The sequence below is a fragment of the Castor canadensis genome, chromosome 8 (genome assembly GCF_047511655.1).
Source record: "Castor canadensis chromosome 8, mCasCan1.hap1v2, whole genome shotgun sequence".
Classification (NCBI taxonomy): Eukaryota; Metazoa; Chordata; class Mammalia; order Rodentia; family Castoridae; genus Castor; species Castor canadensis.
The window spans coordinates 18,564,997-18,635,690 of record NC_133393.1 but is presented as its reverse complement, the minus strand read 5'-3'; the positions used below and the strand labels follow the sequence as shown (position 1 = coordinate 18,635,690).

Below are 70,694 nucleotides of genomic sequence, written 5' to 3'. Positions count from 1 at the left end.
TCGTAACCGCGACTCCAATACCTTTCCCTTAGGTCTACCAGCCAAAGTGAGGTACTGTCTTCTGCCAACCTTGCTCGCTTATAATGCTGTTACCAGGAAGTTTTCACGCCCAGAGGTATAGGTCCTGATCTTTCCCTACTAATAATGCCCTTTGTGATTTAAATCCTTTGTAATAAAATGGGTTGCTCGCACCATTGCCGAATCTTTTCACTTTAAACTGCCCTGAGATTTTCTTTGTCCCCCTTGGAGAGACAGCAGGAGGGAAAGGCGAAAGGTGCGAGCCCAGGGTCTTGCTGTGTGGTCTTGACATGTTTGTTCCCCTCTCTGTGTGGAGAATCATTCGTCAGGATTAGCCTAAATGGCTAGTCTGTGGGCCTTAGAGCAGTGCCTGGCTCATGCTAGGTGTTAAGTATTGCTACCGTCACAGCAATGCCTTGGACACGGCTCAGGACAAGACTGTTTTTCTGGAGTTAGGGCCTGAATCTTCACTACAGTGATTGATTAAAGACATATGATTCCTGAAATCCCAAGGAGTCTGTGAAAGGATGCCCTTGAAAGTTCGCTTCCAGCTAGAGGGTAGGGGGTAGGGGGGGTGTGTGTGTGTTTCTGGCTAACAGAACATTCTGGTTAGCTGAGGGTAGCCGTTCCCTTTAGTTTCTCTCTCCTTGTAGTTGGAAATGTATTTGAAGTGCACAGATTGGCTAGCAGGCCATTCGTACTCCTTCCTGAGGGTCCTGCTGAGACAAGAAGCTGTGTGGAGAGTGAGGCCTTGGTGGACAGATCAGGAGCAGGCTGTTGGGAGCTGGCAAGTTTCCAGCCTCTTCTCCTGGTTTCACATCTGAGAAATGGGAGAATAATAGCTGGAGGGGCAGGGCTTTCCTTCATTGCAAAGAGACATTGGGAAGGATGATGCCTCTGAGGGAACTTTGTAAACTGTGGGGTGCTGGGTGCCCAAAAGGACATGTTGTCCTCACTAAGGAGACTGCTCCCTAGGGTCTCGTATTGTGGCCCAGGCTGGTCTCCAACTCTTGACCCTCCTGCGTCTATTCCCTGAGTGCTGAAATCACAGGTGTGTGCCACCATACCCATCTGGGGAAGGGGTCCGTCTTCCAAACAGACCCCCAGTTCATCCCAGGTACCTAGGGAGAGGCCTGAGGGGGTTGAGCCTGGGGCTTTATTTCTCTGATTTTGTTTTACTCTTAAAGTTAAAACAAAAATCCAGCTAGTGAATTAATGGACACATCCGTGAACTGAGTCTTCAGAGGTCAGGCATGCACAGATAGATAAAACACACATGTGATCTTCACGTAGGCTGACCTTGACCGTGGGATGGTCATCTCAGTTCTCAGAGTTCAGCTTCCTGTCGGGCCCATGCCCCACGCTCTGTGGATATAGATGTTCATTCATTTGACAAGTGTTTGTGGAGATCCAGGCAAGTGCTATTCCAGGTGCTGGGGACACAACCATGGATAAGACTGTCAGGGTCCCCACTACTCTTATGGAACCCCCAGGGAGGTGAAGGGAGACTGATGGCAGACAGTAAATAGAAGGTCGTGTTAGATTATATTTGAAGAAAATAAAGCAGGGGAAGTGACTTGGGGGTGAGGTACTTCCTCAGGAGTCTTTGGGACAGGCTGGATTTTGTAACAGAGATCGCCACAGTGCTCTCTGTAATAGAACCGCCACACATAACAGCAGCCACCAAAAAACACTTGGTACTTCATATTCTTCTGAACAATTATAAAGAATCCGTGTCCATGACTGCTCCTGAACAAGGGTTATATTACCTCACTTTACAGATGAAGAAACTGAGGCACAGAGAGGCCAAGTCACATCTCACAGCTAATGAGGAAAGACTGAGCTCTAGGGATCCTGGCAGATTTGTGAGCTGCAGTGTTACTTTGGGGGACATGGGAGAAGTATTTGAACTATCACTGAGTGGTTATACTCCATTAAGTGTTTCTCATTCAATTTGACCCATTTTCAAAATGCATGTGGTAATTTGTGGGTTTTATTTCATTTTAGTGAAGAGAGCTGCCTTTGAGACTTGGGAAGCTGGGGGCTTGGGGAGGTTTGGAGAAGACAGAGAAACCGTGAAGTCACGGAATTGGAAAACTGCAAAGGCTATGGAGTCCATGAGCCGGGGTCACCTACCGTGTGGACTGAGGAGTCACGGAGGGGCACCCAAAGCCACATGCCACACTCACTCTTGTTCCCTCTTGTGCATCTTGAAAAGCATGTCAGATTCTATTAAGAGTAACCAGTTGCAGCGCTCAGACGCAGCCCAGGCCTGTATTTATCCAGGGACTCCACAGCTTCAGAGGCAACAAACAGGCCCATTTGTTACTATTTGTGAAGATGGTGTACACCAAACCAGGGCTTTCTGTAAACAAATTAAAAAGTAATAAAATGTCCCCATCTGCATACTAGAGCAATGTGCTTCCATTTTAATGAAGCTTGATATAGCAGAGCCATTTTGATGGCTTTTCAAACATGCAAACCCCTTGGCTGAACATGGTAACGTGTTGTCGTGCAAAGACGCAGTGTTTTTTCTTTCCTCCAGCGTGCATGGGCACCTACTACCAGCAGACAGGGCAGCTGAGGACCTGGTCCTGGCCTGAGGCCATCTGCTATGCTAGGGACACCCCACGCACGCAAACAATACTTACATATCAAGATCACACAAGCTGATCTGCACCAGCCAAATGAACAGTAACCGTAATAATGAAATTGAATCAGTGTTGACCGTGTGTTCCTCCAAATCCTCTCTCCACCCTCCTCTGCCCTGTGCTGTGCCCTGGGAGGCCGGTCTCTATGGACTGTACCCCTAGGCTCTGAGTGGCTTTGCCCAAAGCCAGGCACCATAGGGGGGGTGGGGAGGTTGGTAGGGCAACCCTCTATGTTCACATCACCTGTCAGGGCCCTCTATGCTTGCCTCTGTCTCTGGGCTCCTGTGACTGCTCCTTCACTTCCCTTGTAGGCCCAGGGTGGCCAGCTCCCCAGCGTGGCCAGCCTGGGGTTCGAAACCCCTCTTTCTACAAACCATCCTTTGGTGAACTCTCCGGGGTGTGTGAATGAACCCTTTGCTTCCTGCCAGGACCTGAGTCAGCACAGACTCAGTGCTAAGTAAGCCCTTATAGACAGGCTGTCCTGCAACAACTGTGAGGGAGGGGCTGTTAGGACACCCCTCTACATAAAAGGAAAGAGAGGCTCAATGTGCCCAAGGCCCAGAAAGGGGCAAAATTTGAACCCAGCCTGTCAGCCAACGGAGATGAACTTAGTCATGGCCTCATCTGTTGGAGAGGAAGAACGACAAGGCCCACTCACTGTCAGGCACATCTATCTCCAGGAGGGGGGCACCCCAGTTGTCAAGGTTTCATCCACCTAGGGAGCAGCCACTAGCAGCCAGTCCCCATGCTGGGCGGTGGGATTTAGAGGGAAAAGGTAGCTGCCCCTTCCTCTGGATCCTTGGTTATGGGTTAGCGTCATGGAGTGGGGGCTGGGGGGTAGAAGAATTGATAGTCTCCTGTTCCAGACAGTTAGGGGTTCTGCGGGTGGGGCCCAGGCATCCCTGCTTTAGAAGACGTCTCCAGAAAGTGCAATGGGTGCCAAGGCTGGAGTTGAGGCCCATGCTGGAGGTCAGCAGGAGGTCACAGAAGGCTGAGAAAATGTAGCTGGGGCAGGCTGTGGAGGATTTAAAAAGATTCCAGCAGAAATGAGGACTCTAGGGAATAGCTGGCCTGCATGTTTGTGATTATTCACTCAACAAATCTGAGTGGAGCAGCTCCACCAGCTTAACCAATCTCTTCAGCCTTAGTGTGGAGATGGCTTTCCTGGCTCCAGGGTACAGGGGTTTCTCTCAGGCCCCCCAAGAAGCTGGACATTGGGGGCCCAACCACACTCCTTCTGGCTTGCCAGGCCAGGCCCATGTGTACCAAAGCTGCTGTCTAGAGCTGGAGACAGGACCAGGGAAGAGGTGTGTCCTTGACATGCCTCCATCGCCTCTGTCCCCAAGAGGGACTCCACTGCTCCCAACAGGACTGTCCATCTCCTCCCAGGGTTTTAGTGCTCTATTTTGCAGCCCTCCCACCTAGCAGGATAAAAGGAATATTGAGGTGATCTGGTCATCCACCATTTTTTCCCTTCAGCACCCACGAGGTGAAAGTACTGCCCAAGGAGATAAGTGAGGTGACAGCCAGGAGACCCAACCAGTCCTCAGGGACCCCAGTCTGAGGGAGACACAGCTGTCCTCGGGGATCCCCAGTATGAGGAGGGAGGCGTGGCCCTATCCTTATAGCAGTGACCACTGGAGTCCTAGGCCCTCCTATCCATGGTGTCAGGTGGCCCTACGGGAATGGTTGCTGATAACCCTGGGAGGGAGGAGAATCCTGAAAGCAGGTGATTTCTCTCTTATATAGAACAGAAAGGGAAGTGGAGAATGGAGGCAGGAAAGTAGGGGCAGAAAGAGCAGCTCAGGACAAATTTCTAGTCACTCCCAGGACCCCCCCAGGCTTCTGCTGCTGTTGTGGACAGTCTCTCTCTTCCCTCACTACCCACATGGCCCTTTTCCCAGTGCCTTGACCTGTTCCATGCCAGGTCCCCCTGCACAGCCCCCAGTGTTACCTTAAAATAAGCGTCCTTCCCTTTATCTCTGGAGTCGTTTTCTGGTGCCCATGAGGAGGCAGGTGGACAAGCAGTTCAAATCAATAGCCGTGCTGGGTGCCAGTGACTCGTGCCTGTAATCCTAGCTACTCAGGAGGCAGAAATCAGGAGGATCATGGTTTGAGGCCAGCCTGAACAAATACGCATCACAAAAAAGGGGCTGCACTATCTCCACTCCTATTCAACATAGTACTGGAATTCCTAGCCAGAGCAATTAGGCAAGAAGAAGGAATAAAAGGAATGCAAATAGGTAAAGAAACTGTCAAAATATTCCTATTTGCAGATGACATGATCCTATACCTTAAAGACCCAAAAAACTATACTCAGAAGTGCCTAGACACCATCAATAGCTACAGCAAGGTAGCAGGATATAAAATCAACATAGAAAAATCATTAGCATTTCTGTACACTAATAATGAACAAACTGAAAAAGAATATATGAAAACAATTCCATTTACAATAGCCTCAAAAAAAATCAAATACCTAGGTGTAAACTTAACAAAGGATGTGAACAACCTCTACAAGGAAAACTAAAAACTTCTGAAGAAAGAGATTGAGGAAGACTATAGAAAGTGGAGAGATCTCCCATGCTCATGGATTGGTAGAATCAACATAGTAAAAATGTCTATACTCCCAAAAGTAATCTACATGTTTAATGCAATTCCCATCAAAATTCCAATGACATTCATCAAAGAGATTGAAAAATCTACCGTTAATTTTATATGGAAACACAAGAGGCCACGAATAGCCAAGGCAATACTCAGTCAAAAGAACAATGCTGGAGGTATCACAATACCTGACTTCAAACTATATTACAAAGCAATAACAATAAAAACAGCATGGTACTGGCACAAAAACAGACATGAAGACCAGTGGAACAGAATAGAGGACCCAGACATGAAGCCACACAACTACAACCAAGTTGTCTTTGACAAAGGCGCTAAAAATATATGATGGAGAAATAGCAGCCTCTTCAACAAAAACTGCTGGGAAAACTGGTTAGCAGTCTGCAAAATACTGAAACTAGATCCATGTCTATCACCCTATACCAAGATTAACTCAAAATGGATCAAGGATCTTAATATCAGACCCCAAACTCTAAAGTTGATACACGAAAGAGTAGGAAATACTCTGGAGTTAGTAGGTATAGGTAAGAACTTTCTCAATGGAACCCCAGCAGCACAGCAACTAAGAGGTAGCATAGGTAAATGGGACTTCATAAAACTAAAAAGCTTCTGCTCAACAAAAGAAATGGTCTCTAAACTGAAGAGAACACCCACAGAGTGGGAGAAAATATTTGCCAGCTACACATCAGACAAAGGACTGATAACCAGAATAAATAGGGAACTTAAAAAACTAAATTCTCCCAAAATTAATGAACCAATAAAGAAATGGGCAAGTGAACTAAACAGAACTTTCTCAAAAGAAGAAATTCAAATGGCCAAAAAACACATGAAAAAATGCTCACCATCTCTAGCAATAAAAGAAAATGCAAATTAAAACCACACTAAGATTCCACCTCACCCCTGTTAGAATAGCCATCATCAGCAACACCACCAACAACAGGTGTTGGTGAGGATGTGGGGAAAAAGGAATCCTCTTACACTGCTGGTGGGAATGTAAACTAGCACAATCACTCTGGAAAAAAATCTGGAGGCTACTTAAAAAGCTGGACATTGATCTACCATTTGATCCAGCAATACCACTCTTGGGGATATACCCAAAAGACTGTTACTCCAGAGGCACCTGCACACCCATGTTTATTGCAGCACTATTCACAATAGCCAAGTTATGGAAACAGCCAAGATGCCCCACCACTGACGAATGGATTAAGAAAATGTGGTATTTATACACAATGGAATTTTATGCAGCCATGAAGAAGAACAAAATGTTATCATTCGCTGGTAAATGGATGGAATTGGAGAACATCATTCTGAGTGAGGTTAGCCTGGCCCAAAAGACCAAAAATCATACGTTCTCCCTCATATGTGGACATTAGATCAAGGGTAAACACAAGGGGATTGGACTTTGATCACATGTTAAAGCGAGAGCACACAAGAGAGATATGAGGATAGGTAAGACACCTAAAAAATTAGTTAGAATTTGTTGCCCTCAACACAGAGAAACTAAAGCAGATACCTTAAAAGCAACTGAGGCCAATAGGAGAAGGGGACCATGAACTAGAGAAAAGGTTAGATCAAGAAGAATTAACCTAGAAGGTAACACACACGCACAGGAAATTAATGTGAGTCAACTCTCTGTATAGCTATCCTTGTCTCAACCAGCAAAAACCCTTGTTCCTTCCTATTATTGCTTATAGTCTCTCTTCAACAAAATTAGAAATAAGGGCAAAATAGTTTCTGCCGGGTATTGAGGGGGTGGGAGGGAGAGAGAGGAGGTGGGGGGTGGGGGGAGGGGAGAGAAATGACCCAAACATTGTCTGCACATATGAATAAAAAAAAATTGTTAAAAAAAAACAACCCAAAAAGGGGCTGGCAGAGTGGCTCAAGTGGTAGAGCACCTGCCTAGCAAGCATGAGGCCTAGTGTTCAAACCCCAGTACTGCCAAAAACCAACAAAACAAAAATGATAACCGGTCATTTCCCATGTGCCTGGAGTTGTTTGAAATTCTGACCTGTGTGATGATTCTGTCCTAACAGCACTGGGAGGCAGCTCCTGTTACCATCCCCTTTTAAAAGGGTGTGGCTTCAAGGTGGCCCAAGGTGGCCCAAGGTGGCCCAAGGTGGGGGCAGCCCTCATATGGGAGGGGCCACACATGGCTGGGTCTACAGAAGACTAAACCACACCCACCCAGACCCCATCTGGATGCCAGGACCTGTGCACTAGCTCATTTAATCTTCACAACAGCCCTGTGTGGTGGTACAGCTTTTTGGGGGGGGTGCTGGAACCCAAAGTCTCATGCATGCTAGGTGAGCACTCTACCACTGAGCCCCAGCCCAGGAAAATTTTATCTTGGTTTTGCTACAGGCTCAGAGAGGCCAAGTCATCTGCCCAATGTCACGCAGCCCTGCAAACTTCGGAGCTGTGCACTCGCTGGCTCTACACCTTGTGTCCTCCGTGAGCAGCCCACCCAGCAGGGCTGTGTCTTTGTTTATTTCTTGGAGCCTCCACCCCCCCAGTGGAAACAGCTCTCAGGTTGGGATCCTGACCCTTTGTTTTCTTCTGGTACTGAGGTTTAAACTCAGGGCCTACACCTTGAGCCACTCCACAGCCCTTTTTTGTGAAAGGTTTTTTTGAGATAGGGGCTCACGAACTATTTGCCTGGTCTGGCTTCCTCACGACCCATGTTTTTTGGCCCAGCTCTGCCCCTGCTCTGTCTCTCACTCCTCTTTGGGCTTGACTATGGCCTCCTCAGCTCCCTCACTTTGTCTGCACGTGCCTGAGACGTCTTAGTGAGTTGGTTCACAGCTTTGGCGTCACAGTTCAGCTATACAGTGCAGTCCTGGGCAGGTTCCCTAGCCTCTCTGGGCCTCAGTTTCCACCCCTGCCAGATGGGGATGAGAGTCTGGTGGGGTGGCACAGGAGCCTGAGGTTTTAGTCAGCAACCTACACAGATCCATATCCACTAAAATCTGGCCCTCTGGGGTGGGAGGGTCACAGAATTGTTCTAACACTGCTCAGTGGGAGCAGATATCCCAGCCCTAAGATTCGCTGACCTCCCACCCTTTCTCACCGAGTTCCCTAGGGTTAGGGGAACTGACAGTCCCCTCTGCAGTGCTGGTCTGTGAGGAGAACTTTCCATTGTCACTGAGTCCCTCCTGTTCCCCTCTAGAAGCAGGTACAACGGCTTCTTCTCACAGGGCTTCAGAGTGAAGCCCAGTGTCTGTGTGTTTGCACCTCTCTGTGTGGTCTCTCTGCAAAGGCCTCTGTCCCATCCTTCTGCAGCAGTGTTTGGTACCAAGTGCTTGGCTGGCATGTCCTGTCTGGTTGGTGGCAGCTCCCTTCTGCAGCAAGGATGCACTGACTCCTGGGACCCGCATCCCAGGGGCCTGCTGACTGAGTTTCTGGGTGCTGTGACTTCTGGAGCCCAGGCTGCTTCTTCCTCACTGTGCCCTGCCTGAGACCTGGAGTGCATGACTAACATAGCCCAATGGGCTGGTAAGAGCCCTGACCGAAGCAGCAGAACTGGGAGCCCCAGAGGTCACTGGGCTGAGGACCCAGGAGCAGAGTGGACAGGTCCCAGAGACACCATGAGAGCTACCTCTTACCTGGCATGAGCTGTGTGACTTTGAGGCAAGTAGTTGGTTTATACACTGAGCTTCAGTGTCACCATCTTTAACATGAGCCTGGTAATAGCCATGTCACGGCATTGTCCCGAGGACATGATCTAGTGTTGGGGCAATCAAATTACTAAATTATAATATAATGTGATGAGAACCGAACAGTCATCCCATTAATACATGGCTTTGGCTGAGTGGTCCTCTGTGTCACAAGCTCTCATGGGATCCCCACACCAACCTCTTGCATATTATTATCCCCATTGTACAGAGGATGACACAGGCCCAGAAAGATAGAGTGATTTGCCCAAGGTCATTAAGTGACAGAGCTGGGGTTTGAACCCAGGCAGTCAACTCAAGCATGGGCGAGCCAGAGGAGGATGTGACCTGTTCTGCTTGTACAAGTGGAGGACATCAAGGGTTGGGAAGCTCCATCTGGGCAGGGGGTATCTGGATAGGGCTGGTCCTCTGCAGCCCCTGAGGCCCGCTGAGGTGGCTCTGTCCCCTCGCTGGTCAGAGCATCCCACTTTGCCAGTGATAACAAACAGCCTCCTTATCCCCTTCAAAGAGGTCATTTTCTTTCTCCTTGGTTCTCCTATCACCACAGCATCAATAAGCTCTGTGGTTATGGCCATCGGCAGACATATTGAGCTGGTTAGGGGTGCTCCCTTGCCTGGTGTTCGCCCAGCAGCTAAGAGGAGGCTTGGGCCCTGTTCTCTCTGCTCAGTTGCAGGGCTGAGCAGCTTCTTTCTGTTTTAATAGTTCCACTCCAGGAGCTGAGTCCCCTAATCTCTTTTCCAATCTTTGGTTACAACATGCTATTAATTCCACAGCCATATGGCGCGTAAAAGGTCTCCTGGTGTCTGGGCGTGCTGCCTGTGGATGACACGATCCTAGAAGGGGCTGACCTCGATGGGGGTGGCATAGGGCAATGCTTCTGCAACAGCCACCCACTAAATGCAGGGCACTGGGTTGCACAAAGGATCTGGATCCTTCCCAGAGGAACCCTAACAGGTGCAGCATGGAGGCAAGTCATCCAAACTCTGTGGGTCCCAGTTACCTTATCCATAAATTGGGGTTAATAATAGGCCTTGCCTCCAGGGCAAGGAATAAATAAGTGGTCAGGAATAAATGATTTTGTCCAGGTAAAGCAATTTATAAATTGTGGCTCCACAAAGCAAGGCCTGCAGAGGGTTAGCTGTGTGCGTGTCGGTGTTAAGGCAGATGAAACTCAGGGTGCTGAAGTTATTTAAGTCCCATGACTGGATCTCAATCTAGGCGTCTCTAGCTTCTAAACTCATCCTGCGCCCACCCCCCACACTCTGTTGACATCCGATCCAAGCCCTTCACCCTATAGGGGAGGCAAAAAGCAAGCCTAGAGAGGTGCAGTGACTTCCCCAAGAACACACAGCAGCAGTAGGGCAATGCCCTGCCTGGGGGACAGATGGTGGCAGCATGGATTGAGATCCTAGTGCAGTGATGACTCACAAGCCATTTCCCATCTGTGGGTCTCAGTTTACTCATCTGTAGAATGGGGGAAGGTGTGAGGTGGATTTGAAGGTACTCTCAGGCACCTCAGGTTTTATATTTGTGTTGCAGAGCCTAGACTTATTTATTCATTTATTTACGTGTTTACCTATGTGAGGGTGAACTCAGGGCTGTGTCCTTGCTTGGCAGGTGCTCTGCTACTTGAGCCACATCCCCAGCCCTTTTTGCTTTGGTATTTTTGAGATAGGGTCTCACATTGTTCCCTGGGCCTGCCTGGATGGTGACTCTCCTATTTATGTTTTCCACATAGCTGGAATGGGAGGCATGTATCACCACACCCAGTATTGGTTGAGATGGGGTCTCAATAACCTTTTCCCCAGGGCTGGCTTTGAATTGTGAGCCTCCTGACCTTGACCTCCTGAGTAGCTAGGATTACAGACATGAGTCACCTCACACTCAGCAAGAGATTGGATTTAAATCACAGAGATGGTGAACCACAAATAGAAGGAACCACAAATCTCAGCCAATTGAAACTGGTGGTCCCAAAGCAGTGTGGGGCCCACAGATCTTTTCTGTTTGGTTTGTGGAGTGTTTTTGAGACAGGTCTTACTATGCAGTCCAGGCTGGCCTCAAACTCCAGATCCTCCTGCCTCAGCCTCCCAAGTGCTAGGATTGAGTGGCTTGAGTGTTTTCTTGTCCTTTGAATTTGAATTTGTTTATGTGGGCTGCTGTCTCCCACTGCTTAGCTCCCTACCATCTGATGCAAGTCTCCTTACACACTTATCTCTTTCCTCTCCCCTTCCCCATCTGCTCTGAACCTGTCATCTTTCAGAAATTATAGCAGTTTTTATCCTTGTGGCTGTTGTGGCAAGGTTATGAAGCCCCTTGCATGACACACCTTGACTGAAGGCGTCACTGTGAGTTCCACTTACACCTGGGAAACGGGAGACCAGGGGCAGTCCGATAAGTTGTCCAACACCCTCAGCAGGACCAGAGTCCACAGATAGAGTGTGATTTGTCCACATTGGCAAAACAAATCCTACTGATTCACCGTTCAAAATTTGGGTAGAATGGAGTCACGATCTAGTCAAGGTCAGATTGCCTGGAAGTCAGTGGTCAAAGCCTCAATCTCCATTCTCCATCTGGCCACCAGGGGGCTGGGCCCAGCCCTGTCCAGCTCAAGTCACTAGGGCAGGCATTAACTTGGGGAAGGGTAGGCGGGAGAAGAGGCGCCCCCCCCTCCCCACTGTCTTTCTACCAGACAACAGCCCCCTACCCCAGTCTCTCTGGAGGTCCTACATCCTGAGGGCTGCAGAGGATCAAAACCACAAATTGAAGGTGAGAAGCCAAGGCATTTTCTACACAATTCCCTCTGCCTCTTGAGGAAGGAGGCGTGTGTTCGCGGGAGCTTTCAAGATCCTGGGAACAGAAAGGAGCTGCTTTCCTGGCTCTTCCTCTGCATATGAGACCCTTAGTGCAAAGTGCTATTATTAGCATTGCCTCCACTGGCTGCCAAACAGGCTTTCCCTCGGAAGAAGTAATTAAGTACGTTATTCTACACACAGGAGAAGCATGCATTGGCTTTTGCAGCCTCTGACACCACCCTACTTGCTCTTGTCATTTGGGAAGCATTGGGACTGTATCCCATGGAAAGCAGGCCATTGGCCCTGGCAAAGGGCTCATGGAGGGTCAGAGGGTGGGCTCTGGGAATCCCCAGATGTTAGATGAGGTGCTGTACTGATGAGTTTTGAGGCTGCAAATTGGGGCCATTGGAGAGATGGAAGTATTGAGGTGCCTGGGCCAGGCAGGCCAGAGAGAGCTCCCCAAGTCACTTCTGCTCTGGGCTGGGCAGGGCTAGGCTGAGCTCCTTGGTGGCCAGCTGGAGAACAGGGATTGAGGGTTTGACCACTGGCCCTCCCCAGGTGACCGGGTCTTGGCCAGGCTGAGGTTCAGTGTTGCCTAAAGAGCAGTGAACAGCAATCAGCAGAATCAGACACTTGGGCAAGTTGAGTTGGTTGGTGGCCAGATGGAAAAAGGGATTAAGGGCCTGGCCCCAGTGCACTCATAACCTGACATGGCCTTGGCCTTCAACACTCTGCTCCTCTGAGCTAAGTGACATCCCCTGTTCAGTCTCCTATCCATCCGCCTTCCCCCGGCCCCCCCCAGCCACCAGGACCACCAGGCAGGTCCCATTGTACCAGGGGTGGTGGTGATGGTGGTGTGTGTGTAGCACTAGCAGCAAGCAAGGCCGTGGAGTGGGGCTGGGGTCCTAGTCCTGCCCTTCTGTTATTGCTGCCTGACCTTGGACTGGTGTTGGCAGGTATAGGAAATCAGAAATATAAGATGCCCTGTATTTAATATGCACCATTTAGGATATCTTCATATTTTAAGCAATTCCTTGCTTATCTGAAATTCAAATTTAACTGCTCATTCTGTTTTTTCTCTGGCAGCTCTACCTTGGACAAGTTCCTTGACTTCTATAAAATGGGGATATAACAGTTCTTGCTTCAGAGGTGGTTAAAGGGTTGGAAGAGTTAAAGGCGTAGAACACAGAGAACAGGAGGATGAAAGCCATCTCAATTAGTGTAAAAGGAAGTGCTCTGTATACTGCAAATGTGCAAATGCCGTAGATGTGCTATTTCTGGCATACCCTCCTTCTCCCCCCAGCTTTACCAGAGACGCAAACCAACAGCATGGAGGACAGAGGGCAGAAGTCAGGGGAACTTCCTGGCAGGAAGGATCAGCTGCATCCCTGCTGTGCGGGTGGCTCCAAGCTCTAAGACTGGGGAGACATGGCGGGATAGAGCTTACAGACAGTGACAAGCTCTCCAGCACACTGGGGATGAATGAACTGTGACTATGCCAACCGCACGGATGAATCGAGCCAGCACCGCCAGGTCAGCTGAAGAAGCCAGACAAAGAATATACAACATGAGAGTCTGCTTTCCTAAAGTTCAGAAACAGGCGAAACAACCCTATTGTGGGGGGAGTAGACAGGACCACCTGGCACTCAGGGGAGGAGGTGGATGGGCAAGGGGTCCACCCAGGGCTGCTCGGTGTTGCTAATGTTCTGCCCCTTGATGGAGGTGGTGGCATCCTGGTGTTTGAAAATAATTTGTTAACGAAGCTGTGTTGCAGGCCCTTTCCTGGGTGTGAGATTTATTTCACAATGAAGAAAAGGTTATGAAGAAGGAGGGGGTGAGAAGGGTCTGGCCTGTGAGCCCCCCAAAACTCATTCTTCCTGGGAGGGGCAGAGCCCTACCTTCTCCTGCACAAGACCTCCAGGGAAGAGCCGGAAGCTGACTTCTCCTGCCCCCCACCCTCAAGTCAGCAAGTGAAGCTGGAAAGTGCCCTGGACCTGGGCCCTCTCGCCAGGGTCTACCTCATTAAGATTCCTCCTTACTTCTGTCGCCCACCCATGCAGGCACCTGGGTGCCAGAGAAAGATTGGAAGGGAGGGGGAGAGAAAGAGAGAGGGAAGAAGGCAGGCAGTGAGGGGAGGGGGAAGCTGAGACCCCAGAGCCCCCCAGGTCTGCATGCTTAGCCGGTTCTAATGACAGCTCCTCCGTATGTCTCTCCCCCCTCCCTCCAGAATAGGGATAATTATTGCAGATAATGACCATGGAGGGCAGGGGGCATTTTTCATTAACCTCAGCCCTCATGTCCCACTGCCTCCCCCCAGAAGCCTGACCCTCACCCCATCCTATGGAGCCATCCTGCCAGCCCCCACCTCAGGCTGTGCCAAAGGCAGGTCCCCTGCTGTTTTCACCTTAATTCCCTGGTGACTGACATTTAAGGACTCTTCATTGAGCCATAACAATTTACAAGCCAAGCCATGGAGGGTTGTTCTGGGGCTCACCCTTTATCATCTGCTGAGGTGAGGGGCCAAGTGACGGATGGCCCCTCATTAAAGCCCCACCATCAACACAGGGAAGTAAAACATTCCAGCAATCCGTTCACTTTCATGTCCTCAGCCACCCTCCCTGTCAGGAAAGCTGCTCCCCTTAAGCGTCTTATTTACAGCCTCCCCTCCCTAGGCACCATCCAGGGCAGGAGGCCAGCAGGCTAAATGCTGCTGTCCCGTCCCCTCATGAGCAGAGCCACTCCCCATCTTGTCCCTCAGAGCAGGCACCCCAGAACCATCCACTCAAGTCTGTGTAGAGGCAGTATTGGAACTGTGGGGACATACACAGTCAGATCCTGCTGGGTGTGGTGACGTGTGCCTGTAATCCCAGCACCTGGGAAGCTGAGGCAGGAGGATCGTGAGTTTGGGGCTAGTCTGTGTTGGATAGCCAGACCCTGTCTTTTAAAAAAATAAAGAGAAGAAGCCAGATTGTTCCCACAAAGATGTCAGGCCAAGCAGGAAAGGCTCACAAAGGAAGTGACCTGAGCTGGCTCTGAGGCCAGCAGAAGCGTGAAAATCAGGAGGAGGAGGAGGAGGAGGAGGCAGAGGGAGGGCTGGAAGGGAGGGCTGGGAGGTCCCTGGTTCTCCTTCTTGCTCTTTCTAATCTCCAGCCTCACTACTTGCTCGCCCTCCGTGGGAATCTCAGACTGTCTCTTTCTATTTGTGACTCTCTCTCACTTGTCCTCTCTCCCTTGTCTCACCACGCCCCCACTTTCTCCTTTCTGTCTGTCTCCATCTCTGGGTGATTTTCTAGAAAAACAACCTGGTGAGCTGGTAAGAGGAAATACACAGCCTCTGTATGGTAATGCCTGACATTCAAGTTCATATCCAGGCTTTACCACCGAGAGCTGAACTTAAGAGCACTGAGTTTCCGTGGCTCATGTACAGAATGGGTCTAACTATTTTCAGTTTTTAGTGGTTGTTTCGATGACTAAAATAAATTACACTTGATAAGATGCCTGGCCCAGAACAGATATCCAGTGATTGCTGTAACAGAGGCAGAACTGGTCACCAATCCAGCAAAATTGAGGACCCCTTTCCACATCATGGAGTTGGGGACTAAGAAGTAGCTTTTCAAACTCTTTTTGCATCTTACGTGAAGTGGAAGTAGAATTTCCAATTCCAGTGGAAGGTGTTGTGTGCTGCTTCCAGGCAGAAAAGAATTAAGAATTAGTGAGGGTGGTGGAGTGGCTCAAGTGATAGAGTGCCTGCCTAGCAAAGATGAGGCCCTGAGTTCAAATCACAGCACCACCGCCAAAAAAAAAAAAGAGTCAAGAATTCAAGAATTGGTGTCTCTCTCTGCCAGTTGCACAAGGAAGGCCAGAATTCCTGGGCAGAGCACAAGAGGGAGGAGCTGGGTCCTAACCAGTGCCTGGAAGGCTGCTCTGACAGCAGCACTGGAGTTGGCCAGCAACTGAGCAAGAATTGGACTTTCCTGAGTTGAGCCATTGAGATGTGATAGCAGCTAGCATTATCTCTTCCTTTATCCTTTCCACCCTGGCCCCATCTCAAGCCCTGTCCATCTCTGTCTGGACCTCACTTCTGCCAGGTGCCTCCATTCAGCCCCTCTAGCCCAGGGCCTTCTCCCCGTTTCTGGCCCGGTGTCCATGGGGTGTGGGGTGGGGGTCTGAGTGTGGCCATCTTGGTGGTCAAGCCCAAGGCTGACTGAGGCCTTCTTTCCAGGGGCCAAGTGCAGACTCAGCTTCAGTGGATGATGACGGGATGGTCAGGTGGTTCAGAGATCTTGCTTAGCACATGGGGGAGACCCAGTAGTGCCTAGGGAGAAGAGGTGACGTGTATGAGATCAGTCAGCCTTGGCCTGCGGATCCTCTGCTGCCCATTTCTCTGCCTGTCAGGGCAGGCTCTGTCTATCTGTGGGTCCCTTTGCTGCCTCCCGGGGTGTGAGTGGTCAATTCCTGAATCTCCACCCTCAAAGTTCCCTCAGCCCCTGCCTGGCTTCTCCTGACCTCTCCCTGATGTCCCAGGTCTGGCCCCTGCTGCCCACTCCCAGGTCTTCCCAGGAGGATGCTGGTACAGACCCTGTGTACCCCTCAGAATGGAGTACAGTGGATCTGGGAGCAGTCCTTTCCTGGTGGATGGGTTTTTTTCTTTGTCTCCATCTTGGCAGCACAGGAAGTCTCTGGAGGGGGCTGATGACAAACTGGATAACAGTCTCTCTGTGCACATTCACTTTCCTGGGAATAGGTGACTTTCATGCCGGCCCTCCCAAGACAGATCTGCCTGACTCACACACACCTGACCACCTACCTGACTGCAGTGTGGTGGCGTCTTCCCTCCCCAGTCTTCTTGCCAGTTCCTCTCTCAATTACCCAGAGGCCTCAGCGTGCACCCTGCCCCTCGCCTGCCCTCTCTCCTAGCTTACAGCCCCTAACACTTGCCACCAAAGTATGACCTGCCTTTCTGCTGATCTTGGGCCAGCATCCACTGCTTTGAAATTTTTCTTAGACTAGTTTCTGGGCTCTTCCCTACCAGCTGAGGGTGAAGCTCCAATTATCCTTATATGGCAGAAGTTAACAACCCCCTCTGCCTCCAAACTGCTACCTGAGTACAGGTGAGTGATTCACCCAGGGGTTCCTATGTTACAATGCAGTCCCTGATCTCTGTCCAGGAGGTAGACAAGGGGAGGGGAATGTTTCTGGGTCATGTAGTCTGAGGAGGCCTGAAGGGGGGGACTGTCAGTTTCATTGGCTTGGGTCCAGACCAAGGTTTAACCAAGAGAAGGGACACTGGAACTGAGCCTTGCAGGATGTCTGTCTAGGAGCTGGGCAGGTGGAAGACAGCAGGCACAACATGTACAAAAGCCTGGAGTCTGAGGCCAAGGAACAGCAGGAGCAGAAGAGACCGGGAGTGTGTTAGTCAGCTTTCCATTGCTATAACAAATACCTGAGACAAACAAACTTATAAAGAGGAAAGGTTCATTTTGACTTCTGGTCTCAGCACATGGTCACTTGGCACTGTTGTTTTGGACCTGTGGCAGCACAGTCCATCATGGTGGAAGCACAAGGCAGAGGAGGCCTGTTTACCTCACGTCAGCCAGGAAGCAAAAAAGAAAGGAGAGGAAGAGGTCAGGGTCCCCATATCTCCTTCCAGGACATGCCCCAGTGAGCCAACTCTCTTACTAGGCCCTACCTCCTAAAGATTTTGCCACCTCCCAATACTGTCACAGTCTGGCAACCAAGTCTGGCCTTTGGGGGAACTTTCCAGATCCAAACTATAGCAAGGAGGGAGCAGGAGGAAGTTGGGGAGGCTTGCCACCTTTGCTAAGGTGTCTGGGCCTTATCCTGATTATGCAGGGAGGTCGGAGGGCAGTAGGAGCCCAGAAGTGACACGTTGGCTCGCTCTGTCCCATGATCCTCTTCTGTCCCAACACCTGAGTTGGGGAAGCCCCACTTCCTCCCTGACAGGCTGTGGGTGCCTAGCACATGAGTGGACATAACCCTTGTGTCTCTTTCCACGTCTTACAGTCACACCACACCTGCAGTCCATCCGGCATTGCCCCTTGGCTCCCGCCCACACTGACAGTGCACATATCCTGGCCCTCCTTGGGTCTTGGAGTAGTGCCCCAAGTATGGATTTGTTTGGGTCTTTCCCTCTACCTGGGCCCCTTTCCACCCCCACTCTGTGCCACAGCCACTTTTCTCTTGTTGGTTCCTTCTCATCAGGAAGGTCTCGGCCACAGTATAGAGAGACTTGGAGAGTCTTTCCTGAGCAAAGAGCCCAACGAAGCTCCACACCACTGTCCAGCATGGGTTCTCTTCCTTCGCACCAGGAGCCCCATTTGTGCTGACATGGTTGGATTGTCTGTGGTCTGTCTGCTCCACTAGGCTAAAATCTATGTAGGGGCTTTAGCTTTTGTATTTCAGACATTTATAGGCCTGGCATGGGGAGGGCACCACGTCAGTGCATCGAAGGAAGAATGAAATCAAGTCTCTGCACAGACCCAGGACTCCCTGAAAGCAGGAATCTGTCTCTCTTTCTGGCCTTGCATCCCTTCACCTCTGCACAGAGCAAGGACTACTCTTTCCTTCTCTTGGTTCCCCCACCCTCAAAAAGGGTCACCTTGGCCTACCCAGAGCTGGAGCCAGGCAGTGGGGGTAGGGTCCAGGCAGCTGAGAAGGCATCGTAGCTCAGACCCCGTTAGCCTCCTCCAACAGACAGAGCTGATGCTGTGAAGCTGGCATGAAAAATCTCCAGGGAAACCCAGCCAGTACCCCAAGCATACAGCCCAGCCTCAAATACCTGTCACTTGCTTAGGAAGGGCCACATCTCCTCCCTGTCTTTAAAGATATCTCAGTGCCTGCTGTCATGAGTCCATCTCAGTGAAAGATGGCGTGGCTCAAAAACCAGAGTGCATGCACACACACACATACCCTGGCCACATCCCACTTCTGTCCTCAAGCACAAGGATCTTCCCTGTCTCTTTGCTCCTTTCTCCATTCATCCCTCTGACCACTGTCTGTTTCCACCTATTTCTGTCACTCTCTCTCTGTCACTCTCTGTCTTTGTCAATCTGCGTCTTTCCATCTGCCTCCGTCACTTGCTGTGTCTGCTTCTCTCTGCTGCATTGTATGTCTCTTTTCTGTCTCTATTTGTGTCTGTCACTTGCATCCGGGCCCTCTTTGTTTGTGTCCGCTGGCTTTCCCTTCACCCCCCAAGGCCTCCTGGGCCTCCCTGTCTCTCCAGCTCCGCTAGCCTCACCCTGTGCCACTGACTGACACCTAGTAAGCCTGCAAGGTAAGTGAAGAAAGGGAACTTGCAGCTAGTCCTGGGACACATAGCATCACAAAGTCACGCTGAATAAACACACAGCTGTCCCTTTTATCTCTTCTTGGCAGGAGGGAAGGGAGCGTGGGCAGGGGAGGCTCAGAAGAGTGGGTGTGGAGTAGAGATGGATGGCAGGGCCCAGAGTGAGACAGGGGGAGTTGGGGACAGCAGACTGTGCTTGAAACAAAAGGGGATTCCAGTTTCATGACCTCCAACTCCAAGCTGGGGACTTTGATCCTTGTTACTGAACACAGTGAGTTGATAGGAGTCTAAGACCTAGAAGGCTAGAATAAGGAAGCCATAAAGAGCAGTGTGTGTGTGTGTGTGTGTGTGTGTGTGTACACCTGTGTTACACATGGGTGTGGCAGTATTAGTGCTAATTAGCGAAATAGCTTTAGGTCCTCTATCTTCCAGATGGCACTTCCTGACCCCCCACCCTTGTGACTGGACAGCCAATGAGCACTTCCAGGCAGAAGACTTTGTGTATGGGAGAACTTCCGGAAGTCTTTCTTTCCCTGTGACACAGTGACCAGCAAGCTCTGAGTGAGGGTGCACATCAGCCTGGGTCCTGCTGCAACTCTGATGAGCAGAGGCTGTGATGGCGGATGATATGAGCAAGAGTTAAGCCTTTGTGGTTTTAAACATATTGAGATTTTAGAGCTGTTTGTGAATGATGCATACCTTTGCCTGTATGTCTGTATGTGAGTGTAAAGTGAGCGGGTATGTTTATTTAAGCGTGTGTATGTCTGCATATGTACGTGAGCATGTGTGTTTATGGGTGTGTTTAAGTGCACATCTCTGTGTATTTTTGACATACACCCAACATTAAGCTAAGAAGGAAAACTTCCTTCTGTCTTCTCACCTCCTGTTTCATGCTGAAATACAAAGGGCCACATCTGTGTGTGCGTGTGTGCGTGTGTAGTACTGGGGTTGAAGGCAGGTCCTCACACTTGCTAGGCAGGCACTTTTCTGCTTAACCACACCTCCAACCACAGAGGGCCCATATCTTGGTGCCAGCTTGCTTTGTGGTCATGCACACAGCTTTAACCTACACTTTTGTTCTAGCAGCTGCCACCCTCTTCCCTGAGTGATCCTGGGGTGGTTATTGCTTTTGGCTTTCCAGTGCCATTTTATGTCCCCATGCTCCAGGAAGAGTGACTGCTTCTGGGGTGGACGCAGACACGTGACCTGGACCAGGCTGCTCAGGCACCTCCTCTGGGCATTGGGCTCTGGCCGCTGGAGCCGGCAGGGAGCAGCGCCTCTTCCCACTGAGGTGACAGTCACAGGAGGTGTCCTTGTCCTGGAGGAATGCGTGGTCAGGCAGAAAGAAGCAGAGCTGAAGGAAGAAACAAGAGGGTCCTGGGTTTGTTGCTGCCCAGGTCTCAGTAACGACATGCAAGGACGTGGGTCCCTGTTTGCTCACCAAGACTGTGCAGCCTGCTAATTAGCGTGGGAGGCTGGAGCCCAGTTGCCTGGGGCTGGACACGTGGCCTGGCCACTTCTCAGTGAGTGATTTGTGCCATCTCCCCTTTGTGCCAACAATGGTGTGGTTCTTATAGCATCCCATGAGAATGAAGTGACCGGGCACATTAAAACGCTCAGAACAGAGCCGACACCAGCTAGGACTATTTCATAAACTAGCGTGAGTTGGGTTTTTGTTAGCAGCAACTAAAATGGTCCTGGTTGTTAATAATATCCTCTTCCGCAGCTGATACTGCACAAAAGGATTGTATTTCACGACTTCTCCCTTTTCTCCTGGTTTGAAATCACAAGTAGAAATTCCCTCTAAGGGCTGGCGGAGTGCCTACCTAGCAAGAGTGAGGGCCCAGCAAGTGTGAGTTCAAACCCCAGTACCTCCACCAAAACAAAACAAAAAACTGGCGGAGGGAGACTTGTGCTGGCTCCAGAGTAGATGCCAGTCCTTTCCAGAAGCTGCTTCTGTGTCTCCTGAGTATGGGCCACCCTCATCCCCACCCCCAGCCTCCACTCAGGCCTGAGCTACGTCGCTGGTCTGAAAGCCCATGTAGAACTTTGCCCTCATCCTTGGCAGAGTAACAGTCCCATTTCTGGCTCTAAGACACCCTCCTCATTGGGGTTTTGGGGTGGGGATCGGACAGGCCTTCCTCCTCCTGTCTGAGCACTTCCTCACTCCTCCCAGGAAGCCCTGCACCCTTACCTTTTCCTCTGGGTCTGCCTCCTCTTCTCATCTCCCTTTCCTGTCTCTATACTTCCTTTCCTGTGTCTAAACCTGCTTCATTATTTCCCCTTCTACCGTCCTCAGCCCCCAGCAACTCAGTCTCCACTCCTTGGCCTCTGTAGGAAGGGTGAGGTGCTTTCTCCCGAGTTGCTCTCTGTGGGGCTGCAGGGGCTGGCAGTGTCCCTCCATGAAAGGCTGTATCTCCAGCCCAGTAGCCCCTCCCGTGGGTCTCTGTCTCTGTCCCTTTCGGCCTGGCTCCCTGTTACCAGCCCTGGGACTTCAGCATCACCTGTGGTTTCCTGTACCCATCCACCTTGCCCACCTTCATTAACTCTCCTTGAATGACTCAGTTGGAATGTCCCCTGTGTCCTGTCAAACCAGACTGTTAGTGAGATGATCAGTGCCAAGTCCACAGGTACCTTCCGTTCTCTCCAGGATGGAGAGGAGCAGACAGAAGGAGTGGAGTGCAGGGAGCAGTGGGAGAGGCTTAGAAGGCTGGGGTCATGGAAGTGGAGTTGTCGCTTGGAACAAAAGGTACTTCCTAAGTCTGTGGAAGCACAGGCTCCAGAGAGGACAAACAGTGAACACTGCTCTCTTCAGAAACTGCCCATTAGTTATCCCTAGGCCCCTGGAAACAGAACCTTCTGCAGAGAGGCCAGCCAGGGAGGCCCAGAGAGGTTAAGTGACTGACTAGTCAGCACACTACAGTCTGGCAGCTGAGGGTTGCAGCCACCACCAAACCCAGGGGACTCTTGGGAGTAGAGTAGAAAGTTTCTCAAGAGTAGAAACACCAAGGAGAGAAGGATGTGAGAGGGATACGGAGAGTGGGAGATCAGCAGTGTGGCTGGGCATGCTGGCTTCCCCTCCTCTGCTTCACAACCCTCCAATTCATTCCCCTTGAGATTAAAACAAACAAACAAACAAACCTGGCACCTTTGCCTCTGTCTGGAGGAAATGACCCAAAACAGGCTTTAAGAAATAGCCAAAGGCAGATATGGTGGCTCATGTCTATAATCCCAGCTACTCCAGGGGTAGAGATCAGGAGCATCAAGGTTTGGGCAAGACCCCCTCTCAACCAAGAAGCCAGGTGTAGCAGTGTGCACCTGTCATCTCAGCTATATGGGAGGCATAAATAGGAGGATGGAGGTCTAGCCTCCATCTCCAGCAAAAACAGAAACCCTATCCCCCCCAAAAAATAAAAGCAGTCCAGGGTCAGGGTGAGGGGTGAACTGACTGATGGGGAACCATGTCTGGATAATAAAGATCGCTTTGGGGGAAGGGAACATCAAGGAATATTTTGGGGGGTCCAAAGAACAGAACCCAAGAGGATGGAGACAAATGGCAAAATGGAAGGGTTGTGTTACCCTCCCATGTGAGAGGTAATGCGGAAGGAAGAGCGGGCTTAGGGAAGAAGTCAAATTTGGAACATGTTAACTCAGACTTTTGGCCTGAGTCCATGGGCCAAGGTTGAACTCATCTGGTGGCTGAAGTCCCCAAGAAGGGTGTAGAGATACCTGCGGGGTGGGGGGTGGGGTGGGGCAGAAAAAAGAGCAGAGCATAGGGCAGAGGGGGCAGGAAGAACTGTGAAGAGACGGCAGGCAGCTGGGAGGGCACTGACTTGGGAGACAGGATAGCCAAGTTCTTGAAGAAGGGAGGAAGTGGCAGAGGCAGGCCAGGTGCAGCTGAAAAAGCACCCGAGGTCCCCAAGGCTGTCCATCCTGATGTCGCTATTTATTCCTTGAGGAGGGGGGAGGGTAAGAGGGAGCTCCCGAGCTGCACTGGCCTGTGACTGGCGGGTCCCTTGGAGAGCTGCCAGGAGCAGCTGTCTCACTTGGGCTGATGGAGGGTCTTATCTGCTCCTCCCGCCCCAGCAGCCTCCACTCCCAGGAGCGCCTGCCCTTTGCAGAACAATAGCTTCCCTCCTGTCTCTCTCCATTCCAGCTGGCTCTGGAGAGGAGCAGGGGTCGGGAAGACCCCGAGGAATAGGAGGAGGAGACGGCCGGGTGGTGAGAGAGACAGGATTTAAAACAGGACAAGAGGGACAACAGAGGGAGTGACAGGGGAGGGAGAAAACTGAGCGGGGCGGCTCGAAAGGCTGCGGGCTTCAAAGGCTTGCTCCGATGCTGGGCCAAGCAGCCCAGCAAGAAGCCTTTCTCCTGCCCTTCCTTGGGGAGCAGTTTTCAACCAGGGACGTTATTTATGAAGGGGAGGAGTGGGAGGGAGTGGGGACGGGTCACGTGAGCCCGGCCGCCATGGAAACAAACGCGCAGCCCCCTCTCCTCCCGCCCCTCGGTGCCGGCCCCAGCCGTGGGCGCCCCCGCGCGGCCACCTGTGGTGCAGCTCCCGCCGCCAGGCTGCACCCAGGGCCTGAGAGTCCAGCCAGGGCTGCGAATGATGGGCAGGAGTCCCTGGCAGGGAGCAAGGAGCGCCCTGATCAACGGGCCGGCCCAGTCATTTGTCATCTCTGGGCACATCCATCACCACTCCACCAGACTGGGCTCCTTCACTTCATCCCCTCCATCCTGCCACCTATCATGGTTGCCTGGACAGCCCAGCAACTGTCAGTGGAGGCCTTTGGGTGTCTTTCTTCTAGTATGGTGCCCAGGAAGCCCTCTTTGTGTATCCTTCTGTCTTGTGCCACTAGGTACCTGTCCTGCTTCTCATCTCCTTGCCTTACCGAGTATCAATGCATCTATCTCCCATCTTGATTCAGATCTTCCAGCTGCCCCTGTGTCCATTGTCTCATAAACTCTCTCCCTCCATTTATCTATATGTGACTGCACATCTTTTACCAGGAAGCCGCCTATACATCATATGCCCCATTATCCATCATTTATCTGCATATGTATCATTCATGCCCTCCGCCATCTATTATCCATCACCTCTCCTGCAGCCTCTTTGATGTCCCGCACTTTGCCATTGGGGGTTAACACTGTCAGGCCTGCTTTCCCCAGCCCCAGAGAACAAAGAGACCAAAGGGACGTGGAGAGAACAGAGAGGCCACTGGGGGGTGGTTAAGAGAGCTGGGGGCTCAAGTCTAGAGGAGAGTGGAGAGACTTGGAGATGTGTCTGATCAGGCTGTTCTGCTGACATTGGCAGATACGGTCTTATTGTCCCCCCTCTCCCACCTCCCAACAGATCAAGAGGACCTGGGTTTGATTTGTGGCAGGAGGGCAAATCAAGTATGACTTGTTGGCCAAAGGGGTGGCGATCTCTGGGGGAGAACTGCCTGGAGCCATAGCAACTAGAAGGAGATGATCCAGGCTTAGTGAGTCATGGAGCCAGGTAGAGACATGACTGAGGCCAAGGATAAACAAACAGACACATAGACACACACTTCTGTGATCCCAGGAATTCGCAGTCAGGAAGGCTTTCCTGTGGCTGAGGAATCTCTCTCTCTCTCTCTCTCTCTCTCTCTCTCTCTCTCTCTCTGAGATAGGGTCTCACTATGTGGACCAGGCCAGCCTTGGTCTCACAATCCTCCTGCCTCTGCCTCTGTGTGCTGGGATTACAGGTATGTGCCTCCATGTCCAACTGGCTGAGGAATTCTTCTTGTGGGGTTAGCCTCTCACTCTGGTTTCATGAGCACCGCTCCTGTTGTTGAGTGTATTCCCCTGGGCATGGTTTCCTGGAGCATCTGGTGGGCTGTGGCTCCTTTGTACCTTGATTCTGGTTTTTTCACATCCTGCTTTCTTAGAGGAGATCGCTCTCCAGTGCCCCACCCCCTGTGCCTCCCTGGGCCCTTACACACACAGAGGCTGCAGACAGGGAATTGAGGGTCCCCGGCAACTCAATCCTGAGCAGGGATCTGACATGACCATTTCTTAGTGCAACAGTGAGCAGGAAAGTGAAGAAGGAAATGTCACTTCTGTCCTGTCCAAAAGAGATGGGGTTTGGGAGGCACAGACAGCTCCAGCAGAGTCACCTCACTCTCAAGACACTGCCATAGGCTGTGGACTCCTGATGTGCACCTGTAAGTGACAATGTCACTTTTGCCATCTTCCTTAAGGGTCCTTGGCAGGGAGGTACCCTTTCCAAGGAGCTGAGTTTCCACAGAGGCTGGGATGAGGGCCAGGTATTTTGAAGATGGCTTGTCAGCCCACAAGCTTCAGACGAGAGAACATACCTGTTCTTTTACTGGTCAGCGGACCAAACAACTCAGCTTCCTAAGTCACTTTAGTTTATAGGATCTTTGGCACCTATGTTTGACGGGATTGGAGGGCCCAGAGTGGGAGAGGCAGGGTTGGCCTCCAGCAGGTCTGCCTCCTCACAGCTCCAAGGGTTAAAAAGCACTTAGCAGCAGCACACAATAAAAGCAAATATAAGAGAAAGAATATCCTACGGATTTAATAAAGTGCAAACAAAATTATCACGATTCTTTTCCTAGCCAGTTGAATTTTCAGTGATTAAGAAAATACAATTTCCTGTAATTAAATCTTAACAAGAAATGTTATTAAAAACACTCTGTCCCAGCTCCTGTAATAATTGCATGCACCCCTAGAACAGTAAACGGAATTAGACTTGCAGTGTACATGCTAATCCGTGTGTCATTTTGATCAAGTTTGTACTAATAATCTCTGCCTTCTTATTCTGAAACAGGGAAGGTGGCCAAGAGGTAGCAAGGCCCAGATGGCAAAGTGGAACCCTGGTCAGAGAGTGCAGGCTTCGTCCCGTGATGAGAAGTGTTAAACTCACTGAGAACATGCTACTTGCTAGGCACACTGTTACCTGTGCGATTTTATTTACTCCTCACCCAACCTGAAACCATAGTTATGTCCTTTTACAGAGAAGAAGACTGAGGCTCAGAGAGGTTTGGTAACTTGCCCAAAGTCACTCAGAGTGTGGTTGGCATCCTGAGATGTGACATGGCCTCACCTGTGCTGTACTGTCAGGTGAGAACACTCTGTCCCTTGAGAACTGGGCTGTGAGGTTCTTCAGAGGACTGGTGGTAGCTGGAGGAAGAACTTCCTTCTTTGGAAAAGCAAGGGGTGGGACAGGGTGTGAGGGCAGAGGCTGGGTTTTGTATAGTGTAAGGGGCCAGGCTCTGCTAACGGTCCTGGAGTTCAGCTGGCAAGAACATTCTAGCACAGATAAGAGGGATTGGGTGTGGAGAAGGGTTTAAAACTGCTCTTCTTGCACGCGTGTGTCAGTGCAAAGGTGAGTGTGCATGCATGTGTGCGTAAATGTGTACATTCACAAATACACGAGTGTGAACGTGTGTGAATGCATGACTGAGCCCAGTGTGAGTGCGTGAGCGTGTTATGTGGTTATACTCGTAAGTCTGAGTGTGCGAATATGTGTAGGAACTGGAAGTGTGTACCGGGAGTGAACTTGCACGTGAGTGTGACTGTGTGGGCAGGTGCGTGCCCCGGGGGCCCAGCCTGCTGCCCCTGGTGGAGGGGGACGAGCCAGCCTGGCCCAGGTACTGGCCGCTGGCCCTGCGCAGCTGTGCTCTGCAGAGACCAGCTCCAGGCGACCCTGGGCGCTCACGCCCTGCTCACAGCACACAGCCTCCATCCCCAGCTCCCGGCCACTAATGAGCTCTCCTAATTAAATCCCCGCTGGATGGCAGGGGAGAGCTTTCTCACCTCCTGATCTCTGGGGACCGGGTCACACCTACCTAGAAGGCTCCGCCCACTCCCCCACCCCCATTCCCACTGCACAGCCTTGCTCCTGCTCAGAGGAGCCTGGATCCAGGGAAGGAGGTGAGGAGCCCCTCCTATGTAGAACCCGTGTTCTGCAAGCTTAAAACACCTCCCATGTGCCCAGCACTGTGCTAGGCTTTTGGAGGAGGGGGAGAAGTGGGGATGAGAGATGACAAGAAGAACAAGACAAATGGGCTCCCCCTTTCTGCACCAGTCATTCTGGCTCAGCCTTAGTCTCATCTCCACTCCTATCCCTGCTGCCACCCCTAGATCAACCTGCCTGCTCCACCTCACCCAGTGCTTCTCTGCAGCGGTCCACTCTAGCCAGATGGACTGGACTCCGGGCTTTCTGAGCCCTAGCTCATTGCTGCCTGTGGATTTCAAGTCCCTGTGCACTCAGCTGGCACCTTCCTTCTTCTCTGTACAGCTGGAGGACTTACTGTCGCCTGCGGCCAGTCATTGGGTCCTGGCATTTGCAAGCACATCCTGCCTCACTAATTAGAACTTAAATCCTGGGAAGCCGGAGAGCATGTCTTGTGCCTCTTACTAGTTTTCTGAGCCTGGCACATAGCAGGTGCTCTAAGGTCTTTCTAGTGAGCAGGAAGATGCAAGAGTTGCCCTGGCCAATTTCCAGAGCAAAGGAAGAGAAGCCCAGGATCTTAGAAGTGGATGAGCCTTAGATGACATCTCATCTCACTCCCCTGATGGCAGAGCCCAACAACGGAATTCTTTGCTGGTGAATTCTGTGGGCATAAGAGAGATGGGGTAGAAGGGGCTGAGGGAAAGCTGAGCCCACAGGACACCTGGATGTGAACTGCACAGTGTGGGCCACTGGTGGTAAGGGGACTGGCTTTTGACAGGAGCCCAGGGTAGGGAGGTGGTGGAAACTCTCAGGCCTCAGGACAAGGGACCATTGTGAGCTGTTAGCATCTGGGTTAGTGCAAAGGTCTACCAGATGAGGGTAGACCAAGGGCATCTACTGCACCCCCACTTCTAGGGCGCCCTTGTACTAGTCATTGTTTCTGAGCATATCCCAGAGATGATGAGAAGGGACACTTGCCCCCAGGTGCCACTCTATGCCCCCAGTAACCAGAAGAGTTTTCTTTTTGGTTTTGCATTGAATTACCATCTTTCAAATATGCACACACACCCTTAGTCCATTTGGGCTATTAAAACAAAAATCCCATAAACTGGAGAGCATATAAATCACACAAATTTACTTCTCACTGTTCTGGAAGTTGGGAACTACAAGGTCAAGGCACCGTGAATCTGGAGTCTGGCAAAGGCCCTCTTCCTCACAGATGGTACCTCACATGGTAATCTTTGCAGTCTCTTGTAAGAGCAGGAATCCCATTCACGAAGGCCCCGCCCTCATGATCTAATCGCAGCCTGTTCATGCTATCACACTGGGGACTAGGTTTCAATTTATGGACTGGGGAAGGGGTGACATGAACAGTCAGACCATGGCAACCTGGCTTCACGATAGATTTATTCACACCCTGGCAAGATCTATCCGATTTCACTGCCCAGCTTCATCTGCGGTTCCCCCAACCCCTTCGTTACACTCTTGGGGACATTCCCTGACCCTCACACAGCCCCCACTGCCCTTACACCATCTCCACCCACTACCTCACCTCCCAGCCTCAGTACTGGACGCCAAGACCAGGGTCTCAAGGCCAGATTTGGAACTTGAACAGAGGGTGGCCAACTGGATTTCTCCTTTGGAGGGACTGAGTGACAGGAAAGTGAGGCTGTGCTCAGAAGCAGGCAGAGAAGGGCTGGAGGAAGCTAAAGGAAGAGGAGACACCAGGAGGGGAGGAATTGGCGAGAGGAGGGCAGAGCTGAGAGGAGACCCTGCAGTCCACAGAGATGCCAGGAGGGGCTGTGATCATCCAGGCCTCAGCCATCGTAATGCCCCCAGCACGCTGCAGTGGGTGCCTGGAGCTTCCAGGGAGAACGCAAAGCCCTGCAACTGATGTGGCTGTTACCTACTTAATGCCATCCCTTCTTCTTTACAAAGTGGACCTGATCAAAACATGATTGGTCTAAGCCAAGGAAGGTACTGCTGCCTACTTTTACCAGTGATTGGTTCAGGGTGGGCAAGTGACCCAGTTCTGGCCAATGGGATGCAGGGAGGCTTCTGTGACTGATTGTACTCCCCGATCAAGGGAGGCATTCTGGAACATAGTGGAATATGGAGTATGAGTGAAATGCCTGGAGCTGTGGGAGTTATTTTGTGACTTTAAGGATAAAATGCCAACCATCCTGAGGACAGTGAAGTGAAAAGATGGAGAGAGGCTGGGTCCTCCATAATGTCCCTGAGACTGCCTACCAACAGGCTTCTCACATGCAACAAATTGCATATCTTTATTGCTGAGGCCTCTGAGGTGTGTGTGGTTACACCAAATGTTTCCTACCCTCACTGACCCACTGTTAATTCTCGTCTCTGCCTTCCTCCTTGTCTTAGGAGCCTTCTGATTATGTTTGGCAAAAAGGGAACCTTGGAAAAGTCTAGAAAGAGGGAGATGGTGACATTGGCAGTATTCATTACCCTGACCCCTATCTGTAGGGCAGGTCGCTTTTGTTTGGTGGCTTGCTCTCCAAAACCCTCTCTTCTCTGGATTCTGCTCACCTCTGCCTCCCTCATCCCCTTGAACCTGGGGGTGGTGATGGCGCCATTGATGCTATCTTGAGGTTGCTCCCTCTCCTTCATGGTCTCCCTAGACCTCATCAGTAGCTTCACAAAATAATCTCTTTGTAAATTAGGCCATTCTTGAGTTGTCCTGAGTGTGTCCTGAGTTTGGCTATGTCCCCCCAAGTTCATGGGCTGGACATTCATTTCTTCAAATTCACAAGCAGATGGTATTTAGAAGTGGGTCCTTTCATAAGTCTTTTTGTTTGTTTGTTTGGGTGGTACTGGGGTTTGAACTCAGGGCCTCACACTTGCTTTGCAGGTGCTCTACCACGTGAGCCACTCAACCAGCCTAGAGGTGGGTCCTTTGACGGTGATTGGCAGTAGATGAAGTCATAAGGCCGGGTCACCCTGAAAGCATTAGTGGCTTTGTAAGGAAAGGAAGAGAGGCCTGAGGTAGCACCCTTGTCCTGTATCAGCATGTGACACCTCCACTTGTTACCAGGCAACAGAGGCCGTCACTAGCTGCGGCCACCTTGACATAGGACTTACTTCCAGAACCACGAGCTGCAAACCCTCTGCTCTTTATAAATTATCCAGTCTGTGCTATTCAATTCTAGCAACAGAAAATGGAGACCGTATGCTACCTACTTCCTGAGGAGAGCTTGATTAACATTCTGTTCTTGCAACCACAAGGATTCTCAACTGATCAGGCTTATTAGACTCGCGCTAACCTGAGTGAGTCCCAAACCCCAGCAGAGCTGCCGGGGACTCTGCAGCAGCCGGCCCTCCAGGCTGCTCTCGAGCCCCTCTCGATGGCTGCACAGGTGGTAGAGGGGAGCACCCACTTTGGAGCGAGGCAGACTTGGACATGAATCCCATCCTTGTTGGGTTTTACTTGTGAGACTCTCCGAGCAAGTCATTTATCTCCTTTATTCATTGTTGCCTTGTTTTTAATTTCTTGTCTCTTTTTTTTTTGGAAGTCCAATATTAGTTTAATTATTTTTATTTGTATGCCATTTTTCACTTTTCCTTGGAGGCCTTAAGGTTTTTCTCTTTTTTTGACAGTACTAGGGTTTGAACTCAAGGCGTTATGCTTGCTGGATAGGCACCCTACCACTTGAGCCACTCCACCAGCAAACCCTTTTTGTTTTTCTTTCTTTCTTTTTCTTTCTTTCTTTCTTTCTTTCTTTCTTTCTTTCTTTCTTTCTTTCTTTCTTTCTTTCTTTCTTTCTTTCTTTCTTTCTTTCTTTCTTTCTTTCTTTCTTTCTTTCTTCTTTCCTTCTTTCTTTCCTTCTCTCTCTCTCTCTCCCCCTTCCTCCCCACCCTCCCTCCTTCCTTTCTTCCTCCCTTTGGCTATACTGGGGTTTGAACTCAGGACCTCACACTTGCTAGGCAGGAGCTCTTACTGCTTGAGCCACTCTGCCAGCCCTTCTTTTATTCATTATTGTTAAAAGGGTCACAAAATACCCATGTTGCCAAGTTGCTGTGTGGTTTGGACATACTGCTTTTCAAATACCTATCTAGAGAGAAAAAGGAATTTTTAAATATATCGATACATACATTGCAATTTATCAGTGGAAAGTTCTTTAGAATATACTGTGAAGTTTAAGTTGAAAATGTCTACCTGTTTCTCGTTTAGGATCAGGGTCTTGGGGAAGGGGCAGTAGGCGCTATGTCCGGCTGCAAAGGTGGCAAGAAGAAGCCCCTGAAACAGCCCAAGAAGCAGGCCAAGGAGACGGATGAGGAAAGAAAGGCTTTCAAGCAGAAACAAAAAGAGGAGCAGAAGAAACGAGGAGCTAAAATCGAAGACCGCAGGGAAGGGGCCCCTGGTTAAGAAATCTGGCAAAAAGTAAACTGTTCCTGTGCCTGAGATGATGGTGACCCTGATTCCATCCCTATTTAAACATCTGGACTTCTTGCCATAACTTCTTGTGCCACCTATGGCCAGAATGAAGTGTTGTATTGGAATCTGTTGTACATTTAAGAAGAAACAACTTTTGTTGAAAAAAAAATCATGGTTCAGTGGCTCGTTGTGTCTAGTGTGTCAGCCATTTGTACCTCAGCTGTGAATTTAAAATAAACCCAGCCTAGAATCCTGAAAAAAAAAAAGAAAGAAAATGTCTAGCATTCAGTAAAAAAATTTCCAGGCATGTCAGCATGCCAGATGACCTAACTCATTAGAAAAAAAATAGACAAAGGAGCTTGGTGCTGGTGGTTCACACCTGTAATCCCAGCTACTCAGGAGGCAGAAATCAGGAGGATTGCAGTTTGAAGCCAGCCTGGGCAAACAGTTCACAAGACCCTATCTCAAAAAACCCTCACAGAAAGGGCTGGAGTTGTGGCTCAAGCAGTAGAGCGCCTGCTTTGCAAGTGTGAAGCTCTGAGTTCAAACCCCAGTACCACAAAAAGGGAAAAAAAAAAAAAACCCTCAATATATAGTTTTAACAGAATACTTTACCTAACAGAAAAGAGGGTTGTGACAGGTCCCTAGAAAATATTTTGCTCAAAGCAAAGACATTGCTGTGGGTATCACATTATCTTCCGGGTAAAAAAGGACATAGAAATATGTTTTTATTTATCTACAAAAACTTTGGAAAGATAAAAAGTGGTTCATACATAATGAAGATAGGACAGGGAGAGAGTGACTTTGGACAGGGACCAGACTTCTCATCGTAAGCCTTCCTGTATTGTGTAGCTTTTAAAGCCATGTGGATGTATTGCCTGTTCGAAATAAGCAAATAAAACTAAGTGCCTTTCATTTGTTTTGCAATAAACTACAGCGAGAGTAATTTCTTCTTGAGGCCGTCTATTTTGATCACTGCCAGCTCTCGTTTACTTCCGTGTGTCAAAGCCAGCCTCCCTTCCTGTGACTGACACGCGTGGTCGTGCCCCTCCTGCAGAGTGGCGGAGTGCAAGTCCACTTAGCTGCTGGGTGACAGCTGCGCTGGCTCCCTGCTGTATCTTATGTGTTCAGATTAAACACCCTCAGGTAGTTGTGTTGTTCTCGCCTGGCATGGTTTCGTAAGTTTCTCCACTTCCCCTGAGCTGGTCAGTGTTTGCCCAGGTCTTTTTTGGGCAGTACTTGGGGTTGAAGTCAGGAGCCCGCATTTGCTAGGCAGGTGCTCTGCCACTTGAACCACTCTGCCATCTCTTTTTGCATTCTTTATTTTTGAGCTAGGGTCTCCCTTTATGCCTGGGCTGGCCGGGACCGTGATCCTCTTCTTTGTGCTTTCCATGTGGCTGGGATGATGTCGTGAATCACTGTATCCCGGCATTGGTTCAGATGGGGGTCTCATGAATATTTTTTTGCCCAGGCTGGCCTCAAACCACAATCCTCCCAATCTTGTCTCCTGAGTAGCTAGGATTACAGGCTTGAGCCACCATGCCCAACCTTGCTAGTGTACTTAGTACTACCCAGAACAGAACACAATGGGAGAGCTGGGTTCTCACCACATAGGGACTTTCACCTCCTTTGACTCAGTGATTCTATTTCTTTTAATGTAACCTAAGGTGGAACAAACTTTTATGACTACCACATCAGATGGTTAGCAACTGTTGAACTTTTAGTCAACTCAAATCAGGTCTTTTCCCCACAAAATTGTGTTAAACTCCCACCATCACGCTCTTTTAAATTTATGCTGATATTAGATATTATAAGATTGTTTCTTCAAGTCTTTACAAAGTCTCTTCAAACCTCCATTCTGTCGGCTCTCAGTCACCAGCAGGACCCTTAAATAAGACGTCATGCCATTTTTAAAAAGTGTCCCACTGTCTCTTCCAAATTTATCATTGGGGTTTCTCCTCCCCTGACCCAATGAGACCACTGTAGGCCCATGATGCTTTTCTACTCAAGAGGTAAGTTATGCCTCTCTGGTCACTTAAAAAAGAAGTAACAAACCGCCACCATGGCTCACACTTGCAATCCTAGCTACTCTGAAGGCAGAGATTAGGAGGATCTTGGTTTGAGGCCAGTCTGGGCAAAAAGTTTGCGAGACCTTACCTCAACCAATAGCTGTGCATGGTGTGTGAGCCTGTCATTCCAGCTACACAGGAAGCCTAAATAAGAGGACTGTGGTATAGGCTGTGGCCCTGGCATAATTGAGATAATTTATTCAAATAAATATTAAAGTAAAAAGGGCTGGAGGAGTGGCTCAAGTGGCAGAGCATCTGTCTGGCAAGTGCAAGGCTCTGAGTTCAAACACCAGCACCACCCCCGAAAAAGAAAAATCAACAGTTTTATTGAGATACACCTCACATATCATACAATCCATCTTCTTAAAATACACAATTCAATGGGTTTTTAGTCTACGCTAAGAGCAGTGCAACCATCACCACAATCGACTTTCGAGCTCTTCCACCAGCCCTAAAAGAAACCCAGGCCCCTGGTAGTCACTCCCTTCCCCTCCCTCTCCCCACACACTCCGGGTTCTACCTTTATCGATTTGCCTACAGTGGACATTTCACACAAACTGAATCATACGATACGCTGCTTTGGGGCTAGTGTGTTTCACTTAGTGCTTAATTAACGTAAGGATTCATTATGTAAGGATTTCATTTTTTTCATGGCCCACTTGTTTGTCCACTCATCTGTGGCTGGCGTATGGGTCGTTTCCACATGCTGGGTCATATGGATAGTCCTGTGTACGTTTTCTTGTGGACACACGTCCTCATTTCTCTTGGGCACACAACCTAGGAGGAGAATTCCTGGGTCAGATGGTCACTCTCACTTTTTTTGGGGGGGGCAGTACTGGGATTTGAACTCAGGGCTTTGCACTTGCAAGGCAGGCGCTCTACCATTTGAGCCACAACTCCAGTTATATTGGAGATGGGGTCTCAAGAACTATTGCTGGGCTGGTCTTGAACCTCGAGCCTCCTGATCTCAGCCTCCCAAGTAGCTAGGATTACAGGAGTGAGCCACTGGTGCTGGGATCACTTTTTCCTTTTGAGGCGCTGCCAATGGTTCTCTCAAGCTGCCACCCCACTTCCCAGTCACCGTATATGAAGGCTCCAGTTCTCCAGGGCCGCACCAACCCATCTTTTCCATCACAGCCGTGCTAGTGGGCATAAGCTGAGGTCTGTAGCACAGCCAGAGCTCTCTCCAAAGCAGTCTCTCCCCCACCCCTTTCTTTTCACTCTTCCTTCTCTGTAGATGGCTCCTTGAGTTGGCTGAGGATGCTCTGAGTTCTGAAGCTGCCTCTTGAACATCCCCTTGGAAAATTCTGTATGCGGCTCTAGTTGGAATTTGTTCACCTCGATTGCACGTGGGTGACTTGTTGGAAGCTTAGATTTTTTTTTTTTTTTTGGTGGTCCTGGGGTTTGAACTCAGGGCCTCATGCTTGCTAGGCAGACGTTCTTAGTGCTTAGCCACACTCTGCCAGTCCCCTGCCCTTTTTTGTGTGTGAAGGGTTATTTTGAATTAGGATCTTATGAACTATTTGCCTGGACTGGCTTTGAACCACAGCCTTCCTGATCTCTGTCTCCTGAGTAGCCAGGATTACAGGCGTGAGCCACTGGTGCCGGGCAGAAGCTCAGTTTTAATAGCTTGGTGTCTGTGCAGTGCCAGCACAGGGCAGGCCACCGATGATGGCTTTCCTGTGGTCACACAGAGGCATGAACAGAGGCAGCTTCACGTGACCTGCATCCTCACCCAAGATAAACTTGACCCTTAGGTGGCTGGTTTATACAAAGGCCTGGACACAGAAGTGGGGCAGCAGAGCGGTGTGGGACAGGGCTGTAGCTACAAGGTTATAGAGGACAGGACGAGCTGGGCTTAGACACCTGTAGGGGACCCTGCAGTTCCACAGTCCTAATGGACATCAGCATGTCACGGCTCCCAGGGCTCCCGGGTCCCACCACTGTCCACTGTTGGTACCATTATGTCACTCAGGACCCTAGGGGGTGAGAAGGTGGCCAGGGCTTGGACCTGTTGGAAACTGTGGCCGCTCCTTCCCCCTTGCCTATCTTGTGTGTTCTGCAATGTGTGGGATCACAGGAGAGAGGGTACTCAGCAGAACTGGGCTGAGGCTGGAGAAGGGAACAGCCAAGCTCCAGCAGGCACATGGAGGTGGCCCGTCAGTGTTATGGTGGGAATTGGCTCAGTGTTTCCTTGCCTGGTGGTAACACTTGGCTGCTGGTGAAGTGTTGGAGTGTGTGTGTGTGTTGTTTCTGCCCTGTCAAGACAGACTTACTCACCTTCAAACTTACCCTATTTCCTTTGGGAGAGGCTCCGATGGCTGCAGGACCTCCCTGAGGAAGTGACAATTTTCTGATTCATTGCCTTCAAAGCTTGCAGTCTGCTTAATTTTGTCAGGCAGGAATCTTGGGGCCCAAACCGCATCCAGACAGGCAGTGGGCCCTTGGACAGGCCACACATGGGAGGCTCAGGAAGAAGCCACGCTTATTAGACAGCTCCTCTGTGCTGGCCAGGGCGTGAGGCGCCTCTCACAATTTGTCTCGTTTTGTCCCCACAGTGACTCTGTAGACAGAGGGAGTCCATTCCGATTCTCCTGGAAGGGGAGTTGGGCCCAGAGCTGAGGGCTTTTGCTGAGGCTCACACCAGGTCAGAGCTGAGCTCAGATGGGGAATTGGGTCTCTAGAGCCAATTGCCATGCCCCACTGGTTCACAGGCCTCCACCAGATTAGGTTGGGCCTTGCAGAAGCTGACCCTGCCGGGAGGACTCATTTGCAGGTGAGGCGCTGGTGAGGGAGAGGAGAAGCCAAGCAAGGGGAGGCTTGGGGAAGGGCCTAACCTCCCCTGCCCAATCCCACCCCACCTCCCCAGCCAAGGTGCCTGCAGGTGTGTGGAAGGGAGGAATGCAAATTCTCAGGCACTTCCTGCTCTATTTCCAGGTGAGGGAGCTCCCATAGCTCAAGGGTGTGGGGTGGACCATGGACCCTCTGCTAGAGACCTGAGGGGGTCTCGCACTCCAGGCCCCAGACTCCACCCCTCTCAGCACTTAGGAGAAGAGTCCCTAGCCGCCACCCCCTCTCCCTGGGTTAACAGGGACAGTGCCAAGTCAACACTCAGTCCTCACCTGCGTGCCCAAAACAGACTTGTAGCTGGTCTCAAGATTCAAAACAAACCCAGCAGCAGCACAACACTCACGGCCAGGCAGATCCTCGCTCCAGCCCTCCCCTCTCCTGAGCCTCCTCTTCCCCAGGCTCCAGGAACGTCCTCTACCCCCATCCTGCCCCCCAACAAGAGCTGGAAAGGAGTTGAGAGGGCCTCTGCTCTACCCCTCCTATTCTAAATATGGGAAACCGAGGCCCAGAGAAAAGTAGCAACTTGCACAAAGTCAAGGAGTTAATTAGTCACACCAAACCTCATCTTGGGAGGCCCACAATTTCCTACTCAGTGCACTTCCTATGGCACCTGGGCATCTGTTGCATTTCTGTCCTGTTATTTAAACAGGCCCTGTTTGTAGGAGCACTGGGCTAAAAGTCAGAGCAGGTTCCACTACTGACTCTGCCAAAACTGGCCTGTGATTCATCCTGGGGACCTTAGTTTTCTGGGTTTTTTTTTTTTTTTTTTTTTTTTGGTGGGACTGGGGTTTGAACTCAGGGCATCACACTTTCAAAGTAGTTGCTCAAAAAGCAGGCTCTCTACCACTTGAACCACACCTCCAGTCCATTTTATTCTAGTTATTTTGGAGTTGGGGTCTCGAGAACTATTTATCTGGGCTGGCCTTGACCCACAATCCTCCTCATCTCTGCCTCCTGAGTAGCTCGGATTACAGTTGTGAGTCACCAGTACCTGGCTACTTTTCTTAGCTTTTAAGTTTTCCTTCTAATGGAAAACAAAAGCAGTTAATATTTGAAGAAATATAGATTATAAGCCCAAATCTCAGCCGGCTGCCACTGAATGATATGAAAACTAAAAGTCCTTAAACAGCACACCTAGTAAATTGGTGAAAAGAAATTAAAATAGCAGAAGCCGGTGTTGGCCTGGGGTGGGAGGAGACAGGAACACTGACCCATGAATCCACCACAGCTCTGGGGCCTGGGGGCCGGCACTGGGAGCCCAGGCCAGCAAAATGTAACAGCAGCTCCTGCCATAGAGAACAAACCACACCCTTCCACCTGGCAGGCTCCTGCATCTCTGGAAATAAATCTCAGTGAAATAACACAAACAGAAAAAAGCAATTTGCACTAATATGCTTACCTGGAATTCAAAAAAAAATTGGAAGAGGTCCACGCTGCTCATTAAGTCTTGGAACTTGTACGTGAAGGAGTAGCAGCTACACGGCAGCGGTAACCATGACTTGCCTCCTTGGTTACCTCTCTCTCTACCTGAGCAAAACCATCAACAGGATACACTGCTGCCCCAAACACATATCCCATTTCCCATCATCCCTTGCAATTAGGTGTGGCCTTGTGACCAAGTCCTAGCCAATGGACTATCCACAGAATGGTCACGTAAAAGCATAGTTCATATGTGCCATACAACGTCGTTACAGAGAGGGAGCATATCCTTCCCGGCGCCCTCTTCCTTCCACCTGGCTGGAATACAGATGTGATAGTTTGTGTTTCGGCAGCTATCTTGAGCCACTGGGAGGAGGCCATCTGTTGAGAATGGCACAGTAACACACAAGTAGGAGAATGATTCCTTATTACAGCAGGATGACAAAAGTGTCCCCAGCTTGCCTACTTCTGAACTTTTTACTCAAGAAATTGAAGTAACCTTGGGTGTTTAAGTCACTGTTAATTTGGGTTTTCTGCCATTAATGGACTTACCAAATCCTAACTGATACAAGCACACAAAGAGAAAATATTAAGTAGAAAAAGTTGACACAGAAGTGGATGTTCTTCATGGAGTATAGCTACGTATTGACAGAAGGACTGTGACTGGTGGGGAGGCAGCAATAGCAGTGTGATGGTCTTGGGTGTGTCTTTCCCCTGTAAATCAGGTCAGTTGCTGAATTAATCAGGAGAGGACAGGTCATGCTGAGATGACAATAACTCCAAAATCTCAGGAGCTAAACCAATGCAACTTAATTCTCCCTCATTCCTCATGTTCATTGTGAGTGGGCAAGAAGGAAGCTCTCTCACTGTAATCAGAAGGGCATGGGGCTGACGAGAAACTGTGCTGGAGGGAGAGAGGAATGTCCAGGGTCTTGTGCCCATTCAGGCCAGGAAGTGTTACTTTCACTTCTGCTCACAGCTTCCTGGTGGGACTGGGGCAGAGGTAAGCATTGCTAGAGCACTGTTAAATCACTGTAATTGTTAATGAGAAGACTTTATTGTAAGCACCCCTTTTAATGTTTATTTTTCCTTTAAATAAGTTAGGGCCAGGCAAGGTGGCTCACTTCTGTAATCCCAGCTATCAGAAGGTGGAAATGGGAAAGACTGCAGTTCAAAGCCAACCTGGGCAAAAAGTTAGCAAGAGCTTATCTCAGCAAAACAAACATGATGGTCCACTATTATAATCCCAGCTACCTGGGATGTGCAAGGTCAGCCTGAAAAATAAAGAGTTGGGGTTATGGCTCAAGTGGTAGAACACTTGTCCAGGACACACAAGGTCCTGAGTTCTGATTCCATACTGCTAGAATGATTGAATGAATAAGCTTGGATGTTGGGGCTGGGATGATTTGACTCCTTGATTGACAGCTGTTAGACCTTTCCTGGTGCCCCAGCTGCCTTGATGGACGGACTATCAGCCAAGCAGCTGGTGGACTGCCCTCATGTCAGCCTGGGTGCTTTGAACACACCATAGTCACCTTGCGGAAGCTACATGGCAACGATGGTTCTTGCTGCCTGAGCACAACTCTGGCTCCAGAAGGCACTGTCCCAGCTTGTACAGCTTGTACCAGGCTTTGTGCCATTGCAAGCCTTGGTGAACTCTAGATGCCCCTGTATCCATTTTCATCAGGCCCTTTGTAGCACAGCAGAAGGCTGTGACTGGTGCAAACCCAGTCCTTTATTTGCATGAGGGTCTGCCATGATTGGTGCAGACACCCTTGTCACACCCCCTTTTGTGGCTATATAAGCAGGCTCACTTTTCAAGATGTCCTCAAGACACCCTCCTGTGCTGCCCCTGTGTTGCAATGCTAAGCCCAATAAACTGACCTTCTCAAGTGGTCCTTTCTCGCTAGTTTTGATTTTTGTTATTAGTAGAGCAGGCTGAGCTGGGACCACGAAGTGAAGATGGTGGAGGTGGCTGTAGAGTGGCAGCAGCAGCAGCAATGAGAGGGCAGCTGCAGAGTTCTAAGAGTGGCCAGAACAGAAATGATAGGGAGTGGAGGTGGCAGGCGCAATAAGGGACAGTGAAGGTATAGGGAAGGCAAGAGAAAGTGTGGAAGGCTGAAGAAAGATAGAAGGCTGTGAAGAGCCAGAGAAGAGAAACCGTGGGCCCTGGTTGCTGGAAGAGTTCTAGGGAGCTGCCAAACCTAGAGTTCTCCACCCTAGGCTGGAGAACTGCAACCCTCATTACTGTAGGGCTGAGGGTCCCGGCACCTGAGGCCTGTGAAAGCTGGAACACTAGAAGGTGCTGCCTGCTGCTGTCTGATGCCACCACTCACTGCTAAAAATCCAAGGATTACAACAGCTGCCAATTGCCAGGGCCACTGGAAATTAAAGCCCAAAGCAAAAAGACTCCATTCGGAGTGGCTAGAGTCATAACTAATGTCGTAGACTTCAGAGGTTGGAGCTAGAAGGCTGTGGTTCTGCCATTCCAGCCCCTAGGCCTTGGGCACTCCTGGGCCTGGGATCGTCAGCCCTGGAAGAGCTGCTCCTCGCCTACCTATCAGCCCTATTAGCTAAAGACCCAACCAGCTGACTGGTAACACTTCTACCTCTATGGGCTTTTTGTTTCTTTTTTTTTTTTTTTTTTTTGGTGGTACACCTTGAGCCATTCCACCAGTCCTTTTTCTATGATGGTTTTTTTTTTTTTTTTTGAGATAGGGTCTCACCTATTTGCCTGGACTCTTTGAACCATGACTCTCCTGATCTCTGCCTCCTGAATAGCTAGGATTACAGGTGTGAGCCGCCGGGCACCCGGCTTCTGTGGTCCTTTGTTCAGGAGTCAGAGCTTTCCTGAACATGCCAGGAATGCTCTCGCCACCTTACGTAGATTAACTCACTGAATCCTCACAACAACCTTTGAGCTACCCCCATTTTACAGACAAACAAACTGAGGAACAGGTGAGTGAAGTGGGCCTGGATCGAGGCATTCAGGCCTCAACGGCTCTCACACCTGCACCAGGCCGGCCGGCCAGGCTCTCACTAACTGCTGAGCTGCCAGGGGACAGAGTTCCAGAGAAACCAGTCCAGAGAGAGATGGGCAGAGACAGGAGAAGGGGGACAGGTAGAGGCAAGGGCAGAAACACTGAGAGTCAGGGACAGGAGGGGAAGCAGGAGGAGGAGAGCTCCTTGGGCGCCCCAGGCACACTCCCAAGGTCTGTTCCAGCACAAACACTGGCAGTGTGCGGCAGAGGGGGCGGTTGGGCTTACCAGAGTGGGCTCAGAGGCTCTTCTTGGTCCTATCAGCTGTGACAATGGCCGAGCACTTTATTCACAGCACTCTTTGGCCCCCTGGTCCACGTAAACCTTACTTCTTCCTGTCACCACGCTGCAGCCACCTTGGCCTCCTGTGTCAAGACTTTGTAGCTGCAGTTCCCTCTGCCTACTTGCCTTCCCCAGCTGCGTTATCAGATGCTTGTCCCCACTCCCACCCTCCCTCCCTCCTTTCACGAAGGTCTCTGCAGGGGTCTTCCCTACTACCCTTTCTAGAACAGCACCCAATGTATTCCTCTGTGACTCCATTTTTCCCAACCTGATGCTAGACCACACAGTATTGGCTTACTGTGTTCCCTGCCCCCACCGAAGGCAAAGTCAACCACTGAGTCCCAGTGTAGTGTGTCCCAGTGCTGTCCATACAGTAAGCATGGGCACAGCCAGTCATTTAAGTTGCGTTCATGTGTATTTGTGTGCCTTTCATCTCCACTGCTGCAGCTGGCACCAAAGGCCCTGGAGAACGTTGGCTTTGGGTGGCGGGCTGAGTTCTCACCCTTCTCCATCCCCCGACTCCTGGCATCCAGAGTTTCAGACTTCCCTTCTCTATATCCAAGTCAGAGGCCTAGGGGGGTATGGGTGTTCTCTGGGGCCTGGAGGAGCTCGCAAGAAAAAGTTGCCCCCTTGACATGCTTTGTGTCTCTCCATCTTATTTTCACATGGCATTCTTATAAAAATGTGACAAGTCAATGTGGTGCCTTTAACACTGTGAAAAAGGCTTACCTGGTACCCAGAGAGCTCTATGCTGATTCCCACCCTCCCTTCCCCAGCTCTACCTCCAGCCCTCACTTTCTACTTCCCTCCCCAGGGAGCAGAGCCCAGGGCCACCTGTGCAGGTGGGAGAGAAGGCACCAGGTGAGTGATGTATCCCTGTTCTCCAGTTTGCCCTGGGAGGACTTTGAGCCATCTGCCTGAGTCATTTGGTCCAGTCTCCTGCACATCTCACAAAGTCACTGTCACTGTTCTTGCTTTCAACCTCCCCAGACACCTGCACCCAGAGCTGTGGGGTTAAGACCCCTCCCACTGCCTCTCAAGGCCTCCACATCCACATGACACAGGGAGAGGAGACCCTCAGGCCTTGGACAGCTGAGAGATGAGCTTGATGGGGGGTGTCAGGGCATCTATGGGGCTAACCTAGGGCTTGGTGGCTAGGAGAGAAGCTGTGTGCATGCTTGCTGAGTGTTCCTTCTCCCTGCGACCCCAGACACAAGCTTACAAAGGCAGGAATACGTTCTTCCAAGGAGTGCATCGTCCACAAGCCTTCGGGCAGCTCCTAACCAGAAACCAGAGTGCCCCCACCCCAGACAAGTGGGAGTTATGTGGCCCGGGAGAACTATAGGAGGCATGTTGGGGTTCCCCTCTGTATGGACCAGAGTTGGGGTGCATGGGCTGCTGTAAGCCCCCTTTTAAATCCCTCCTGTACCCTTGAAGGTGGGTCTCAAGGGACACAGCCCACCTTGGGCTCAGGCCTAGGAAGCCACTGCACCCCACCCTCTGGCTAGCAGGCAGGTTGTGTTCCTATTGGCTGGAGGGGGAGAGTCCTCCCTTTGGCATGAGTGGTCCTCCTTAGGGAGGACTTTAGAGGGGGTCCCTGTGACATGTGGCCACTGACGCCAGCCCTCTGCAATCCAGGACAGTGGTAGGGACTTCCCAAGCTTCACTGCAGAGCCCAAGGCTTCCTAAGTGGATATCTTCATACTGCGTGGGAGAGCTGGGCGTGATAAGAAGCCCCTAATTCCACAGAGGGGACAACTGGCTAGAGGAAAGGGACTTACCCAAAATCACACAGCAAGTGAGGGCCAGAGTCCAAATTCCCAACTTCTTAGGATACTCTCCCAGTGAGTCTGGCTGGGAGGCAGAGTCTCAATGCAATCTGGGGAGCAAAGGGTACAGACAGTCCCCCTTCCCTGACCTAGCTGCTGGGTCGTGGGCACACCAGCATCTTGGTTTGAGTCTTTTTCCCAGGACTTTATTTATCTATCTTTGGCAATATTAAGGGTTTGAACTCAGGGACTTGGGCTTGCCAGGCAGGCCAGGACTTTATTTAAAAAAAAAAATTAACATAACGTGATGACTTCTTGGTGTACACTGCATGAATTAGCCCACGCCTTGATTCATGTCGCCACCCCCACAATCAGGATACTAAAAACCCTCACATGATCCCTTCGCTCAGGGTCTTGGCCCAGAGGGAGCCACATGGACAAGTGAGACACTTACAAACTGTCCGCAGTGTGCGGTGTCCAGAGGTGGCATTTCTGCATGCCCCAGCTGGGCCACCACTTGGCATGGCTGGGCACCGCTCTCCCAGCTTTCTCTTCAGCCAGTCTTTCTTGCTCTGAACAGCTTCCCAAGCCCGTGTCTCCAACCTTCCTGGCAGTTGCCTTCTTACTTGAGCTGGATAGCAGCGGTAGTTTGTTTTGCGTGGGTTTTGTCCTTGTTGACATTTTGAAGCCCTGATCTCTAGTGAGTTCAGGTGGGATTGGGGGCTGGGGAGGCACGCCCCTGGGAAGAACAGGCCAGAGATAAATGGGGACTTCTGCCCTGGGGACAGGCCCCCTGTTCAGGGGAGTCAGGTGGTTCTGAGGGGCCTCCCCTTGCCCCATCCCCCTCCCAGCAGCCCCATTTCCCCCTGCCCTGGGTCTCTCTGGTCCAGCGCTAGGCCTGAGGCCAGGGACAAATCCACCTGCCCTTCTCTCGGTGCTGCACAGCGAGCCCCTGCTGGGCAATCCAGGGAGGGGGATTATTTTCAATTTGGGGCCCCCTGCAGACTGGAGCTGGGGGCTGTGCAGGGTGTGTGTGGGGGGGGGGACGGGGGCGGCTGCCCAGCTCCACCTTCTGTGAGGTTGGTGGGGAAGGTTTCCATGGAAACAACAGCTCCAGCATCTCCAGAGATTTGGGGAAAACTGGCTCTAAAAAATCACCATTTTCGTTGCTGGGGGGAAGGGCGACTGAGCTTGGAGGAGAGGGTGAGGGGAGCTTGTGGTGGTGTGGGAGTGGGGAGAGGGTCCGGTACAGAAAGCTGTGCCCTAGGCGGTGTCACTCATCACTCCCCCAAGCCCCCCTGGCCTCTTTCTGCATTGTCTGCCCAGGAGTGAGGGCTGCTATGCTGCTCCCCACGCATGTCACCGAGTACCCCCATTATCTCTCCTCCATCACCACAGTTCCTCTGTGATGGGGGCAAAGCCCTCTCCTCGCTGTCACTCAGATCCCTCCTCCCATGGCAGAGCCCAGCTTCCTCTCCCCATCCCCCAGCCCTCCGCTCACCGTTCCCCAATTCAGCCTGGGGGAGAGAGGGAGACACAGGCGTGGGGACTCTTGCTGGGGAGTTAATCAAAGTGTCTGCAACTTCTCATGTTCCTGTCCCCTCCCTGGGGAGAGTCGCGGGGGGGTGGGGACCAACCTGCCCATGACGGGTGGAGGGGCAGCATCAAACGTGCCAGCTTCAGGCGTGCGTGTGCAGACATGAAATCAACTGGAACCCTCGCTTTGAAAATGACTTTTTCTCCCTGGCCAGGATCCCCTGTCTCTGCCAAGAATCTCCTCAAATTCCTGCTATTGCAGTGGCCATCAGTGGACCTATTCAGGAAAAAGGAACGCACCCCTCCCTCCCTTCCTCCCTTCCTTCCTCCCCTCATTTATTCATTTAACAATCAACTGCATTTACTTTGTGCAGGGCAGGGCTCTCTGCTGGAGACACAGATTTTGGGGATGGGTCAATGGTGCTGGAGAGAGGCAAAGATCCCAACCCTCATGGAGCTTATACTCTGTTGAGAGAGAGATAGAGACAGAGAACAAGCCCCCTCCCTCCCCCTAAAATAAATAAATAAGTCCAATGTGATGAAATGGTCTGGAGAAAAATAAAGCTGGAAGAGAGAGAGCTGTGAGGATGAGGGGCACAATTTTAAATAAGGCACTGGAGGGGTGGCTCAAGTGGTAGAGCACCTGCCTAGCAAATATGAAGCCCTGAGTTCAAATCCCTGCACTACCAAAATAAATAAGTTAACAAATGGAAACAAACAAGGTGTTCAGGAAGCATCTCTGAAAGGCGATGCCTGATGATGACCTACAGGAGGTGTTATAGCAGAACAGTGTGCGCAAAGGCCCTGAGGCCAGGGGTGTGCCTGCCACATGCAAGGAGCAGCAAACAAACCAATGTGACTGGATTGCAGTGAGCAAAAAGGAGCCCAGACAGAGATGAGTGAGAGGCAGGGGTGGGTGGGACAGATGCACTGGGCTTTTTCTGGCCCAAAGACCCTGCACCATGCAACCATATTTGTGTATGTCATGGGGCTCCTAAACTCAGGTGAGAAGGAGCAAAGACGCTCTTTGCCCTGCCACAGTCTGAGTCCTCCAGATAAGAATGGGGCCTGCGCCTGTGGCATCCTGCGACCCTGCTTGTTTCTCTGTGTTCCCCTCCCCATCTGCAGGTGAACTCTGAGAGCTAATCGGAGTGTTGATCTCCATCCAGGGGGACCCAGGGCCGTCCCAAGGCCACATGGTCAGGCCTCCCACCCTCCAGGGCCTGGGTCCTCTCCTCCTCCCTCTGCCCCCACCGGCACCTGCCGCATTGGGATGCGGGTGGCACCGCAGCAGCTCTGTATAATTACGGTGATGATTTCAGAACATGCGGCTTTCCTTTCTCTTATCACCTCCCAGTGCGAAATAAACCGTTCAATAATTAATTGACAAAGATGAACTTGTTGTCCTCCGCCGGGCTGGGAGGGTGGGGGGTGGTCACAGCTCCACAGACAAATGATGTGAAAGTAATTGTCCTAGGAGAGGAGGTGAGAGGGATTAAGATCAGATTTGCAAGGTCCCTTCCCAGAGCCCACTGGGCACCAGGGGACAGCAACTGCTGGGGTTTACGCTGCTAATTCATCACTAATTAATGTTCCACATTGAGCCTGACAGGAGAAGAAATAAACGCCAATGTGTTTGCAAGATGAGAGACTGAGGCTGGGAAGAGAAAGCGGCGAGGGGAGATGCACAATGAACAGCCCAAGAGGTGGACAGAGTTGACAGCACAGGAGCCAGGAGCAGAGGTGCTGAGACCAGATTCCCTGCCTATTTCCCCAACCTCATGAGTGGCTGAGAAGGGTGACTTTCCCTCACTGGTCCTCAGTTCTGCCATCTACAAAATGGGGTTAGAAAATGATCTCCAGAGTTCCTTCCAGATCTGACAATACCACCGGGCATGGTGGCTCACACCTGTAATCCTAGCTACTCAAGAGACAGAGATCAAGAGGATCATGGTTCAAAGCCCACCCTAGCTAATAGTTTTCAAGCCCCTGTCTTGGAAAAAAAAAATCACAAAAAAAGGGCTGGTGAAGTTGCTCAAGCAGTGAGTGCTTGTTTTGCAAGTGTGAGGCCCTGAGCTCAAACTCCAGTGCCACCCAAAGCAAAACAAAACAAAACAAAAATAGACCTGACAATGTCATCAGTCCTAACTTCAAAATAGATCCCGAGTGGTGTGTGTGTGTGTGTGTGTATTTGTGTATGAATTTGTATGTATAAATGTGCCATTGCTACTTGCCTGGATTGTTGCACCTGCTTCTGTGTCCTGTCCCCCCTCCCCCACCGGTCTATTCTCAAAGCAGCCAGAGGGGTCTTTTAAAATAAGCCAGTTCATGCCCTACTTCTGTGTGAACACATTCAGCTCACCCAGCATAAAAGCCAAAGCTGCCAGGCAGATCCCGAAGCCCTGCACCACATGGCCACCATGCCAGCCTCCTTGCTGTTTCTGGACATGCCTCCCTCTCCTGCCTCAGGACCTTTGCCACTTGCCGCTCTCTTGCCCTGGAAGGTTCTTCCTGCACATGTCCACGTGGTGCACTGCTTCTCCTTGCTCAGGTCCCTGCTCCCCTCCCCCAGAGAGGCCTTCCTGGATCACTGCATTTAAATTACCTGACCTCCTCCCTGATCATCACTGTGGTCATCACCACCTGCCCAACAGACTTCTCTGTCTGTCTTTGTCCACCTTTCTGCTCTGGAATGTCACTCCACATGCAGGGACATTGTCTTCTGTCATGGTTGCACCCCCAGCATCTGGTTCCACGCAGAGCACCAGGTAGGTGCTTGGTAAATATCCTGAAGGAATTCTAGGCTTCTGTTTTGAAGAAAGATTGAAAGAGGCAAGATGAGTCCTCTCTTGAGGGAGGACAAGAAAGTGGTGGCCAGAGGAGGGGGCAGGCAGGGGTAGGCCATGTGGGAGCTCTGTCTGTCTGCTCCCTTCAAGGGGTCAGCAAAGGTGGGCAGGATGGAGGGTGGCTGCAGACAGGGTGATGTGCCTACTGCACCCCAAGTGCTACCCCAGGCCTAGCCCTGGCCCTCTCCCAGCTGGCCTGTTGCTGCTGACGGCCAGAAAAGTCTTTCTGGGCAGCCCCTTCTGGATTCCCCAGCGCAGGGCCTGCTTCATGGCGCCTCCCCCTAGTTTAGGAGGGATGAGGAGTCATCCAATTGCTACACAATAGGGGCCAGTTAAGGAAAATGGAGGCTGTCAATAGAGTGGAAAATTAGGCAGGCATTTAGCAGGCTGAGAGAGAAATCTGTCGATACTCGGAGCTCTTTATGAAATGTTATGAGAGCCAAGGAGGCCACGGTGTCGCAAGCATATGGGGCTTCCCTTTTCCCACCTGCATTTGTGGGGTCCCTTCTGTGCGCTCTGCACCCCACTGGGCCCTGGAGCACTGAGATCAAGGTGACCAGCTCTTGTCCTGTTAGGGCATGAACAGCTGGACTGGGAGGCAGCTGTGCACATGGGCATGGAACTGCAATAGGGTATCTGACTGTAGGGCAGAAGGTCCTCTATGGCTAGGGCCCTGGGCAAGGCCCTGAAGCTTCTGGAAGATTTCTTCCTCCTTCTTGGAGCTGTGGGAATCATCAAGCTCCAAGTTCAGAGCCTGGAGTAAATCTGCAGGTGTTCCTTCAATAACAATAACCTACTATTTATTATTATTATTATCATTATAATACAAGGACAAATGGACAAATAGCTCTGGCTGGGCACAGTGGCTCATGCCTGTAATCCCAGCTACTTAGTAGGCAAAAATCAAGAGGATTGAGGTTTGAGGCCAGCCTGGGCAAAAAGTTAATGAAATCCCCTTTCAATAACAAGCCAGTGTGGTGGTGTGCCCTGTCATCTCAACTTCTTGGGAGGCCAGAAGGAGGGTCACAGTCTGAGGCCAATCCTGGGAAAAAAATGAAACCCTACTTGAAAAATAACCTAAAGCAAAAAGGGCTGGTGAAGTGGCTCAAGTGATAGAGTGCCTGCCTAGCAAGCGCAAGGCTCTGGGTTCAAACCTCAGTAGTGTAAAAAATGTAGGCTCTGCAGTCAGGCAGTCTGACTGACTGTAACCATTTACCCAGCTCTGAGCCTCAGTTTCCCCATGGGTAAACTTGGTAGCTAGCCCCAGGCTCACAGCATCCTGGTATGGAGCTCAGTGCCAGACTGTGTAGGCGGTAGTTTGCTTGGGCTCTCATAACAAATGCCACAGACTGGCCGACTTAACAGACATTTTCTTACAGTTCTGGAGGCTGCAAGTCTAAGGTCAAGGTGTGGACGGCACTGCTTCCTCCTGAGGGCTGGAGGGAAAATCGCTGCAGGCCTTTCTCCCAGCATCTGGTTTGCACAGTTCTTGGTATTCCTTGTAGACTTCCCTGTGAATGTGGCAATCTTTTTATGAGGACACAGGAACCACCCTCCTCCCGTACTACCTCACCATAACTAATTACTGTAAGGAACTGCCAAACAAAGACTACGACACATGTAGAAAAGAAAGATTTATTGGAAGCACAGAGTCCTGGACTGCCCCTCTCGGGTTCAGAGTGCAGCAGCTTGGCTGGAATGGGTAGTGGGCTTTATAGGAGGGGCCACACTGCAGGGAGGGAGAGTGTTTCTGGTCTCCGATTATCTGTGATCACCAGATGGAATGGGTTGACATGCCTAGCTAGTTGAGAAACTGGAATTTCCTGAGGTTTTGCAAGCAGGGAAACAAGCAAGAGAGTTTTGCAAGCGGTCATAAATCAGGGGGGTCTGGTTTCCATGCTAGCCCATCCCAAGGATGCCAGGGACCTAACAATTACACCTGTAATGACCCCATTTCCCAACTAGGTCACACTCCGAGGTATTGGCAGTTAGGGGCTCAACAAAGGAATTTGGGGTGGGGAGGGGGACACAATTCAGCCCCTAACCCTGAATGTCTGCAGTGGTTATTGACTTCAGGGGGAGGGAATGCCCTGGGAAGATGGGAAGACGGAGGAGGCTTCCTAAGGGAGGGGTGCTGGGTGAGGGTTGGAGGATGAGGAGGGTGAGAGAGACAAGCAAGAGAGGACAGAGGCCACCCAGGCCTGGACTCATGGAGTCGAGGCCTGGGCAAAATCCAGCCATTAGGGCTCAGAAATAAGTCAGGCTGTTCAAAAGCTTATTTTGGTGCATGAAGTTATTTTTGTGCAGTCCAAAAATCAGGTGGACATTTGAGTAGCTTGTGGAGAGGTCAAATGAGGCTCTCATGTTAGTCTTGGGTTTCTCCCAGTCTGACAGTTCACGGTGGCCTTGAGCGTCTGGGAGAGAGGAAGGTCAGGTGAGAAGAGGGAGGTGGGACAGACGGTCCTGCAAGCTCTTCCCTTCTCTCACACCCCACTCCTCTGCTGCAACCCCCAAAGCCGCTAGGTCCTTGGGCAGTGGCCTGTGTGACCATGTTGTGATTGACTGTTGCAGAGGGCCAGGGTTTGGGGTGAGAAACAGCACTGAGGAGGAAGAGGGTACGGTGTCTACTTGCCCTTGTTTTAAGTTTATTTTTTAACATAAATGAATAGTCTGATTTTATTATGAGAATTCTGTAGTGTACAGTGTCCTTTGACCATGTTCACCCTCTTTAGTATACTCCTGTAACCCACCCCCCTCCTTCTTGAGTAGCAGTGAACTTGACCTCCTCAGACTGGGAAGGGAGCCCTGGGAAAGGGTCCCTGGCTCTCTGTCCCCTGCTGTGCCCCTCTGCCTTGCCATGCCCTGCCTGTTTCCATCCCATGCTTGGGTTCAAGAGGGCTGGGGGTGTGTGAAAGCTGTCAGGAGACCTGGTGGAGCCATGTCTCTGAGGCTAATGTGCCAATAACAGTGAACACATGGTGTCTCAGGTGGTCCCTTTGCAGAGCTGTAGGATGGAGCAGACCCTCAGGGGAGGAGGAAGGCTGGGACAAGCACAGGTGCACTCAGTGATGGAAATCCTCCTTCTCTTTCCTCCTCCCCCTCGATTTCTGGGTCTGGATTTGTCTTTAAAGGGGTAACCTGGGTGAGGCTGAGAAAGAATCCCATTGTGGGGAAGAAATGGGGGGGAAATTTCCCATCCCCAACCCCCCTCTTCTGGGGCTCACTTCCTTCAGCACCTTCCTACCTTCAGTTCCCATGGAGCATCCCAGAGGGCCCAGGAGCACCAGAAGGAGAGAAGGCTGTGGCTACCTTAAGCTGCCTCCCATGTGACACAGACTCACAGGAAGTGAGGCCCCAGCCACACCCTCCATTACAGGTATTTTTACTGCAGTGCCTCTCTTCCCACTAAGGAAAGTGGCTTGGCCTTCACTGACCCTGGCATCCAGGTAGAATGTAAATCGGGATGGCCTTGCCCCTGCCACATCAGCTGGGTCATCTTGGACAACAGACCACTCCCGACTGGGCTCCCTCCACTGCACTATGGTAGGATTTTCTATCATGCCTGCCTAAGATGGTGTGTGTGGTGTGTGGGGTTGTGGGAAAATCCCATGCGACTGGCTGCAGAAAAGCACCTTCTCACCTGGTCAGATGGAACTGGCCCATTTAGAAACAGCTAGTACACAGCCCAAGTTATCCCTTTGTGCCATCCTTTGAAAGTACCTTGAAATCTTCCCAAATTACAGCCCCCATAAACACGGGTCCTTTGATTGCTAATGAGGAGTTTCCCTACAGGTAGCCCTTCTGTCTTTGGAAATAGTCTCCCAGGTAGAGCGTGGCATGCAGTTTATTGGGGAATGTTCTTGGGAACAACACCTGTGTTGGAGTGAGGGAGGCTGAATGCACGACATGGGTGGTCACACAGATCCCATGCAGGTCCCCCAGGAGCTCTGAGCTGCGATGGTCCCGTAGGGAGGTCCCAGACAGAGGCAAGGGGGCCCTTGTGGGCTACTCAGTGGTTACTTACGCCCCAGGGAGAGACGTGGCTGTCATGGAGAGTCAGTGGAGGGCAGTTCTGAAGAGGCTGCAGCTGTGAGCTATGAATCGTGAGCTGTGAGTTCCACTCTGGGTGCTGGGGAATAAATCCCTGGCTCCTGCAGGGAGTCCGAGCAGTGCATCTGAACACTCACGCTGTGTGCCACTCCTCAGGTCACTCCGCGGGTCACCGCATGTGCCACTCTGAGGGCCTACACCTGCACGAGGATTTCATTACAGCACTCCTAAATGACAAAACTGGCCATCTATGTTCATCAGACATCGCTGGAAAAAAATGATGGTTTGCCCATAGGATGGAATTCTATGCAGCCAGGCACAGAAGCTGAGTGCTGGTGGGAGCAGTCCCCAAGGACACAGCCTAAAGGGACAAAAGGTAAAGAACAGTGTGAAGTATACACCAGGGTTTGCATTAAAATGGGGGGGATGAGAACATCACGCAAACACACTTTTGTGTGTGAATAAAGTATCTCTGGAAGATTCATAGGGTGCTGGTAATGTGGTTGTTTTCAGGTTGGGGATCTGGGTGACTAAGATCAGAGTAGAAGGAAACTTCACCCTGTTTACCCTTTTATATCTTCTGAATATTGAAACATGCAATTGTAGTCCCTATTTAAATTACAGCATATTACTTACTTAAATATGTTGAATTGAATACTGTAAAAGAATCCTCTGAAGAAGTTTCAAAGAAGGGGATGGGTCTTTAAGAGCCCAGCCACCAGAGTGAGTAGGTATTTTGGAGGCCAGAGGAAGCCCAGAGGTGATGTTCCCTGGCAGGGAGTGGGTGGTAGGCAGTAGAGGCAGTGAGAAGGGGAAGAAGGGGCTCTTTGCCATGTGTGAAGGCTCTGACCAAAACCAGACAGGCTTGTGTGACTTTAGGCAAGGTGGTCTACACTGAGGGTTTGTTGCTTCACCTGTGAAGTAGGGATAACAAAGCATGCCATTCAACGAGGAAGCAGTATGTGCTTGATGTATAGACAGACACGGATAGATATTTAAAATACAATGCTGAGATCAGGTATGGTGGCTCATGCCTGTAATCCCAGCTACTCAAGAGGCTGGAGATAGGAGGATCTCAGTTGAGGCCACTCCAAGACAAAAATGCAAGACTCTACCTGAAAAATAACTAAAACGAAAAAGGGCTGAGGGCGTGGCTCAAGTGGTAGAGCACTTGCCTAGCAAGCATGAGGCCCTGAGTTCAAATTCCAGTACTGTGGGGGGCGGGGTGATAAATACACACTAATATATATGTTGAGTAGGAAACAGAGACAGAATTAAGGTCCACAGCACACTATCATTTCTGGAAATTAGAAACATGCTCTCATGCAAGCTAATCCTGCAGGAGTAGACACGTGTTCAAGGACGTATGTCAATGTCGAGTACATGAGAACATGTGCTGGTCAGGGAAAGGAAAGAAAATGAAAGGGGGGAGCCTTACACAGACCGATGGACACACACGAGCCAAGGCTCTCACGCTGCTGTCCCCTCCCCAGATGAAGACCACAGGAGAAGGAGAGAGGCATGTCTGAGCGCACAGGTACTTATGTAAATATTTAAACAATCAGAATTCTCCCCTGGGTGGTTTATATCTCAGGCTTTATTCTTATTAACCTCCACAGAAACTCGGGGAGTATGTGAACCTTGGTCCCAAGAAAACACTGCTGACCACAGCGTCTGAGTTTACCTGCATCTGTCTGACTCCGAGGCCAGCCCACATTCTTTCCCCTCCGGTGGCCACAGGCCGCTCAATCTCTCTGCCAATGGAAGCCCTGGACTCGAGGTGTAGGAGTGCCTGAGAACAAAGGACAATGGCGGCTTCAGTGATAGGGACTTGAATGTGGCGTGCTCAGATGCAAGAGTCAGACACGATGAGGAGATACAGGAACAAAGTCTGTCTTTTCTCTCGCTGCTTTTCAGGATTTTCTCATTTTGTTTGGTGTTCTGCACAGTGGGTTTCTCTTAACAGGCCAGGCCCACCTTCAGAAGGCCAGTTCAGGACCACCAGGCCCTGGACTCACAGAATTCTGGCAGCCTTGCCAGGTGCCCGGGTGAGGCCGGTTCTGCGTGTCTTGTGTTTCTTAGCTCTATGAATCTATATTTTTTTAATCAGAAAGTGGAAAATGTCCAGCCATTCTATTCTCACTTCAAATATTTCATTTCCTTCCACCCCTGTCTTCCTCTGAGACTCAATTTAGCCTTTCCTTCTCCCATCACCTCTTTTGTGTGCTGTACTGCTGAATCGAAGGATGGCTTTCAGCTGTAGTCCCACGTCACCCTTTTCTTGGACATATCTAATTTGTTTGAGGCATCCACTGAGTTCTCTTTTATTATAAGATCAATTCAGTGCTTTTATAGAAATCTGTCTTGTTTTATTGGTTAATTGATTGATTTTGGCAGTACGAGAGTTTGAACTCAGAGCCTCATGATTGCTAGATGTGCACCCTACCTTTTGAGTCACTCCCCTAGTCCTCTTTTGTTTTAGTTATTTTTCAAATAGGGTTTCATGTTTTTGTAGTTGGAATCACAGGCATGAACCACCCATGCTCAGCTTGTTTGTTGGGATGGGGTATCACTAACATTTTGCCAGGCCTGGCTTCAGACCACAATCCTCCCAATCATCTCTGTCTTCTGAGAGTTGGGATTACAGGTGAGTTCCACTATGCTCAGCTTTTTTTTTTTTTTTTCCTGTTGAAAAAACATCCTTTTTTTTGAGGTGGGCTCTCGCTATGTTGTCCAGGCTGGCCTTGAATTCCTGAGTTCAAGTGTCTGCCTGACTCAGCCTTCCAAGCAGCTGGGAATTTTTGAGTCTTTTGTTGTGTGTTGTTGTATCCTTGCTGTTCCATGTTCTTGAAATGTTTTGCACACAGTTATTTTGTAACCAGTGCCTGGTAGCCCTAGCACTCCATGGGAGTGCCTCTGCTGTTTGTGGCTCTCACTCATGGTGGTTCATTAAGTGCTTGGTGAGCTTTGAGTTTTTATTTCACCTGAATCTGAGAGAATCCTGGGGGAACCCTAAGCCCAGTTTGTCCAGAGAATTCCCAGAAGCCAGGTGACACCAGCCACTGCGTCCCTGCTGCCAAGCAGGAGCTTTCCCTGCCTTCCCTAAGGTGATCCCCACGGGGGTCAGCTTGCCCCTGACTTTTCCGTCCCAAGCTCCTCCTCAGCAAGCGTGGTTTATTAAGGATTTGGGATTCTGGTCCCTCATGTTCCAGCATGTGTCCAGGTAGGTGGTCCAGGCAGGGTCCTGCAGGGGTCAGAGGTGACAGTTACCAAGGGCTGGGGTTGCAAGATGAGGAGAGGGGCTGCCAAATGAGCAAATTCCCAGACCTCTCCTGGGACTCTATGAGGTCTGGGGCCAGGCCCATGAATAGGCCCTACGCACACTCCCTGTACAGGTCATGTGATTGTCATGCTTGTGACATGTGTGAATCCACGATAGAAACTCTGGGCCACAGCAATCCAGCAAGCCTTCATGGAGGAAGCAGATCTGATCAGAGTTTCAAAGGAGCTGAAGAGGACAGAGACAAGGTCATGGCTTAGGCCGCCTGGTTTGTCCAGAGAGCAGAATCTTGTCAGCAAGATGAGAAGGCCAGATGGTAGAGGCCCCAAAATCTCAGACCAGGATTTTGGGCTTTTTCCTAGGCAATCTTGAGGGCCATTGAAAGTTCCTGGCTGGGGGGCGCGGTGCAGAGACAAGTGCAAAATGAAGGTTCAGGACACTCAATCAGGCAGCGGGGAGCCGGGTGAATTGTATTCCTCCAGTTACTGACTTACTCTGGAGAGTAATTAAGTCACGCTGTTATTTTAATAGAGTTGTGGGGTTTTTAGTAGAAGGAAGTGACTAAGTTAATGCTCAGTGTTCTGGGCTGTCAGCTCCTGGGCCTGGGGGAAAGGCTGAGCAGACGACTGTTGCAGCTTCCACGGGCCCCACACCCACCTGGAGAGGCTGCCTGAATTTCGTGGGCATGGGGCCCAGGGTCATGGCTATCAAGAGGAACCCGTGTGTTAAGGCCTGAGCTCCTGCCTTAGACTCTGAGATTCCAGAGGGCAGCCAGCTGTCACATATCCGGGCAAGGGACCCAGGATGCACCACCACAGCAAGGTACCTGGTAGCAATGAAAGTGTAGTTACAGCCTATCATGCTTATGGGACGATTTATGTCCTACCCTGCTTCCCTGGCAGCCTTGCCTTTCACCCGCCTCAAGCCCAAATGGTGGCTTTCTCCTGCTGGGATAGACAAGGAACCTGAGACACAGAGGGTTTGTGGGTTTGCCAGAGGCCACACAGCAACTCACAAGCAGAGCTAGGAGTTGAACCAAACTTCCCCGTGGCAGCCCAGGGTTCGGGCCACTTTGCTTCTGGTGGTGGACAAAATTGGGGAGAGTTTTTCTTGACAAGGGTGCTATTGACAAGAACCCTGGTATTTAAGGAAGCTGGGGTGGGGGGTGGCAGTTCTGATTCTCTGACTGCCGGGCAGGGGTTCTTGCTAGGTCCTGTCCATTCGTTCTCAAGAACAGCACTTCCTTGCAGTAAAGAGGACTTGAAAGTTGGCCTGCCACATACCCCCACCTCCACGCCACTACCCCTTCTCCATGCTGGATGTTACCTAAGCCTCAATGGATCCCCATTCAAATGTGAGGAGAGATGCTGCCACTGGGCAGATCCTTCTTACCCAACTCCACCAGTACCAGCGCCTTCTTTTCTCATGGAGAAGAAGTCCTTTCTGCTGTCTACCTGCTACTTCCATCCATTCCCAGAAAAAGCAAAGAGCAATGATCTCTCTTGTGTCTTGATAATCTTCATAGAGATTATTTGGGATCAGGGACCATTCCTATCCTAACATCTTCAGTCCCCACCTCGTGTAGACAGGACAACCATGGTGATGCACACCTGTAATCACAGCCATTCATAGATAGGAGGATTGCAATCTGAGACTGGCTCAAACAAAAACCTGAGACTCTATCTGAAAAATGAACTAAAAGAAAAAACGGCTGGGGACATGACTCTAGTGGTAGAATGGATTTTTTTGTTGTTGTTTTTTTACAGTACTGGGGTTTGAACTCAGGGCCTACACTTTGATCTACTCCACCAGCCCTTTCTTGTGCTGGGTTTTTTCCAAGATAGGGTCTCTCGGGGCTGGCTTTGAACTGTGATCCTCCTGATCTCTGCCTCCTGAGTAGCTAGGGTTATAGGCGTGACCACCAGTGCCTGGGCTCAAGTGTTAGAATGTTTTGGCTAGGAAGTGTAAGGCCCTGAGCTCTTCCTCCTCCCCCATGCCCACCTCCAAAGTGACAACTAGTCAAACTAGGAGCTCCGCTCACACTAGAAGTGACCTGATAGCAGGATTGGTGACACTTGAGAAGTAGGGCCATGCCTCTTGCCTCAAACCAGTGACTTCCTGAAGGCAGGGAGTCCTCAGATCATCTGCTCCCAGGGACAGGCTCTGTGCCTCCTCCCTCAGTCCAGAGCTCCCCAGTATTCTCTCCTCCTTGAAGTCCTCAGGGATACATAGACCGGAGGCACTTGGAGCAAAAACTGTCTTGGCACCGTCCCTGGCCTGGGCTCCTTGGATTTTCTCCCTTGTTAACCATTTACACTTTGCTGGGACAGCAGACTGGGAGGACGGTGGGAGGTTGGCTCTCATCAACAAGCGGCTGCCCAACGACTTGACCATGGCCAGTGGGTCCACATTTGCAGGCCTCCCCTGGCCTGTAGCAGGTGGTCTGGCACTGAGCCAGGACTGTGCTCCAGACTGGGTGCCCCAGATATCCTGTGAGTAGAGAGCCTTGCCCCTCACATTCTGGAGAGGGACAGAGCTCCCCAACCTCAGTGAGTCTCCCTGTATTAGGCCCACAGTAGCCCGGTCAGCCCGGTCATCCTCAGCCAGGATACCCAGTGGGCTCCCAGCATTCCTTGCTTGGGACAGTTGCCCAGGGGGAGTGTGGTGCCCGTCCAGTGCTGCAGAGAATGGAGGTCGGAGCAGCACCCACATCTCATCCTCTTGAGGCTCAAGTCCAACCATTTGCCTCTCTGGGCCTCTGTACCGGAGCTGGAGGCTGCGGGTGGGAAGGCAGTGTCGGCTGTGGTGCGCTCGGGGGGTAGTGCACACTGAAGAGGTCTCAGGTCTCACCCAGGCTGCTGGATCAGAATCTTCATTTTACCAGCTTTCAGATCCCAGGTGACCCATGAACATTCAAGGAGGCAAAGGCCTGGGCCTTGAGGTCCCTCCCACCTCTGTACTTAGAAGGTTCTGGAAGCTGACTCCAGGGATAGAATGAATGGAGAAAGCACTGAATTTCTTCATCTGGCTTCAGATGCCTCTCATCAGGGTTGGGGAGGGAAACTTAAACTGGGAAGGAGAGCAGTGGTGTGAGCCCCAGAGGGGAGAAGAGATACCCAATCCCAAAACTCCAGAGGCGGGTGGTGTGCAGGGCATGGGCTGGGTCTCCAGGGCCCCACTCCTCCCGTACGCTCGCGGGCTGCCTTTCTCTGAAGCAGGTTCCCCTCCACCAGACCTGACGCAGCCCCCCACTTCAGCAGCCCAGTGCCACAGACAAGACAGTCCTTCTGCCTGGACACAAGGACACTCGGGTGGCCAGAGACCCACATAGCTGGAGACATTGCCCAGCTTAGCATACCCCAGCCTCCCTGTGGCAAGGTAAGCATATATGTTCTGTGTGTTGTCCCTGGGGGAGAGGCCACCATGTCCATTCCGGCAGGCCTGAAGAGGTCATTACCAGTAGTCACAGCCTCTCCCTAAACCATCACACCAGTGGGGCCACCTGCTCCCAGCTCATTCCAGGAGACCAGGCTCCAGAAGGGGGTAGGCTCCAAGGTCCCCTGGGGGAAGGACACAACACTGGGGCACCTTCACTCATGCTCTCCATTGCTCCTGAGGTCACCTCTGTCCCTTGCCCCCGTTATGTTTGCCTGGCCTTCCAGGGACTCGTGGGAGACAGTGACATGTGCAGAGAGAGGTGGCCTGGAGCGCAGGAGCAGAGAAAAGGTCATGTCCTGGGAACAAGGGGCAGGAAAGCAGGACCCTTTCCAGGTCCTAAGGAGACCCTCCATTCCCTTCCCAAACACCTGGGCTAAAGCACATACCGAGTTCCTACTGTGTGCACTCAACCCAGGATCCTATACCTTAGATGTGTAAGACGGGGCCGCAGCTGTCCAGGAGACATCAACACAAGAGGGCTGGAACATACATGAACAGTGTACAGCTGGCATAAAGTCAGACACATCCGGGTTCCAACAATTTACAGCTGGGTTATAAACTCTCCCAAAACTCAGTACACCAATTTGGTTTTCCCACCCACCCGCAATTTGAACAGGGCTCAGCAAGGGAGCCCTAGGCTCTATGTGGCGCCAATCTGGACAGCCTGATTCACTTAAAGGTGACTCTCACATGGCTGGCAAGCTGGCACAGGCCACTGGCGGAGAGCTCAGTGGGTCCATGGACATGGGACCTCTGCAGGAACCTCCTTACGACGACCAGGGTTCCTCACTGCCCAGTGGCTGGGTTCCAACAACAAGTGTTTCAAGAGGACAAGATGGGTGTTTTTTTAACCTGGCCTCAGGATCACAGTGTTTAGTAGTCAGAGATGTGACAAAGGTCAATCTAGGTTCAAGGTCAGGGGATAAAGACTCTTGTTATAACTGGTGGAGTGGCCAGTTCTAGAAGAGCTTGTGAAAGGAGAGGTACTGTTACAGCTGTCCTTGGAAAATACAGTCTGCTACAACCTCTACTATGGAATACCATGCACTTGTTAGGAGATTTTTTAATGTATATTATCAAATGAAAACCAGTTATTAAACACTTATGAAAAATTCCATGTTCAGATTTGTAAGAAAAAAATACTGGATGGATATACATCTAGACACCAGCAGTCTTCCCTGTGATGTTTACCTTGTTTTTGTACTATTACACATTATCTAACTTTTTTGATGAGTAATGGATTATTTTCCTAACTAAAGAAACAAATACTAATTATTTCTATGCTGAACAAAAATTGACAACACAAAGGACACAATTAGGAAATAAATAGTATGAAACAAGCAAAGAACCCTAAGCAGAAGGGAATGGAATTCTGTGTGTGCACGGGGTGTGTGTGTGATGTGTGCACAGGTGTGTGTGTTGTGAATGTGCGTGTGTCGTGGCGTCCCAGGGGGGCTGTGATGCTCACGCACACTTTGGATAACACTTGTCCAGCTGGAAACGCTCCTGAGCTTCGGGAGAGCGACAGCTCGTCCCTACCTGAGTGGCCCTGTGCCTGTATTTCTGCCCCTCTCCGGCCCTGCTCACTCTGCAGGGGTGGGATGGAAGTTGTCCCCTCCCCCCTCCAGCTCCCGGATGGCTTTTCTTGGTGCCCATAACAGAAGTTGAAGGAACTGGGTGAGGAAAGTAAGCAAGAAAGATGCTTCCTGAACTCACAGAAGCTGAGAGGGAGGCGGAGATTCCCAGCTGGAATGGCAAAATCCTCTTCAGATGGAGATGACGGTGTGACATTAAAACTTCAAGTTCAGCTGTATAGACACTGGGGTAGCCCAGCCATCTTCTTCAAACTTTGATATTTTCATTTTCATTCAGATCAAAATACTTTCTTCTTAAGGTTTCCTTTCTGATCCAGGGATCACTTAGAAGTTTGTTGTTTAAGTTCCAAGTCTTTGGAGATTTTCAGGTATCTTTCTGCTGTTGGTTTCTAGTTTAATTGTTATGGTACAACTGTCAGCACTGCTACCACACCATTGTCTGAGCCAGAAAAAGGGGAAAACCCAGGAGAGGATTTCCCCTCCTTTTACCAAGCAAAAGGGTCTCCTTTCCTACCCCTTGGAGCAGAAATTGAGAGTTTCTCACTGAGCTGTGTATACTTTTTTTCTTTTTTTGGTTTGGTGGTGCTGGGGTTTGAAATCAGAGCTTCATGCTTGCTCTACCACTGAACCACTCTACCAGCCCTTCCTTCTGTGTGCTTCTGAGTGAGTCCAGGGCAGTATCAGCAGGGTAAAATTTCTAGTTCTTCCTTAATCTGTGTCATGGTTTGAATATGAGGTGTCCCCTAAAGGGCTCACATGCTGAAGGCTTGTCCTCAGCTGACAATGCTTGTGAGAGGTGATTGGACCATGGGGTGCTATTTGGAGATGGGCCTGGAGGGGGCGGGGCCTGGTTGGAGGAAGTAGGCCACTGGGCATATCTGGTCTCTCTCTCTCTCTGACTCTCTGCTTCCGGCTGCTATGAGGTGAGCAACTCTACTCCACCATGATGTTCTGTCTTCCTCTGGCCTAAAGCCAACCACAGACTGAGGCTTCTGAAACTATGAGCCCGAATAAACTCTTCCTGCTTTAAGTTGCTTTTCTCAAGTATTTACGTCCCAGAGCTGGAATATGACGAATGCAATCCACCTGCCTCTGGTATCTGTCCCATGATTTCAGGATTTACAATTTCATGCAGTAAGCCACAGTGGGGGCATGCTGACTGCATTTCTTGAGAGCTAGAACCTAAATTCTCATAAAGGAGGAAAAGCCCAACTTCTTTCTCTGGTATCTGAAATTCTTCCATTAGCAAACTCCATTGCAATGGTAGTCATCTTGTCAGTCTACTTCTAGATGACCTTGCCTTTGAACTCATCCAGCAGCCACCCCAAGGCACAAGCTGTCACAAACACACAGATGCAGGCACTTAGGCCTTTTCCTCCCTACTCAGCCCCTTCTACACCCTCCTGTGTATCCAAAGGGACCCTCCCCCTCCGCCATCCTTGAGACAAAACTTCTCAGCAAACAACTCTACATCTCCCTGACAGGTGGCAGGAGTGGTGGGCCCAAGTCCATACCTTGGAGAGCTTCTGCCACTCTCTTGGAGAGGAATGAGAAGGAGGGAGCTATGTATCACTGAGTCTATGGGCAAGACTTCTCACCTGCTGTGTTAGGGTTTTGAGATGCTGGGATGGAACCCAGGACCCATGCTTGCTAGGCAAGTGCTCTACCCCTGAGCCCCACCCCAGACCCACCTTGTCATGTTGTAATTGCCTGTGTGCTTGTCTGTTGACGTGTCTGTCTCCATGTCTGGGGAACTGTGCCTGGCAAGTCAACAGAGGAATGAGGAATAGATGCCCAAATGGGTTAATAGGATCTAATCCTTGAGGCCAACCTGGGGGAAAGTTAGCAAGCAAGAAGTCATCTCAACAAATAAACAAGCCGGATACGGTGGTGCACACTTGTCATCCCAGCTACTCAGGAGGCATAGGGAGGAGGATTGTGGTATGAGGTCAGTCCCAGGCAAGAAAGTGCAGGCTACTGTCTAAAAAATGACTGCGGGCCTGGGTCACGTGGTAGAGAACCTGGCCAAAGAGCATGAGGCTCTGAGTTCAAACGCCAGTACCGCCAAAAAAAAGATCTCTTCCTTGGCCTTTGGCACTCCCACTTTGCCTTCCCCACTCCTCTTTTCTTGCCTGTTGGGGGCTATATAAGTTCGCTTTTATCAGGACTTCTCTATGTGACAGACATTTAAGATTTAATTTTTCATTTAGTCCCCCAGGAGAGAGGTAGCATTCTTCCCTTTAATTAAAAAACGGAGATTAATCAATTTGACTAAATCACATAATAAAGTGGGAAAACCAGGATTTGAACCCACAACTTTTTGTTCTGGTTGCTTAAATTCTGGAATTGCTCCTTGCTTTTTCAATCTCTGTGCTACCCCTGAGGCCTGGGCCATGGCAGACCCTGTTAATTATCCCCCCAAATCCATCCTCCTCATACTGATAATCTGAGCAGTCACCTGGGCCATCTGGAATAAAGACCAACAATTTCAGCCTCTTTTGCAGCTATCTGTGACAATGACATAAGTCACGTGAGCTTCTGTGGAGTGTCCCTAAAGGGAAGCGGCACTACCTTCCTTGTTCCTTCTTTATGTTGGCTGGAATGTTGATGGCACTCACTTTTGGGGTGCAGCAGCTACATTGGGCCATATAGGGAGGATGGCCGGGCAACGAGACAGAAGGACCTAGTTATCAACCCTGGACTGGTACCCCAGACATCATTTTCATTTCAATGGAGCCCATTATTGGGATTTTCAATCTGAACTTAGTCATACTCACTGCTACCCCTTACCTGGGTGACCACAGAGTTTCCCTGTATCTTCCACTGTGACCTAAGCTATCCTAGAAATCCCTTCATCTTTAAACACTACTTTTTCATATTTTTATCCAACTCATGAACCTTAAGTGGCTCCCTATTTCCTACTGAAAATATTTCAAACGCAGTAACCTGACAGTCAAGGCCACACTCTAAGCTGGACTTACCTTGTCACCACCCAACTCTGTGCTGAGCAGACTGACTTCCCTGTTGTCTCTATCACGCAGTCTGTTAGTCAGGCTGTGCTGGCTGCTGTAAGAAATAACTCCAGAATCTCAGCACCTTATCACAACCAAGGTTAACTGCCCATTCATGTCACAATCCAAGGGAGAGTTTCACCCCATACAGTCATTCAGGGCTCCATGGTCTCTCCAGCTGGTGATATGACCACCATCAAATTGCAACCTCCAAGGCTTTTGTGTAAGGGGAAGAGAATGTGGAGAACCATGCAAAAGGATTTATAGGAAGACAAAAATCAGCACTGAGTACCTTCATCTACTTCTGTGTCCAGAACCCAGTTACGTGACCTGACTGAACTGCAAGGGACCCTGGGAAATGTAGTCTTTCTGCATGTTAAGAGAAAAGACATAGCCTTGTTGAGTGGATAACATAGTCTCTGTCACACATGCCTTCCTCTGAACTCTGAGCCTTTCAGTTTGATCCCTGGAGTACTTTCCTTTTAGTCCCTGCCAAATCTTCCTTGTTCTTGGAGGCCATACTCTATCCCAGTCATCTCTTTGAAGGCCTCCCTGACTGCTTTGTCATCTGAATGAATAACCATGGAATTGCCTGAAACTCAACTTGTCACAGGGCTGCCCTGGCCTCAGTGTGTTTGATGTGTGCAGGGCTGGATGGAGCTGCAGGACACTCTGAGATCTCCAAGGCCATGGCTTATTACACATTTTCAAATCCTGTTTTCTGGAAGTGAGCATCAAGAGGAATGGGATCCCCTGGAATGTAATGGGTACAGTCAGAACCTAACACATCTCTGTGATATTCTTGGCAAGGATGCATAACTTGAATTAGACCATGAGGAAAAACATCAGATGAATCTGAATGGAGGGACATTCTACAAAACAACTGGCCTGTCATCTTGAAATATGTGGAAGTTATCAAAGCCCAGGAAAGATGAAAGAACTGTTTTTGAGTGGAGAAAGTTGAAGCAACATGACAACCAAACACCACACGTAATCCTGGACTGAATCCTTTTGCTGGAAAAGACGCCAGAGGCACCACTGTCAGAACTGGAGTGGGGCCTGAGGATCAGAGGAGAGTGACACAGGAGGAGGCCCCTGTGTGGGGGCATCCACACTCAAGTGTTTGGAAGTCAGGGGGCAGCTGGTCAGCAACTTATTTCAAATGGTTCGGAAAACAAAAGTTCTTTGTACTCTCCTTGCAACTCTTCTGTGAGTTTGTTGTTCAAAGTAAAATAAATAAATAAATAAAACATCTACTGATAGAAAATGTCAAATCTCAAAGCACAAGCACATTTCCCAGTCAAGCCTCCTCAGCCTCCCCCAGCCCAGCCCCAGTCATTTCCACACCTGTGGGTTGCTGACACCGTGGCATTTCCCCCTCTTCCTTCTGCAAAGGACCCCAATTTTGTCAAGGTTTTATCAGTGTGCCCAGTCCTAGAGGACGAGTCACTGCTCTGAGCCAAGCAGAGCAATTGCACTTCTCTGCCAATCACTGGAGTTCTAATTCCAGGTAATGAGGACTTCCAGATCAATCTTCATCCTAAAAAAAACAAGAGTGCTGGATAAAATATATTTGAAGAAATAAAATTAAAAGCTTCAAAAAATGAAAAGGTAGGAGGAATAGCAAGCTAGCATTGGGCCTCAAACTTGGACCAGAGAGGTGGGCACCGAAGATGTCTATCCTGAGGTTACCTGCAAACGTTGCTCCTGGCTGCACTCAGGGAAGACTGGAGGCAGAACAGGGCAGGAGGGGGAAGAAGAATGATTGGCTAAATTCACAGGGTGCAAGCCTCTCCTCTCCCAGCCCCTGGGCTGCAGGGCAGATGGGCTTCAGAATTAGGACGTGAAGCCACTCACTCGAAGCCTCTGCTCCTCCCCTGACAGGATTTGACAACATTCCTGGATCCTTTTTTTTTTTTTTTTTTTTTTTTGATGCTACCAGTGTTGGAACTCAGGGCCTTACACCTTGCCAGCCCTTTTATGAGATAGGGTCTCATGAACTATTTCCCCAGGCTGGCTTTGAACTATGATCCTCCTGATCTCTGCCTCTCTAGTAGCTAGGATTGTAGACATGAGTCTCATTTGTTAATGTGAGAAGTAGGTGGTGGAGGGGGTGAATTCAACTCTGATGTATTGTAAGAATGTTTTTAAATGTAACAATGTACTCCCAGCACAATAATAAAAGCAAAAAAAAAAAAAAAGAAGTAGGGAGATAGATCCAGCCTGCCTGTGTCCCACAGTCAACAGAAGGATGGGCTGAGGGCACCTTTTACCCGGCAGAAGCCTCACCTCCTGCAGACGCCTTCCAGCCTTCACCTCATTTATGTTAATCCTCAGAACCCTGTCCCCAGGAGGGAGGTGCTATTAATACCTAGTTACACAGAAATGGTGACTTCATTCAGCTCTGTCCAACTCAAAGCATTGCCTTTCTGAGTCCTCCCCCATCCTTAAAGCAGTTAGTACATGGGTAGGTAGATGGGCAGCGCTGTAGTACAGGAGGGTAGTAGCAAGCAGGGTGGACACTTGCAGGAGGCAGGGAAGTCCAGGCCCTGAAGACGGAGTGGAATTAGAAACAGATGGAAAACCAAATATCCTAGAACCTCAGAACTTGGAAGGGAGCAGGGGAGTGGCAGGAGTTGGGAACTGGGGCTGGGATTAGAAGGGGGCCAGTGGATGTAACTTTGTGGTGGGGGAGGGGCAGGGCAGCTCAAGGCCAGAGGACTGAAATGTGCCCCAACTCTGTTACTCAGCAGATTACTTAACTTTTCTGGGCCCCAGTTTTTCCCTCTGTAAACTAATAGTACACATCTCATGAAATTGCGCTAGAATTAAATGAATCTTAGAGTATTAAGGGGGGTGAATCTGATCAAAGCAAGCTATAGAACATATATAGATATATCACAATGAAGCCTCTTGCTATTATTAATGTATGCTAATAAAAATATGGAAAAATTAATAAATACTCCCCCCCCCTCATTATCAGAAGGAATTCATTCCAAGACCCTGAGTGGGTGGGTGTCTGAGATGGAAGACAGTTGAAGGCTATGCATTGTTTTTCCTGTCTACACATACCTATGATAAAGTTTAATTTATAAATTAGGAATAGGAAGAAATGAACAACTAATAATGAAACAGGACAATTGTGACAACACACTGTGACAACAGTGATGGGGATGTAATCTCCCCCTCTTGAAGGAGTCAAGACAATAATTATTTTGGGCCACAGATGACAACGCAGAAAGAGGGGAACGCTGTACATGATAAATGTCACAGCTTTCCTTCTGTGTCCCCCTGCAGATTCCTTTGGCCACTCTGGGGTGCCCCAGAGCTCCGGGACGGGTCCCATCTCTGCCAGCCTTGATCTCGCTGCTGAAGGTGTCCATGGCCCCTGGACCTCCCCCAACCTCTCGCCGACCCCAGCCCTCCTTTTTCCTCCCCCCTGTATGTGTGGTAATAAGAGCGATAAGAACCAGCAGCTTCAATTAAAACCGAGTCGCTTGAACAATAATGGAAAAGTAATTGAGCTAAATTGAAATGTAATTGGGGGGAAAAAAAACCAAGCTGGGGGTAGGGGCCTCTCCACCCTCCCGCTCCAAATCTCCTTATCGCTGCCCATCCCTCTGGGGACTCCATTACTTCTCAGCCCCAGTCCCCACAGGCTCCGCCCTTTCTCCCTGAGGCTCCGCCTTTCCTCGGCTCCGCCCCGTTGGCCTTGACGGCGCTTCTCAATCAGGGGCAACCTGGCGCACAATCAATGGTCTGCGGGTGACTCGGTCGTCATGACTGGGGGTGGAGGGCGGGAGATACTGGCCTCTAGGGGTGGAGGCCCCAGTGCACAGGACGCCCCCCACCCCCAAAGAGCGATGCAGCCCGCAGGCAGTCGTGCTGAGATTCAGTCTCACCCAAGGCTCTGGCTCCCTCTTCCCCTCCCAGCGTCAAGAAGGTGCCTTGTGTGTCCCCTGCAAACCCCAAGCTCGACCCTCAGCCCAGAGAAGAGTGGCTGTCCTTGATTCCTGGGGGCTTCATACATCCTGTCCCCTTCGTACATCCTGTCCCCTTCCGCCCTATGTGTGTGCGTGGCGGGTCTCACCTCTCACTTCCCTCCTCTCTTCCTCTTTCTTTTTTTCCCTCCCTCCTCCCATTGCCTTGCAAAGGCCCACCCACGGGGAGACCAGGCTGAGGAGTGGACAGGAGGGCCTCTCAAGGGTCCCTACCTGTCCCCAGTACCCCAAAAGTCCTCAGAGCCTACTCCTTGGAGAGACCATTCTGGGTGCCAGAATCACCAGGTCCTAGGACATGGAAGGCTGAAGTGTCTTTATACATCACCCTGCTAGGTGGGAGCAGGCCCAGGAACCGGATGTGCTCATGGCTGATGGGCAGAGCTGTGGCCACCTTGACCTCCATCCTCCTGACTGTGCTCCAGCCATTGCTCAGGCCACCTCACATGAGGATGAGGATGGAGGAGCTTCTCCAGGATCTCAGATCTTCTGCAGTGTCCACACTTGAACTTGTCCTTGCCATCCTCAGAAGCCAGGCCTCTCCATCTCCTTCCTGCCCCGCACCCGTCCCACCCCCTTCTCCAGGCTCCGGAGTGTGACTTCAGCAGGGACAAGGGTCTAGGGGGAGGGGAGTGGGAGGTGCCAGTTCGGGCTCCCGATAAACTCAGAAGTCAGCCGGCGTGAAATGAAGAAATATGGCTCTCGGTAAATATTTATTTTCTATCAGAAATTAGCAAACCAAATGTAATTAAAAACAGCTGTGTGTGCCTTCTCCACTCCCACCCTCAACCTCAAGTCTAGAAAATGACATCTCGGAATAGTGAGTCCTAATTAGCAGGCTGCCCGCTGTTGTGGAGTCACCTCCCTAAGACGCCCCTGACGTGGCCAGCGCCTGGAGTGAGCCCTGCCAGACCCACACAGGACTGAAGGGGACAAGTGAGAACGAAGTAGACTCCACATCGGTGAGTCCGGATGGGGGAAGCTGAACACCACCCAACCTCCATCTGTGTCACTCACCCCCACGGAGGCCACAGGGGCTGCTGGGTGAGGACACTGGCTCAACTCCCTCACTTTCTAGCTGTGTCCCTTTCATTCTTGGGGACCTTGGTTTCCTTATTTGTAAAATGGGATTGTGACTCATCAAAAAATATAGAAAGCTCTCCTATGGACAGGGTTGTGACCTAAACCGACAACATGGCCTCTCACAGCAACCTCATAGAGGCCACCAAAAGTGCCTGGCACAGTGGTTACTCAGTCCTCGAGTGTCCTCCCCCAGAGCCTCCATCAGACACCCAAGCTAACAGGTGTCCTGGCTGTGCTGGGTAGTGGTTACTCTGCTTTGTGCTACATCCTGTTCCCCCAGGTGGCTCGCTAAGTCTAAGCCCCATGCTGCCTGGGGGCAGGCTGAGATCCCACCCACTGCGTTGTTCCTTCCCTTAGCCCAGGCTGTGGCTTGTGTTGTTCAGTAAGTAGCTGAGAGCCATATTTCCAGAAATGCTGTTTCTCCTGTCAGCACTTCTACTTAAGCCACAGTGGCCCAGGCCCAACCCTGCTTAGTCTCTACACCAACCTTTCTGACCAAGTTTCATCACCTTCTGCCATTGTCACTGATCAGATATGTGGAGACACGCCTTCCCTTCCCACTTACCTACCCTGAATGCACTGGTCCTGCTTCCAATTGCTTTCTCTCTAGAGCAGCCAGAACTATCCTACTATTGCTTGCAAACGCCACCTCCTCTAGGAAGCCTGCCCTGTTTGCTGCAGCACACTCAACATGGCCTCCTGGATTTGGCTGCACCTTATCTCTGTGCACTGTGTTTTGGACACTGCACAGACTACCTGGTATGAGGAGTTCCATGTCACATGTCCAAGCTCTTCCACTGGAGCCCCTCCACCAGCCCTGTTTTGTGTTGAGTATTTTCGAGAGAGGGTCTCATGAACTATTTGCCTTAGGCTCACTTTGAACTGTTATCCTCCTGATCTCTGCCCCCCAAGTAGCTGGGATTATAGGCGTGAGTCACAGGTGCAGGCTTCCCTGGGATTTTTGAAACCCGAGGTGGGAAAGGACCAGCAACTTTCTGATGAACATGTTATGAGATGTGAGGGGGAGAAGCAGTCGCTGCTTGCAGCCATATTGCCTACCCTTGGAGGGAGAGAGTCTGAGGGACTCACCTCAATCCACAAAAACACGGATATCAGAAGAGGGGAGAGTTCTGGCGTGTGTCAGTCCTGGGATCCGGTTGCCTCCGAAGTGCTCCAGCCTGCCCATCCCTCCCTTCTCTGACTCTGAGACGCCTTCTGAATCCTTCCTTGTGCCTTGTGATTCAGTCACTTAAGCCAGACCTCTTTCATCTACTTCCCATGAAGTCCTGACCAACACAGAACTCCCAGCAAGCTATCTTTCTTCCCTCTGCTGGTGACAGAGGCAAGGGAGGGCCTGGATGGAAAAGGGAAGGTAGGGGGACCTCTAAGCCTCTCCTAAGGGCACTTCCTGTTTTCCTTCCTCACAAAGAAGATCATGAAAAGAGACATCTGCCTCAAAGAAGGCAATTAGTGCTCCCGAGAATTTTCTAACAGCCAGGAGCAGGGGGCTCGGGAAAGCTGGAGTGGGGAGTGGGTCATATGGGGACCTGAGGCCCCAAGGCCCCTCTGCAAGCACTGACTCATATCAAGGTGGCTGGGAGGACCGGGGGAGGGGGTGTATGGAGGAGGGAGCAGCTTACTGTCTGGCCACTGTTTCAATACTTTCTCCAGACTGCTCATGGAAAATTGCCTCTCTAATTGGCTCTTGTCTCAAGCAAGCTGTAATGAGGCTAAACTTCATTCCCAGGGTGCTTAAACACCCGTGAGCCTTGCTGGATGTCATCTGCAGCCCCTGCCACAGCCACTGTCCCCATCACAGGGCTGCAGCTAGGTTTGGGGGAGGGGAGAACAAGCCTTACCCTGCACTGAACTCAGAAGCCCAGAGACAGTGTTCTAAATCAGATGACATGGGGGAGCTTGGTACAGGGCTTGCGGCAGGGAGCCCCAGTCTTAGGGGGACACAGCCCTGTCCTCAGGGAGCCCCAGTCTGAGGAGAGACATGGCCCTGCAGCCCCAGTCTGAGGGGGACACAGCTCTGCCCTTAGGGAGCCCCAGTCTGAGGGAGACATTGGCCCACCTTTAGGACACCCCAGGCCAGGCTGTGCAAGGAAGGCCCAGTTTCTACCCTAGAACCTCCTACCCTGAGGTGGAGACCTTACCCTGGCTGTCGAAAACCCTGAGTTTCGACATACTGCTCCCCACACACTTATCCATCACCAAGTAGCTTTTGAGCCCAAGATTGAGTCATGAGGAAAAACAACTCAATTCCTTGTTCTCCTGGACTCACATTTCAGCAGGAAAAAGATTCCCCCGACTCCAAAACCACTCCTCGAAGCTTTCAGTCTAGAGATGAGACACAGACACACTGCCTTGCAGGAGAGGCTGGTGTAACCCATGGGGTAAAATTAAATTCCTGCCTCAGAGAGTCCAAAATGGAAATCTGAATGAGATGTTTTTAGCTTCCTGTACAGCAGGAGTTTCAGTGAGGCGAGCGACCTCCTCCCGAGGGTGGTGTGCAGATAGACACAGGCTCCTTCTGGCCAGTTCCTCCACCATCCCCCAAGGGGAAAGAGCCCCAGTCGCCTACAGGCTCTCTGGTGTCACCTCCACCACTCTCTCCCACACCCTCTGGAGAGAGCCTGGCTACCTGGTTCCCCTTGATCCAAGTGAGGCTGGGAGCAGGGGAACCTGGGTGCCCTGTCCGTTGGGACCCCATTTCCATCAGCATGGATTTGGGTTGTCACTAGCTCTCCACTCCTGTGTGAGACTTGATTGTGCTTAGGATGCAATGAGGCTGTGAGTGCCTGCAGGACATGACTCCTGTCTGTCCCTAGGCGGTCTCCACCCCTGGCACGGCACTGACCATGCAAAACACCTCTTGGCTCCTGGGTTGATTCAGAGATGGGGAGGTAGTGTTAATGGAGGTGTACTGATTCACAACGAGCTTAGTGGCTTAAAATCAGAACCACAATATTCATTCCCAATTTCGTCATCAGCTCCTTGGACTGGGCTCTTACCTGGATCACTCGCTCAG

The 70,694-nt window shown here is 50.6% G+C and overlaps 2 long non-coding RNA genes across 8 annotated transcripts; one reads left to right on the top strand and one right to left on the bottom strand.

The window, feature by feature from the left end:
• Positions 1 to 33,694: 33,694 nt before the first annotated feature.
• LOC141425447 (uncharacterized) lies at positions 33,695 to 37,863 on the bottom strand. Its single transcript, XR_012450468.1, has 3 exons — positions 37,714 to 37,863; positions 35,757 to 36,058; positions 33,695 to 34,241 (listed from the first exon to the last, which is right to left on the bottom strand). It is a non-coding gene; the product is annotated as an uncharacterized lncRNA (long non-coding RNA).
• Positions 37,864 to 46,944: 9,081 nt separating this feature from the next.
• On the top strand, positions 46,945 to 66,074 carry LOC141425639 (uncharacterized). Of its 7 annotated transcripts, none has more exons than XR_012450655.1 (5): positions 46,945 to 47,127; positions 48,585 to 50,748; positions 51,412 to 51,631; positions 52,875 to 57,913; positions 58,198 to 65,209. It is a non-coding gene; the product is annotated as an uncharacterized lncRNA (long non-coding RNA). The 7 variants fall into 7 exon arrangements; XR_012450659.1 differs by lacking the exon at positions 46,945 to 47,127 and having other exon boundaries at positions 47,139 to 50,748; positions 52,875 to 57,027; positions 57,769 to 57,913; positions 58,198 to 65,211; XR_012450656.1 differs by lacking the exon at positions 46,945 to 47,127 and adding an exon at positions 52,749 to 52,792 and having other exon boundaries at positions 47,139 to 50,748; positions 58,198 to 65,210.
• The last annotated feature ends 4,620 nt before the right edge of the window (positions 66,075 to 70,694 follow it).